Source organism: Medicago sativa, chromosome 1, assembly GCF_051527215.1.
Source record: "Medicago sativa cultivar Bolivia chromosome 1, Bolivia_mono, whole genome shotgun sequence".
Taxonomy (NCBI): Eukaryota; Viridiplantae; Streptophyta; class Magnoliopsida; order Fabales; family Fabaceae; genus Medicago; species Medicago sativa.
Genome location: NC_140749.1, coordinates 5,101,445 through 5,172,153, shown reverse-complemented (window position 1 = coordinate 5,172,153; position 70,709 = coordinate 5,101,445). Strand labels below are relative to the sequence as shown.

The 70,709-nt window shown below is 33.5% G+C and overlaps 7 protein-coding genes across 10 annotated transcripts; 6 read left to right on the top strand and 1 right to left on the bottom strand.

Annotated features, from left to right (window-relative positions):
• Positions 1–11,450: 11,450 nt before the first annotated feature.
• On the bottom strand, positions 11,451–12,941 carry LOC146951965 (pentatricopeptide repeat-containing protein At3g09650, chloroplastic-like). The gene has a single exon (XM_085757043.1). The coding sequence runs from the start codon at positions 12,856–12,858 to the stop codon at positions 11,740–11,742; it is 1,119 nt and encodes a 372-aa protein (XP_085613169.1). The 5' UTR covers positions 12,859–12,941; the 3' UTR covers positions 11,451–11,739.
• A 6,220-nt stretch (positions 12,942–19,161) lies between these two features.
• LOC146951964 (B3 domain-containing protein Os01g0723500-like) lies at positions 19,162–23,942 on the top strand. Its single transcript, XM_085757031.1, has 7 exons — positions 19,162–19,282; positions 19,403–19,651; positions 20,582–21,128; positions 21,304–21,479; positions 22,285–22,801; positions 23,077–23,246; positions 23,340–23,942. The coding sequence occupies exons 2-7, from the start codon at positions 19,565–19,567 to the stop codon at positions 23,631–23,633; spliced, it is 1,791 nt and encodes a 596-aa protein (XP_085613157.1). The 5' UTR covers positions 19,162–19,282; positions 19,403–19,564; the 3' UTR covers positions 23,634–23,942.
• A 6,000-nt stretch (positions 23,943–29,942) lies between these two features.
• On the top strand, positions 29,943–34,560 carry LOC146951963 (B3 domain-containing protein REM16-like). The gene is made up of 5 exons (XM_085756909.1): positions 29,943–30,299; positions 31,023–31,436; positions 32,149–32,677; positions 33,606–33,781; positions 34,073–34,560. The coding sequence occupies exons 1-5, from the start codon at positions 30,177–30,179 to the stop codon at positions 34,343–34,345; spliced, it is 1,515 nt and encodes a 504-aa protein (XP_085613035.1). The 5' UTR covers positions 29,943–30,176; the 3' UTR covers positions 34,346–34,560.
• Positions 34,561–37,086: 2,526 nt separating this feature from the next.
• Positions 37,087–45,075, top strand: LOC146951962 (B3 domain-containing protein Os03g0620400-like). Of its 4 annotated transcripts, none has more exons than XR_015032860.1 (8): positions 37,087–37,384; positions 38,726–39,196; positions 40,115–40,748; positions 40,830–40,988; positions 42,572–42,747; positions 43,436–43,952; positions 44,217–44,390; positions 44,485–45,075. XR_015032860.1 is itself a non-coding variant. In XM_085756872.1 (8 exons), exons 1-8 carry the CDS (start codon positions 37,268–37,270, stop codon positions 44,776–44,778), a joined length of 2,538 nt encoding a protein of 845 aa, XP_085612998.1. In that variant the 5' UTR covers positions 37,087–37,267; the 3' UTR covers positions 44,779–44,965. The 4 variants fall into 4 exon arrangements, 2 of the variants coding, with proteins under 2 accessions (XP_085612998.1, XP_085613005.1); XR_015032861.1 differs by having other exon boundaries at positions 44,217–44,394; positions 44,485–44,965; XM_085756872.1 differs by having other exon boundaries at positions 44,221–44,390; positions 44,485–44,965.
• A 5,603-nt stretch (positions 45,076–50,678) lies between these two features.
• On the top strand, positions 50,679–54,272 carry LOC146951961 (B3 domain-containing protein REM16-like). Its single transcript, XM_085756938.1, has 4 exons — positions 50,679–50,866; positions 51,603–52,188; positions 53,039–53,160; positions 53,792–54,272. The coding sequence occupies exons 1-4, from the start codon at positions 50,750–50,752 to the stop codon at positions 54,110–54,112; spliced, it is 1,146 nt and encodes a 381-aa protein (XP_085613064.1). The 5' UTR covers positions 50,679–50,749; the 3' UTR covers positions 54,113–54,272.
• Positions 54,273–55,770: 1,498 nt separating this feature from the next.
• Positions 55,771–58,748, top strand: LOC146951960 (B3 domain-containing protein REM16-like). The gene is made up of 4 exons (XM_085756930.1): positions 55,771–55,977; positions 56,282–56,960; positions 57,420–57,541; positions 58,096–58,748. Exons 1-4 carry the CDS (start codon positions 55,870–55,872, stop codon positions 58,420–58,422), a joined length of 1,236 nt encoding a protein of 411 aa, XP_085613056.1. The 5' UTR covers positions 55,771–55,869; the 3' UTR covers positions 58,423–58,748.
• A 4,337-nt stretch (positions 58,749–63,085) lies between these two features.
• Positions 63,086–69,719, top strand: LOC146951959 (B3 domain-containing protein REM16-like). Its single transcript, XM_085756919.1, has 5 exons — positions 63,086–63,344; positions 64,519–64,989; positions 65,613–66,066; positions 68,141–68,265; positions 69,157–69,719. Exons 1-5 carry the CDS (start codon positions 63,222–63,224, stop codon positions 69,424–69,426), a joined length of 1,443 nt encoding a protein of 480 aa, XP_085613045.1. The 5' UTR covers positions 63,086–63,221; the 3' UTR covers positions 69,427–69,719.
• Positions 69,720–70,709: the final 990 nt, after the last annotated feature.

Sequence of the window (70,709 nt, the reverse complement as noted above, 5' to 3'; positions counted from 1 at the left end):
ATTGATGCAAAATTAGTGTACAGACCTTAGATATTGCCTAAGATGATAATTAGATGCTATTTGGATGAAAGAATCATGAAGATAGGTGAAAAGTTGTAAATTTTAGGTTTCTGGCCGTACTGACATTCATCGCTCGCAACTGCGAGCAAGAATACTCGCATCTGCGAGCAATGCAACTCGCAACTGCGAGTGACCTGTAAGCTCGCCATTGCGAGCAGAATAGCTCGCCATTGCGAGCAAGGACTTAGGGACCCCAGAAATGCACGCTTTGCTCGCCACTGCGAGCAAAGTTACTCGCCACTGCGAGTTAGGCTGTTAGTTGCCCAAAATTGTTCCGATGCGATCCTTTCGCACGTGTAGACATGAGTTGACCTTAGAAGTAAGAAAGAGAGTTGTTTAGGATACTTTCAGAAGCTCCAGAAGTCTGTCCAGGTGACTGAGATTAGTAGTGATGTTGCATGAGTGATATTATGATGCTTTATGATAATTATGTTGATGTAAATCATTCCTTAGATGGTGTTAATGCATTCAAGTGTTATTATATGCTGTATCTTGCTGCTGTTTTCTGCCGTTGACTATTAATGTCTTGAAGCTGCATGAGTCGGTTTATGTTGTCAGAATGTGAGAAGTTTTCCATGATTATGAGTTGTCTAAGTTGTCCACGATGTTGGCTAAGTTGTTGGAAGGTTGAGTCCATTGCATACTCATTAAAGTTGGGGGTTTTAGGCCCGGCAGCCATTGTGCTCATTAAAGTTGGGGGCTTTAGGCCCGGCAGCCTTTGTGCTCATTTATGTTGATGATTGGTACCACATGCATTTGCATATCAAGAAGTTTCATGATGGTTTAAGTTGTTAAGTTGTTGAGTTGATAGAGTTGCATTGTCAATATGAGTTGTGTTGTCAAGTTAAGAGTTAAGTTAATTATGATTTAGTGATGATATTTAGTAATGGTATTTGATGATTGTATTTGATTTTGGAATGAAAATATGCTAAATGTTAAATGTTGATATGTCAATAATATTTTATGTTGTTTAATGCATTTTATTGAATTATATGCTTAATGTATTGACTGTGAAATCTCACCCCTTCTGCGTATATGTTGCCTCGACCGTGGGTAATGTGCAGGTAATAAAGATTAGAAGTGTTCGTGAGAGGACTCCTCACTTGTGTCTAGGTGCTCTGATACGTAACGGGATAGGGCTTACTTTCTTATCTATTCCTTACGTGTCTTTATGAACTTTTCACGAATAAGTATTGAACTAATTTATGAGATTTTGATAAGGCCTGCGTGCCAAGACTTTAGTATGCTGAACTATTTCCGCTGCATGATTTTAGATTTTGATGTTGAATATGAGAGATAATTATTATTATCCATTTTATGTTTTAAAAGAAGTATGTGACATTCCGTTTGTGATTTAAATACTCTGATTTATGATGAAATTTTTATGTTGGGAAAACGGGGTGTTACAAAAACGAGTAGGAGAAGACGATTTCGTGCTTGTTAAACAAGTTAATCGACCATTGTGTGGTGGTTGAACGTTCACGAACTCGTGATTGTTGGAGCTCGCAACAAAGAAAATCACAAGTATGAATATTGTTCGATTTCTATGAAAAACTCGTGATTGTTATATTTGTGTATTTTGTTTCCGTGTTTTGTTCCTATTTCTGTGTTTTTTGTGTGTTTTCTATATATTAGTTAGTATTTGTTCCTTTATGAATGAAATGGTTATATTTTATTTTTGTTCAATTATGGTTATTTCTAGTGCATTTCCTTATTTATTCTTGTTTTTTCTTTTACTCATCTGATTGGCCACACTCGGCTTTTTGTACCCGAAATACCCATTTTACCCCTGGCTTTCTCTTTTTCTTTCTGATTCCCAGTTTTGGGGGGAAAAGTCCAAATTAGATTTAGAAACCAAAAACAAGCAAGTTAATCAACAATTGAGGGTGAAAACGAGTAGGAGAAGACGATTTCGTGCTTGTTGAACAAGTTAATCGACCATTGTGTGGTGGTTGAACGTTCACGAACTCGTGATTGTTGGAGCTCGCAACAAAGAAAATCACAAGTATGAATATTGTTCGATTTCTATGAAAAACTCGTGATTGTTATATTTGTGTATTTTGTTTCCGTGTTTCGTTACTTTTTTCTTTTTACGTTTTTTTGTGTGTTTTCTATATTAGTAGTATTTGTTCCTTTTTTAATGAAATGATTATGTGTTATTTTTGACTTTTTGTTCAATTATGGCTATTTCTAGTGCATTTCCTTATATATTCTTGTTTTTTCTTTTACTCATCTGATCGGCCTCACTCGGTTTTTTGTACCCGAAATATCCATTTTACCCCTGACTTTCTCTTTTCTTTTCTCATTCGCAATTTTTTTTTTTTTTGGAGGGGGGGTCCAAATTAGATTTAGAGAGTAAAAACATGAGAGGTTATTTTTTTTATATGTAGTATAGATATATTCACAATTCAAAAATTTAAATTTAAATTAGCTGTTGAAAACAAGAGATTTGTGCGTGTTGATTAGGAATAAGAACATTATCAAATTAGCTTTTTTGAGTGATTAATTATGATCTTAAACATCGTGATATTTTGAAATTGCGAGGAATTGAATAGTAACAATTTAACCATTAGGAATATCAACTTAAATAACATGGGGTCATATACATAAGCTCAACTTAAGAATGTACACTGCATGTGAGGATGAAGTAGTGTGTGATCATGATATATAGTTTATGATAAACACCAAATAATTTTAGGATATGATTATTTATTGCACTCAATTTAGTCACTCCCACACAGCATAGTCTTGGCCAGATGTATCAACATGAAAATTTGAGGGAAAAATTTTTTCCAAGGTCCATCTTTGGTCCTATCTTTACAATAATCTTGTTATCTATCTCTGCTACATACAGGTCAGCATCAGCTGTTAGAATGTTTTGATCCCATTTCTCTGTCTAATTGCAGTCAAATTTGCTATCTGATCCTTCAGTCCCCAATCAAAGAAGAGCTCGTAGAACTGCATAAGAAAATAATCCACAATTACATAAAAATATAATCATAATATAGGTTTGTATGTATTAATGTATACAATATTTTTTCTAAAGACTCAAATGAGATAGTTCATATTTTAAGAGTGACAAATCCTGCAGTCAGTGTACTAAAGGTCGTTTGATTCAAATAAGATAGTTTAGATTTTAAGCTCAACAAATCCTGCAGTCAGTGTACTAAAGGTCATTTTCTTCCATCCAATGAAGCAAATGTTAGCACACAATGTTATTGCGTCCCTCAAAGCGCCCTTGGAAGTCCGATATGAATTTGTACAGTTGTAGCAATAATGCTGCTACCCCTGCTGCCCCAGCAGTATTTGATCAGTTCAGAAAATATCTTATGTCGTCTCCTTCGTCTCCTCCATGGGAGGATATTGAATCATATAGCTACAATCAGTTTCATGAATATGATAACGCTATGGTCAGTATTCACGCCACACCAAAAACCTCTTCTTTTGAGCCCATATATGGGTTCATGAAGACTGAGGCCCCTTCACTCCAATATTCACGGACTCAACATCGTAGCAATATGATTCAATATCCTCCAGTTGAGCCTGTTCAGTCAGTTCCAACTTTTCTAGAGAGGAGTCGTTTACTTCCACCCAATGAAGCAAATGTCAGTACACAATGGGATGAGTTAGATGATCAGTGTTATGGTTTAACTGATGGGCACCACTCAGCTGAAACTAGTCAGGGTTAGCAATATACTCTTTCCGGTCTCATATATAAACAATTATTTTTTCTTTAGATGCATTAAACAACTGATGTATCTGATTAGATACATCAGTTATTCAATTAATCTGAAAAAATAATCTTAGCTTATATATGTATCCGGAAGGAGTATTATCAAGTGTCATTTCATATCCGTTTGTAATTATGAACTATCATGACCTTTTATTTAAGAGATTTCATTTCATTAATTTAGTTTTCCCCTCTTATTTGGCAGGTCATGATATTATTAACCATATGCTGCATTTAATCAGATACCAGATTACTTTTCTTCTGAGAGAGATGATTTGAGGAGAAAAATATTTGCGCATCCAGATGCTGCGCCTGTGGTGGATGACTTCGCTTGGTATTATAAAATAGAATAAATATGATCAATCTGTTGTTCTAGAAGTGCACACAATTCTTGGTAAAGAGTTCGTTTGTTAGCACTTGTTGGCAGCTCGTGATACTAACTACTCAGTTTTATTTTTCTTTTTATTTATGGTTAGAGATTTCGTATATTGAACCTTGTTGGTTGTCACTTTGTATATTGTTTACATTGGAATTATGGTATTTGAAAAGCGTGTGTATATTGGTATGTGATCTTAACTTTAAGAAATGTTAATTCAAACTTGCATTTTATGGGTGATCTATTATTCAACACAGAAACTCTATATATGTGTAGTTGCTAAAGAACTATTAATGAATAATAAGGCACGAAATACACATTATTTTTGTTAAACAGTAGAGTCGAAAAACACACTTGAGTTGGTTTTGTTCTTTTAAATTTGTTTAGCAAATCCAAACTAAATAGTTCTAAAAAAAAATTAATATTTTTGACCTCACAAATAAGATTTTTTTAAAAATTTGGAGATCTATTTCAAGGTATTACATTAACTGTGCTGCCAAGATCTTCAAATAAATATCTTCATCCAAATCAGCATGAAGAAACGCATTATTCCCGTCCATTTAATGAAGATAACACCAATTAGAAGTAACTATAGAGAGCATAGTGCAAACAATTAGCATTTTAGCTACTGGTGCACTTGTTTCATCATAATCAATACAATATTCTTGCTTGTTTCATTATAAAAAAAATGTCACATTTCTAGAGATACGGAAGCGATGGTTATAAACATAAAACATACAAAACCCTTATGAGATTGACTTTGGCCCATGAATGTGCATTGAACTTGTTGTGCTTCAAATTTTTGTCTTTCAAACAGAGGTAGGTGAACAAAACATATACATCCAAAAGTATGTAAAGTACAATAATCAGATTATGTTTTAAAAAGACGAAAGAACTAGAAATCAAGATCAATAATCGTAGAAGGAAAATTAGATATGCTACCAAGGAGGGTTTTCTTGATGCTCGCATTGGCCACTATCCAAGTTATTCGTGGTGGAGTATTAGTATGGAGTTCTATCCCCCTGTTAACTCTTGGTTACCGCTGGAAAATTGGAGAAGGATCTCAAATTAATGTCTGAAACGAGCCATGGATCAGAATCACATATCATCTTAAGCTGATTACTCAGCTGCCATCCCATTTGCAAGACCTCACAGTAGCTCATTATTCTGCCATGAGACAAACTGTTGGAATCAAGGATTCCTGGCTACACTGTTCAATACTGCAGATGTCAATGCAATTATGCGCATTCCTCTTACTTACAAGGAGCAACATGATACCATCATATGGCGGCTTACTAGTAATGGCAAGTATAGTTTGAAAACATCCTACAAACTTTGTTTATGCACCATATTGCAGAATAATCAGAGCCAAAATTTAGGAAATTGGAACAATATACGGAAGCTGGACGTCCCTTCAAAAGTGAAGCATCTAAGTTGGACAACAGCTCGTGATTGCCTCTTGACTCGAAAGAATCTTAATACTTGTGATTGCCTCATGTGTGAGCAGCATGAGGAAGATAACATCCATGTATTTTTTAGATGTGAACAATCAATTAAATGTTGGCAAGAGCTGAAATTATGGCCTAGTATCCAACAAATCAGCAATCAACCCCTCATTCTCACTGAAATGCTCTTTGATTTATGCAGCAGCACTGTCTGAGAAGATGCAGATTTGCTAGCTGGTTATGGAGCATTTGGAAGTGTAGAAGCAAATGCCTTTGGGAAGGATCGTTGTTGGATCCTAAAAGAGTTTCTTCTGATGCAAGGGACTATGTAAATAGGCGCAGCACAATCCACAAGCTGCACAAAATTGTTATGACAGTCCAACCGAAACCAACCAAAGGTGGACTAAACAGAGAGCACGTAGTGTTAAACGCAACTCAGATTGTGCAGTATTTGCCGTGGAGAAAAAAAGGGGATTTACAAGATGCTTCAGAAACTCCTCAGGCGAGTTTGTCATAGCTCATACATCTTGGACTCACTGTTCTGCAACTGTTCCAGAAGGGGAGGCACAAGCAGTCCTTATCTCACTAAGACTTGCTCTGTCGATGGGTTGTCTCAAGTGCTCTTTGAGTCAGACAGTAGAACTATAGTGGGAGCTATTAACGACTCGAGAGTTTATGTTAATGAACTTGGGTCACTTATAGAAAAATGTCGTGGAATTTTATTTTCACAAGCGAACTTTCACTCTCAGATTTTGTTTCTTCGGAGGCAAGTTAATAGAGCAGTTCATAATCTAGCAAGAGCATTTGTTTTAGAGTCTAGCCCTGTGTCTTTTATTCTGCCTCATCATGTAATGCCTCTATTATTCTTTATGAAATGAATTGAGTTTAGCTTGCCTAAAAAATCAGAAAAAATGATTTGGTACCAAAAGATTCATACATTTAAGTAATGGTCCTTGAAGACATAAGAGAAGGCATTGTGCTTATTCTTGAAGAAATATATTTCAATGATATTATCTTTATCTTGTAGCTTATAGTTTTTTCCAACATAGTCTAAAATGCCACCTAACTATTTTATTCTCTCTATAGAGGGCTTAATGGAGGATCTCACTGATTTTGAACTTGATATGTTGGATGAAGAATAATGTTAGCAATACTCTCTTTTCATGCAGCCTAGTGGCTAGATTTCACCTTATAAGGTGAATAAGTGGGGTGTCCGGGGTTCGAACCCCGGCCCCTGCATATAACAATTTGAACATTTTAATACTCATTCTCTTGTTGGTTTACAACATTGTGAGTTTACACTTTGAAAAAGAACTCACACAAAGAGGTGGGAACATACATTAATTCTATTCAATAAATGAGTGATTATTAGAGAGTGTTCAAAAGTGAGCGTTGTTAGTATTCCTCGTCGGATTAATTTTGTATTTAATAATATTTGCTTGCATGCGTATTTTGCTTCAAGAATTTGTCCCTTTACTTGTTTGTTTTTTTATATAAAAAAAATTAGTTTGATTGAAAAAAGTATTCAATTTTTTATTTATTTTGCCACCGACGATGAGGGCATGGGTCCAATTCCAAAAGTAATCAAAATCACCAAAATCACATATGCAAATCAACAAAATTCAACACTTGTCTTGTTTTTTATCATATAATCTGAATTCCTGAACAATATGTTTCAAATTATATAATATGAAACAAAACAATGCCAAATTAAAAAAAACCACAAATTAAAATCAGATGATTGAAGAAATGAAACCTAAAAAAAGTGCAAATACACGTTAAGAATGCTATGAGGAGGTTAGAGAGAGAGAGAGAGAGAGAGAGAGAGAGAGAGAGAGGGAGGGAGGGAGGGAGAGGAGAGAGGGGGAGAGAACTTTCTTATTGGTCTTTACTCTTTAGGTAGCATCAATACTTCACCCAAAAAAATTCTACTAACCTTATTTTTTAGTGAAGTTTTTGTATTTTAAAATGTATTGTTTTTAGGCAATCTCATTGGATTGTAATCCTTATTTTGATTTTCACAATTTTTGGCTCTTAGTATATTGTTAGGTAGCTGCATTTTCTGCAACTGAATACTGTTGAATTGTTCAAACATTTTATTTTAATTATATGCACAACTTGTGCATAAACATTGGTCAATCATTATCAACAAATTGCTTTGACAAACAAGGCATGCTGTGTTTTCATGTTTTTATTTGTTTATTCTAGCTAAGTTGTGAAAAAATGTCCTGATTGTTTTTAATGGAAGGAATAACTCTAATTGACCATTGAATTGTTTGTTTCTTATACTCACAAAGTCATTGTTTGTTTCTTTTAACAATTAGCAATGATGTCATTTTAGCTCATTTTCAACAATTGGATAGAAGACGATTTTCATTGTAATGTATTGTATCAAACAATATTATTTCTTATTTTTAATATAGCTTGCATTATTGTTTCTTTGAAATTTTAACTCCACATGTACCAAAAGTCTGAATCCGCATCTGCTAGTGTCCCGAGGGAACTATTCATCAAGATCCAACTTATTGGATGAATGATGGGATCGTTGACCATGGTAGCGAGATTTCGCGGCAACTCCGTATGGAATTGGGCGAATTTTGAAAGGATGGACATGTGGGTGGTGGGTATTGAGACGTGCTGGGTTGTGGGGTATTGTAGGCATAGTTGTGTTGCGATTGGAATGAGTTGTGTGCTTGGTTTTATGTGTTGGGTTGTGGTGTGGGTGTATAGTTTGGTCGGTTTTGTGCAATGTTAACAATATGTGTCCTTGGGTCTATCAACAACGAGTCCTTTGAGAGAAACAGTCAACTATAGGGAGGGAAGACCAATGTGAACTTTTAAGGTAGACGACAGGTTGGTGTGACTGTGGAAAATTTCAGGCTTTACATATGCCTTGTTCTCATGTTGTAGTTGTGTGTTCTAGCTTTCGTCATAACTACCAATCCCTTATACCAGCCATGTTAAAAAACGAGAGTGTATATGCCATGGAAAATGCTACTTAAAGCTAAGGAATTTATCACGAATGAGTCAAGAAGCAGTACAATAGTTATTTTACACCACTACTGGCTGAATCCCACAAAATCCGAAACTAATCCAATGCACCATTTTTGCTTCTTTCACTCATAAAAATACACTTCGGGATATTTCAAGGAAAGAAATTTCGCTACATATAGCATTGATGATACGCCATATACAATACAAGGTTTAAAGTAGCCCACGACACTAGTTATTAGCCCCCGTACGAAGGTCCTAAGCTTTACCCCGATCCAACCATGCAAAGAATAAAGAAAGGTCAACCAAACAATACTCACATTACAACTGAAATGGATGTCGTGGAAAATAATTTCATTGAAAATTAAACTTAGTACAATAAATTGAACTAGAGAAACAAACTTAAATATAACATACAAAAAAAGTGGTTCTACTTCAAACTCTTATTCTGCAAACATGTTTTCTACATCTGTGTCAGTATCGAGTAGTTTATACTCATAAACTACATAAAGTATATCAAACGCCAACGAGAAAAATGACTCTTAATAGTAAATATCAATCACTTGTCAAGTAGAATCTCTAGCCAAGTAAAAAAAAATGGTTGACTTGATTTTTCAACCCTTCAAATATCTTGGTTGGAGATATTAACATCTCAAGATTTTTTATATGATGAAATTGAATATTGTTTTCTTGTAGTGGAGGAGAAGGAGAAGACATCACAGTGAAGAAAATGAGTAGAGGATGATAAGAGAAAAATGGGTTAAGATCCTCTCTCTGTTTATAAAAAATTGTAGTTTGTGATGAAGGGATGAAAGATATATTTATAGAAGTGTAAATATTATATAAAAAAATAAAAGTTAAAAAACGGAAAGGAAAAAAAAAAGATAAAAGGCTGTTCGCCAAACCTTTTACAAAACAAGAAAAATTAATAAAAAAAGCCTTTGTTCTCCAAAGAGAACAGCAAACAAGCAAAATAAATTAAAACAAAATCCTTGTTCGCCAGTCCAAACAGGGGCATTTTGATAAAAATCACCAGAGGGCAGAGTTATCATTTTTAGTTGTTTTTCATCTGTCTCCAGACCACCTTGAATTGCCATTTCTACATGAAGCTTCTGATTCGCTGAGGACCCACCCAATGCCATATACGTTGAAAAGCTTGCATATTCAAGCTTCTGTAGCTCTAATGGCAACAATTCAGTTATTGATATTGAAAGTTACACACATTTGTTGGTTTTTTATAACCAAGCAGGAGCCAGTCAAACCCAACTCTAGATCTATAATATGTTTTGTATTAGTCATTTAGTCACAAGAGAACATTTCAGAATTGCAGGAATTAGAATTATTCCATGGCTCTAAGATTCAATTAAAAAATCTTCCTACCTTCAATGTGAGATAGCACGACAATTTATGAACTATTGTCTTCTTTTCTCGCCAGGATATTTTGGACTCGACTATAATAGTTATTTGCAATGCATAAAAAAAAAAGACAATAAAATTTCAAAATTAACATTAAGGAAAAACTCCTATAGACTCACAGAGAAGCTGTATGACAAGGGTTAGACTCCAAAGCAATGAACAAGAACTAAGAAAATTCATAACAGTGATTGCGTTTTTGCCAATCCATACCGAGATATTTGCAACAAAATATTAAAACTCATAACAGCGATTGCGATTTTGCCATTCCATACTGAGTCTTGTGATGGGAAACTGACTACGAGGTCCCTATTCAAGGCATTCTTGGTGGTCAAACGCTTTGAAGCACATAAACAGACACGGACACATGAACACCAGTAATGAAGTAAGAAAATAAATGCAATTGAATATAACTACATGTGTCAGTGTCGTGTGTCGGTGCTTCGTAGGTCAAATGTAATCATCTCACAGAAATATATGAGAAACGATCAACTGCCCTGAAAACTACCCTGCTACAATGGATTAAGGGTTTCAAGAAAAAGTCACACAATCATATGCATATATAATCAAAGAATAAAACAAGAAACATAGCATCTGTTTGAAGGACATATTGCTCAAATACGTCAAACGCTTTTTAGTGATGCACTAGTATGCATTATGAATTTGAGAAACTTATGCATCTGTTTGGCACAAGTATGTTTTTTTAGTGATACACCAGTATGGATTATGAATCTGACCACACATATACATTATAAATCTGAAGCAACAAAGCTCAATGTCGAGACTGCTACATGTTTTCAAGATATGGTTCGGATTTGTGGGCCTTCTTTTCCCTTTGTCTTATTCTGTTTGTTTGTGCATTGTTCTTTTTTTTTTTTTTTTGAAGTGTTCGTGCATTGTTCTGAAATTTTACAAACCATAAACCACAATAGTTTTATTTTGTCTCTTATAGAATCACTTCAAAATGCGTTAATCATATTCAAGAGGTGTTATAGACTAAATAATATAGGCATCTGTTTTTAGCTAAGTTACTAGGACATATTTTCTCTGCCTTGAAACATACCGTGTAAAAAACATACTAGTGCCAAACAGATACATACATCAAACACGTATATAATCACAAACCAGCAATGTTTCCAGCTTTGTTGCTTCAGATTCATAATGCATTCTTGGTGGTCAAATGCGTTGAAGCACCGATATAGATGTGGATACAAGAGCAACAGTAATGAATTTAGAAAAATAGATGTAATTGAAGCTCTACCTTTACATGTATCGGTGTCGTGTGTCAGTGCTACATAGGTCAAATGTAATTATCTCACAGAAATATAGGGAAATGTATCAACTCCCCTGAAAACTAAAATGGATTTAGGGTTCAAAGTGAATAAAACAAGAAACATAGGTATCTGTTTGAAGGACATATTGCTCAAATACGACATGATCAACAAGAATATGTTAAACACTATTAATATGTCCACACAATTGGCAACTAACCTATTGAATAGAAGTGCAACTAAAAGCAAAAGCATAGTCATTTAGTTAGCAAAAGTAATCAACATTCCACAAGTTCTTTTGCACCATGCTTATTTCCATATATCTGAAGCACACGCACACACAGAGAGAGAGGGAGAGGGAGAGGGAGAGGGAGAGAGAGAGCCTTCTTATTGGTCTTTAGGTAGCATCAATACTTCACCAAACAAGCCCGCCTTAAATAGTTCGTTCGATCTTCAATAGTAGTAAGGATATTCAAATGTAGATTTAGGAAGCAGCAGCCATCTTTCCATCGTATGTGCAATCTTCTTATTCATTAGTCTTCGTGATCCAAAATTGTATATTCCATCAGCAACTGAGTGATAACTAGCAACATTAGGTTTGAGACCGGCTTTTATCATCACAGTTACTGCACTTTTAGCAGATTTGACCTCTCTTTCGGTAGGAGGAGTGGGAGGGATGTTGTTGATTGATACCTTGAATACTTTTTCTGGTAGAGATGCCTTGAATTTTTTAAACAAGGCAATTGCTTGTTGAAATTGACCGAGGATGCAATAGCCATAGATTAGATGATGGTAAGTGACAACATCAGGCTTGATGGTGGGAACATGAAACATTTCAGAATATAAATCATAGGCTTGGTTTGCAAGTCTATCTTTGCAGAGTCTGAGTATGATGGAGTTATACATGCACTTGAAAGAAAAACCAGCATCTTGTTTTCCCCTGTTAATCTGTAGTGCCTGTCTCAAAAGCTGGATGGCTAATTGGGTTTGTCCTATCTCACATACTCCTTGGATCAGAATAGAATAAGTATGATTTTCCAACTGAAAACCCTGTTTAAGTACGATGTCATTATAAAAGAGGATTGCTTTGTGAATCTGGCCTATGCGGCAAAAACCATCGAAAATATCATACAAAGTTTTAGAACAAGGAGGATGACCAGTTTTTATGATATCATTGAATAAACAGAGAGCCGAAGACATGTTACCATGGAAACAGTGACATGTGATGAGGATTGACCAAGTATGAATGTCTGGGAGAACACGTTTGTCATCCAATTGTTGAGCAAGGGAAACAACAGTTTCGGAGCGGCCCAATTGAAGAAGGGAAGATAAAATAAAGTTGTAATGGGATATGGGATAGCAACCTTGAGAGAGCGTGGATTCAAACAAACTAACAGCAGTTGGCCAACTCTTGCATGATTCTATAAAAATAGCGCTAGGAACATAATCACACCACTTACTTGTCTTAGGAACCGCCGTTGTTGAGGATGAAACAAAACGACAAAGAGAAGGAAACCTGTTGTTGTTGACAGAGACAGTAGCAGCATATCTACTGATTAACCTTGACAACATTGTTGCGATAAAGCTTTAACCAAATCTAAATACTTCCCTCCCAGCCAGCCGCAAATTGTGTTTTTCAGTGAACCAACCACTTTAGTCGTCATCACTGACCAGCCGATCTTATTTATAGTCAGAGATAAGGGTTTGGAGAATGACCAAAGTATCCTTTTTACTTTTCAGTTGTGTTGTTCAGATTCAGATCCAAGTTTAGCTTTACCTTGTACTTGTTTTCTCGTTAACTTCTAGTATAACTCAAAAGTACATCTTCTACTTTAAGCAAACACTATATTTGCATGATTGTCTATAGTAGTTCTATTTTTATTAAATTAAATACACAACAAAAAACAAAAAAACTAAATAAGTTGGTAAAAAAGTATTATAACTATTTAATCGTAACCAATTAATTTTTTAAGTTTTTTTCTTTTTTGGAACTTCTACGGCACAAGTTGTACCGGTATTCTCTTCATAATTTTATAAATTAACGATCATTTTTTTATGTAATAAATGTCAATATTTATATTTTATAGAACATCATTTCATAAGAAAAAACATCATTTCATTGTTTATAAGAAACATAGTAATTTTTTTTACATATTATTGTAAAAAATAATCAATGTTCTCAATTATGAGTGATAAAAATTCAAAAAAAACTTAATTTTATTTCGTTGACACTTTTGATGAATAAGATTTAGTTATTATAAGGCAAAATTACAAAATTAGTCCATTAACTTTATTTTAGGTAACACTTTCGTCCTTTATCTTTTTTTGTCACGATTTAGTCCTTTATGTTATAAAATGACAATATCTTATCATTTTTTATAAGAATTTTTTCAGAGAAATTTGATTTTCTAGGCTTGTATGATGAAGATTTGCGTTTGTCTATGAGTTTGATGAATTTTTTTTGGAGTTTTTAATTATTTTTTAATAAAAAGGATAACTATGTTGTTATTTTATAACATAAAGGACTAAATCGTGACAAAAAAAAAAGATAAAGGGCGAAAGTGTTACCTAAAATAAAGGGGCTAATTCTGTAATTTTGCCTTATTATAATTATAAATGATAAAAAAAATATTTTTCTTCAAAAAATAACTCATTTAACTATAATTTAAAGAGCGAGTGTACCAGTACACTCAAATATATTGGGTGTACCCTAGAATTTGCCTTTTTTTTATCATTCAAGTCATTTAAGTTAGTTAATTAATTGTAATAAGTTAGCCTTTAAGTTAATTCTTTAGGTCACTTAAGTTAATTAATTCTTGGGTTAAATATGATTGATCCTTACATTTTGTCCCCCAATTTCATCCATATTTTATTCTTCCCCATATTTAATTACTCACGGTCAACACAATTTATATATTATTCCATTTATTTGATTTATCACCCCATAACAACGATGTCATCGTGTTCATCAAATTTTATCAAGAGAGATCGCGACATCTGTTTCGAAAGGACTGGTTTTGAGGGACTAAAAATCATGGCACAATGTATGAATCTCAACCGCACAGGACTGATTTTGATTTCTGGCACTTCAGAGCATTTTTCAGTTCGTTTAATTTAAGGAAGGAAGTTCAATCTCTGGTTTAGTAGTTTCGATTCGATTTCAACTTCGTTCTATTTCCTTTCCTTCGGCTTCATCTTCGTAATCTATTTCGTTTTCAGATTAGTATTCGATTTCAAGTTGTTGTTGTTAGATGGTGTGCTAGTTCGATGGGTTTCTTTTGGTTTCAAGTTGTTGTTTGATGAAAATCCCAATTCTGGGAGTATATATTTTTTTTTGATTAATTATGTTTAAGGTCCCTATAAATAGGCGCGCTTTCAACATTAGTCCCTACTTAAATTTTATTATATTTTTAGTCCTCGACGTTTTTTACCGTTTGCGGATTTGGTCCTTGTCGTTAAATTATTGATGACCAGGCAAACGGAACATGCCACATGGATGTAGTGTGGACACATTTTATGACGTGGCATGCCACATGTCATTAACATTTAAATTAAAAATATAATATTTATTTTAGTTTTAATAGAAACTGTCAAAAATTAATAAATAAAAACCTAATCCTCTTTCATTAAACTCAACCAAGATTCCTTGATCCTCCCATTTTCATCTAACCACAACATTTAACCCTCCTTTTCCCCCTCTCGATATAACCCATCATCATCAACAACAAACCTTTCTCTCCACCTTCTGGGTTTGCAATGGATCGCACGAATCGAAGCCACATATGTCGATTCTCAAATTTTTTCCTGATTTCCGCGTTTGTCGTCGTAGTAGTCGTTGTTGTTATTGTTTTTTCTGGTTTTTTGGATTTTGGGGTTGTTGTTGTTGAGTTTTTTTCTTGTTAATGTTTTGTTTCTTTTAGTTGATTTTGTTGGGATTTGTAATTGTAGCTAGATTTTTAACAGGGGGATTGTTGAGTTTTTTGAATTTCTTGAAGTTGTTGAGTCTATGAGCTTTGTTAAAGCTGAGTTCTTCAATCAGTGGATTTCGATTCCGATTGAAGTTTTTGTTGTTGAACTTTTTTGAGTTGAGTTCTTGAATAATAGTTTGTTTGAAAGTCTCCACCTTTTTTCTCTTCACCATTCATAATCATTAATCAATTAAGGGAAACTTCTACGTTCCCAAACATCTCAACCTCCCCAAATCTCAACTCGATCTTCTTCTCACTCCCACCTTCAATGCAAACCTTTGTGCCCAAAGCTTTCATATCTCTTTCTTGCAAGCTGAAGTGAAAATTGAAAGAAAGAGATCTGAAATTTGAGACCAACATCAAGCTTTACAAATCATGTCCGTAATACTCACATTTATGCATCATGCTGAAATTTGAGTGTTGTTGTTATTGAGTCTTTTTTTCTTTTGTTTTTAGTGTTGTTTGTGACTTGACTGGTGTCGGTAGTGAGGAGATGGAAGAAGGATAATGATATGATGGTGTTGGATGAAGAGATGATGAAGAAGATGAGGAGAAGAAGATTCATGCTGGTGTAGTGTTTACAACATTTTTTAATTTTTGATTAATAAGTAAAATAATATTAATTTTTTAAATTAAATAATATTAGTTTTTATAAAAAAATATATTCATACATGACATGCCATGTCATTCCAATGAATCTAAGTGGCATCCAAGTGGCGTCCACATATTCATCACCGTTAGCCCAATCACCAAAAACTAACGGCAGGGACTAAATACACTAACGGACAAAAACGTTGGGGACCAAAAATTTAATAAAATTTAAGTGGGGACTAATGTTGAAAACACGCCTATTTATTGGGACCTTAAACATAATTAACCCTTTTTTTTTTTAACTACTTATTTTTCATGTTTTTTATATTTTAATTCTTTTTAATTTTTTTATTCTAAATACATAATCCAAGTGAGCTTTCCACGTGTCAGCTAGCCATGTCATAAAGAAATCTGATGTGGCAGTGCCACGTCAGCATCCGTTAAGGTCACTTAACAGCCGGGACTAAAAACCTTGACAGAAAATTTTATATCGACTAAAAAGTGTGATTTATTTTTATAAGGATTAAAAACAAAACTAAAGATATTTATAGGACCAAAAAACTTAATTAATCATAAAATCTTCAAAGTGAATTGAACCAATGCACGAAAAGTCTTTCTAAAAACCCCTAACCAGGAAAACAACAACCTTTCAAGTTCCTTAATTTGCTTTACCTCACTATTTATCTAAGTTTCAAAATGAGTGTCGCTTTAGCAAAAAAAAATTGTTTTAAAATGAATGTCACTTTACATTTCCAATACAACTTTAATTTTTTTCTTCTAACTTTACCTTTAATAAATACTCCAACTTTTTTCTCACATAATTTTCAATGTAACTTTAACTTTATTTTTTTCATATATAACAAGGGTAGTTTAGTAAAAATGTTATGTATAATGATTATTTCATTCAATTCCTTAATCTGTGTGCAATTGGCTAAAACGACACTCATTTTGAAACGGAAGGAGTATTGTATAGTTCGCCAACTTTTATACAACTCATTTTTAAATTTAAAATATGGTGTAATATAATAAAAATTATTCTTTTGACAAAATGTTAAAACATCTTTAAAACCTGGTTTAAATTATGTTCCATAGATAAAAGATTATTGGTCACTCGAATTAACTAATATAAAAAATTTCAAGAAAAACTAATAAAAAATATATAAATTTACATATTAAACAAATTGGTCCACCCTTAAAATTATTTCCAGCTCCGCCACTGACACACCGACACAATTAATAATTTGAAAAAATCACATAATTCAGTGTAATTACAAATGTCGGTGTCGTGTTGGTGTCGGATGTGATACATGTCTGACACCGGGACACGCCTAATCTGTTGAGTGTCTGTGTTGTCTTATTTAATATGTGAGTTGCTACCAAGTAAGTTACTTAAAAGAAAAAAAAATGAAATTAAGATTAATAGAAAGAAACAGGTCCAGTTAACAATTCTCTGAAAAAATCCAATTGATAAAAGGAGAGAATAGGTATTTTCATCATTGAATTTGCACAAGTCGTTTAATTTCGTTCCCAAACTATTTGAAATAGCTAAAATGTCCCTGAATTTTACAAATATCGATCAATTTCATCCATCCGTCAAGGTGGGTCGTTAATTGTGATGACATGCAACGTTAAGCACTGACGTGGATTGTCAACTCAGATGTCACGTATTTAGGGATAACATTGATCAAAAATTTTGAATTTATTTTTTGTCATATTTTTTGCACATATATTGCATGTACAGTATTCATTTAAGTGGATTATCTAAGAGTACAATTTTATCTTGTATTATACGTTTTGTTTGTATTTACATACTTGGTTACTGATTAACGCACCAAAAGGTGGTTTGCCAGGGCCTTGCTCTTGGCAATTTTGCAAGGGATTGTTACCCGTGGTAAATATCCTTGTGAAACAAGCCTTTTTCATGTCGTGTTCTTATCCCGCTAGTCACGGTTTCAATGGTGAGGATTTCTTCATCTTCTTATTGTGCAATCAAACCAAGAATTAGTTTGATAGTTAAAATAAATAATCAAGTGATCGATTTAATAATGAGTGACATAATTCAAGGATCATCTTAATCATTAATTGATAATTCAAAGATTGATTTGACAATGTAACAATTTGTAACGACTTTTATTTAAAAAAATCAAAAAAAAAATTCAAAATTTTTCAATTTATTTCTTAAATAAGTAGCATCTGACTTGATCATCCACATCAGAGTTTAACTTCATATATCATCGGCGTTAACGATCCAACTTGATTGAGTCACAGAATTGATAGACATTTATGAAATTTAAGAATCTTTATTATAAACATTTAACTTACATCAAATAAAAAGTACACATGACATTTTTACATTGTTCATTGCATTTAATGTTTTTTATCAACCAATTATAATGGATTATGACTCATAATTTTTTTCTTAGCCAATCAAAATAGATCATGACTCATTTATTTTTTATGAGCCAATCAAAATTGATCATGACATAATTTTTTTTCTATATATAGACAATTTGTTTTTCATCATCTTCACCTACCATCTTCCCCTCATAAAATAAAAGACATTTTGTGTCCATAATTTAGGTTTCGAGTATACTTTTTATGATTGTTTTTCATTGTGGTTGTATTTATGTGCTTTTTGTTATAGAATGTAGGTGTGAAAATTATGTATTTAGTTTTCCTTCATTTTTTTTATCCAGAGTTCCTTTCTTTTTCTTCTAATTAACTATTTGCATTTTTAGGGTAACAAAATTCATGTTATTGTATGAAGAAATATGATCTTCAAATTTGAGAAGGATTTGAAGGAAGGAAACGTCTACTTTGATGTTGCGCTACAAATCTTGGATCTTATCGAACAACGAAACATGATTACAGACAAAAATTTTAGTTTATCACAAAAGTGAAATTATGCGGAGTAAATAGTGTACCTTCAGATATTTCAGTTTAGATATTGATTAGCCGACATCTGTCACTGGGATTCACCCATTGCTTCATTCGCAAAATCGAACCGAGTTATAATATCATCGTTGGACCTTATGGAAAGAGCCAACACTGGTGCTGATCTACTCATTAGACATAGAGCAACCACATAAATGAGAATAATACATCTTCATCCAATGTTTTAATTACGACGAAATTCTAACCCGTGCCAACGGGTGTCCATACTAGTGTTTTAACTATTTCGAATAATTTTAGGACGAAATTAAAACTTTTTTTTTTATGTACAAATTCAAGGATGAAAATATCCATTAAAAAAAAATGGAATTAATTAATATATTGGAAATTGGTTTCGTTAAGAAATGGTAAATCTGACAATGAAACACAGTGTTGATCACCATTATCATATCATATTGATGAAGATGAAAGAGAAAGAGAGAGATACAAGCATTACCAACAACACTGTCCCTCCGTGTTTCTCCTCGTAACTACTGAACCCAAAGGTTCTCTCTCTCTCTCTCTCTCTCTCTCTCTCTCTCTCTCTCTCTCTCTCTCTCTCTCCTTCAATTATTTTTTAATCTGTAAATTTTCATCAATTATTTTCATTATTTTTGTTTGACCAGGTGTTGCGCTGAGGCAAAGGATCAAGATGCAGTAGTATATAAATTTCGAGGAAAATAATTTTCAATGTTTGATTATTGATTTTGGCTAGTTAGAACACATTCACATTACTCAAAATAATTAGAATTTAAAAACAAAGAGACAGGTTTGAATTCGATTGATTAATGGGTCGTGAGTGTAAGGGAAAGTTAAATGTGAGAAAACCTCACTTCTATCACCTCTTTAACCCTTCTTCAACCTCTCAATCTCTGGTAATTTCTCTACTTCTTCTTTTTGACCTAATTGCATGTTTCAATTTATATTATTAATTAACTTTAATTATTATTATGATCTTTATGAATTTGTGATATTATTATGTATATGAATAACTTACAACATATTTTGTGGACAAGTAAAATTGGAAGCACATGGGGTCTAAGATGTTTATCTTTTGAGGATCAAAAGCTAAATGTGTGTTTGGATTGACGGTGACTTTGACGAAATTACTGTGGGTCATTGTGGTTTTGGTAAAACTAGAGTTTGGAGCTGCAACAAAACCAGAATGCCACTCTGATTTCGTCGAACTCATGGGGAATCCAAACATGCACATTGCATCTGTATGCAACAATGACAAGCTGAATATGCTCTTATTGCCAAAAGTATTTTCTTTTAGAGTATGTTTGGATGGAGGGTTTTGGAGGACTTGACTAAGTCTATATTTTTGTATGTATTTGAGATTTTTAAAAAATGGAAAGAATAACGTCATTTATGACCATACAACATTTCAATCACTCTTAATTCGTTTTTAGAAATATTTTATAACTTCCTTGATTTTGAAAAGAAAATCGAGTCCTCCACTCCTCTCCCCTCCGAGAACTTTCATCCAAACACACTCTTAAGCAAGGTGAAGGCTTACCCTCACTTTCCCTCCCAGCCTATAAGAAGCTGAGAAACTATGTCGGTGTTTCTGAATACCCAATCCGATAGTCCTACCTTTCCCAAAAAGTATTGATTTGGAATTGATTGGCCATTAAAAATGCAGAGAGTAACATAAACAGTAAGCTAGTTTGCAGTCTTAGAGCCAGACAGTCCTCAATTTCCAGTATCATGTATCTAAACAAGTGAATGATGTCAATTTGTTGTTTTTGATATCATAAAATACTTTTGGAGTTTCTATTTGAAAGTATATTCTTTTAATGCAGAGAGTTCCAGATGGTTTTGTCCATCAAATGGAGGGCACGACATGCGGATTAGTTTCATTAACTGGTCCTAGTGGAAATACTTGGCAAGTTCGATTAGTTGAGCAGGACAATCATCTGTTCTTCCATCATGGATGGTCAACATTTGTGGGAGATCATCATTTACAATATGGCGACCTTTTGGTTTTCAGATACGAGGGTCACTTGCATTTCACCGTGCAAGTATTTGGTGAGAATGCATGCGAGAAAGAAGCTGCATTTCATTCTGAGTGCAATCTAAATTCATTAAACTTCAATAATATTGAAGGACAGAAAAGTGATGCTGAGGTGATTTCTTCTTTGGATGTTGTTGGAGATGTTCCGAAGAAAATGAGGTGCGACGCCATCGAGAACCAGGAGCCTGAGTTGGCTATTGGTGGTAAAAATCTATCCAATTATGAGTTGGTTAGACCAATCAGTATGATCAGAGAAACAGAAGAAACCTGCAAAGAATGTTCAGCTAGTGCTGTCCATGTTCCTTTTCAAACAGGAAATAGTAATGAAGTTGAAGGTATAGCAAATTCGATTTCATTCTGGGTCTCAAAAACATGTACTAAAACTGATACGATCTTCCCTAGAAAACTGATACTTGTCTAGTATAGAGTATTTTGCATTCAAATCCTTATATTTATGCCAGAGCTTATCATTTTATTTAAAACTCTTGATTTAATTGTTGAATCTCACAGATGCAGCAATCCTGTATAGAAGTGGGAAGGAAGATGACCACGATATTCTCAGCGGAGCTTCACTATCAAAGTTATCAGCACATGATGAGAAAAAGATAGCCCAATCATTTACGTCCTCTTTTCCATATTTTGTTAAAATAATCAAAACCTTCAATGTCAGTGGTTCGTATACTCTGGTGAGTTGTTTCCTTTTGTCATTTATAATTTATCTCCCAAATAATGCTGTTTTATCTTCTTGAGAAACTGATATGGTTGGGGCAGAGTAATTTTTACCCAAATAGTGTTTCTCCCTTTATGTATGGAGGATGGTAAGCATAGATTAAAGCGTTTCAGATGTATTCATTACTATTATAAGATGATCTCAATGAAGATTCCATCCATCCATACTGATACTAAGTCCTAGTTAATGAGTCAACCTGGGTAGATTTGAACTATTCTTGTCCTTGCACTTCAATGCATGTTGGAGTGATCTTTCAATACTTAGTGAAGATGCTGCTTGGCGAACTTCTGCCTAAATAGCTATGCAAACAAATAAGCTTTTATGTTAATTCATAAGTTCTTGCTAACAAAAATTGTATCTTCATAAGCTGTTTTTTCATAAACTACCTTGACAAGCTTATGAATAATACATAAAAGCTTATTTATTTACATAAGCTCTAAAATAAGTCAATCAAAATGGGCCCCAAGTTCGAGACCTTTTCTACTGCTATGACATTTACTAATTGACTTCTGTGCAATTTCAATGTTGTATTTCTCCAAGAAGCTTCTACATCACACTAAGTTTGAGACCTTTTCTACTACTACTCTTGTCCTTGCTCAAACTTTTAGATTCAACGATATTTTTTAATTTTAACTTTCCTTCTACTCACATGTTTCTTATTTTAAGTTTAATGGTCATATTATTTGTTGTGTAAAGTTTTCTTGTTATTCGCCTTAACACAAATCTCTTGCTGATACTGATTAATAATCGATACAATGCAGAATGTTCCATATCAATTTTCGATGTCACATTTTCCAAACTGCAAGACAAAGATTATTCTTTATAATTTGAAGGGAGAACACTGGACTGTTAATTCTGTTCCAACAACTAGAGTGCATACAAGTCACACTCTATGTGGAGGATGGATGGCTTTTGTTCGTGGCAATAGCATAAAAGTTGGAGATGTCTGCATTTTCGAACTTATACGTGAGTGTGAATTACGTGTTCGCATTGCTGAGGTTGGAAAAAATGGGTTAGACTGCCAGGTTGGAAAACTAGCTTGTAGCATGCTTAGTGAACGACATGATGTTGCTAGCCATAATACTTCCAGATATATGCCAAAGAAACCTAAAGTTAGCTCAAAGTGCAGAACGAAGGTTGATCTATCAGATAAAAAGTTGTCAAAGATTTGTCAAGAACCTGTTTTAGCCATTGAATTCAAGAAATCCGGTAGAGCTTCAACTACTTCGAAGAAGATGGGGCTTTCCCCCAAGTCAAAAGCTTCCCATAAAAAGACGGGTAAGGTTTTTCCTCTATTTGCCCACTAGATGGCAAATTATATTGCAATGTAGACATATATCATAAGTTTTTGCAACAAGTTTCTATTAAGTATATTTTATTTACACAAGTAAAAAGAGAAGAATATAATTCATATTTTTTTTACAATTGCAATGGTGTTACTTTGATAGTGAAAGAAAGAACAAAAAGGATAAACATTGAATATTTTCCTTCTGTAAAAGTTTCTACCTTTCAAATTATGACTTCAGTCTCATTTGAACTGTAAACAAAGACAGCTGTACCGAGGAAACATCGTGTTGAAGATGAACTAAGTTCCCAGGCTAAAGCTGGTTTGAGAATGTTGTTTGCACTCGACGAACAAAGAGTAGCTGAAGCTTTTACTTCTCCATTTCCTAATTTTGTGAAAATCATGAAGAAGTTCAATGTCAGTGGATCATACACTTTGGTGGGTAATACATATTTCACAACTAATTAGTGTTAGCATCTGTGTTTAAAATCAATATCATTGCTAAACTTTTGAATATTTGTTGCATTGTAGAAAATCCCATATCAGTTCTCTGCTGCACATCTCCCCGCCTACAAAACAGAAGTTACGCTTCGCAATTCAAGAGGCCAGTGTTGGATTGTAAACTCTGTTCCAGATGCCAAAGGCAGAACAATTCACACCTTTTGTGGGGGATGGATAGCCTTTGTTCGTGATAATGACATCAATTTTGGCGATACTTGCATTTTCGAGCTCGTATCTCATTATGTGATGCAGGTTCATATATCCGGGGTTGGAAAGGAAGGTCTTGACCATCAAATTGGGCACGTGAAACTTAATAACATGTAGCTAGCTACTGTTCCATCTACTTGCTAATGTTCTTGTTTGTGAGACAGATCAATCAATCTCAAATGGAGATTTTTTTTTGGTAAGAGTCGCAAAAGACTTGTGCATTTTATGCATGTCAGTAAATTTATGTTGTCTCTCCAGATCCCAATTAGTTGTATCATCGCTAATCAAGATCGTAGAATGTATTAATTATCTACTAAGCCACTGCTTTTGGTTCTTATCATTGTAAATTTGTGATTGTCTATAACATTCAGTAGGCTCGTGAAATGTTGGTCTGGTAGAGGTAAAACTACATTTTGATTTGTCTCATGTTAAGTGTCATTTATGATTATGTACACATCTTAAGTTAATGAGTCAATATATGCAATAGACTAGATCGCTGACCAAGTTAAGGTTGATCATATTCTGATTGGTTAAGGTTGGTTGACCAAGTTATAAATCAAATAAATAATTTATTTTTTAAATTGTTGCTGCTCTACCTGCATCTTTCATCCGGTTCAATACTACTATAGCCTTTTTTGGTCACATTGGAGGGAACATAAAAAACAAAATGAAAAAAGGTACTACCTCCGTCCCAATTTAATTGACACAATTTTGTTTTTCACACATATTAAGAAAAATGTATAAATAAAGGGGAAAGTGGAATATATTGTATTGGGAATGATAAAAGTAGTACTATTATTTAGTGTTATATTGTATTGGGAATGATGAAAGTTGTATTGAAAATTAAAATGTGTCAGTTATTTTGGGACACTTTTTTTAGAAAATGGGTCAGTTATTCCGGGACGGAGGGAGTAAACTTTATGACTTTGTTATGTCTACACAGGAAGAGTGAAGAGAAATTTGGGTATTAAACAAAAGAAAACAAGAAATGCAGTTGTACCATAAGTGTATGCAAAACAACCCTGGATTTTGAGCATGTTTGTTGAGCATGTTTGTTTAGGATTATTTAATGAAAAATCACTGTCGAAAAAATATTAATTTTTTAGGGTCTTCTATCTTTACAAAAAATAAAATAAAAGTCTTTTAAAAAAAATCGATTATTTACGATCATAAACAAATATAAATCAACTTATATTTTAAGCTTATGTCGATAAACTCACACCTGAATAGCTTATAATTTGTCTAAAAAATATTTAGCCACATTTCTTCATCGAGCATGAAAATAATGCATAGCGGTCACATGCACAAGGGCAAGATCTACCAAGAAAAGGACAACCATTTCATGGGATCTACTCTCTTTATTTTATTTTTTATACCAAAGGCATTTTGACGTTGTCCGGTAGAATAACCCTCTCAATTTACTTAGAGCATGTTTGTTTGGGATTTTTCTGATAAAAAAACAATTTTTTTAAACCAAATAAAAATGACTTTTATTACTTTAATGGTGTTCGTTTCAGATTTAAAACAAAAAATCATCTTGTTAGAAAAAAATACTAACGTTGAAATGAAAGTTATTCCTAGTAGTTTTTCTAAAATCTATTTTTTAACTCTAAGGGTAAGATGCTTCAATATTAATTTTTTTAATTTTTTTTTATGATAATAAACAAATGGAAATTGACTTTAATTTTTTTTTAAAAATCTTTTCAAAATAAAATAATCTTTTTAAGGCAAAACAATCGAACCCTTGTAAACACTACCAAAAAAAAATAATCAAACCCTTGTAAAATGAATCTTCGGGTGCAATGCATATGGGTTCAATAAAAGGAAAGTTAGTAAGCAGCAGTCAAAAACAGCTGGGGCGTTTTAACATTCGTGTACAGCCAAACGAGTTGCACATTGTCATTATCCATTAGAAATTAAGAAAATAATCATTTCATATTATTCACTAATTGAATCCTCAAATGGAGTGCTCTATTTGTGGTAGAAAAAAAGAGAGTAGGAGAAGTGGACTAAATTGAGAGAGAATTTAAAAATGAGAAAGAGTGTGCATGTTCGAACCCAGATCTATATTTAATGTATTGTTCTTACTAGTTGAACTAAGCTTACGGAAACTCAGTATGTCACATCTATAATACATAGAAGAGTTTACAATGCCTAAAGAATTTAAGTAAGGATATCCCTTGACCACGTTCCTTTTCTTTATTGTTGCAAAAAGATCGGAGGGGATGGTAGCAAGGAGGATGGAAAAAGGCTCTTTGAAGAGATGTGTCCCAAATAACTCTAACTATATTCCTCTTTTATAATTTGCGGATGATACTATTTTGATGTGTGATGGGAATTGAGCCTCTATGGTTTCTTAAATATATTATGTGAAGCTTAGAATTGGTTTTTGCATGGGAAGAAGAAGTTATCCATGAAATGGAAGCTACTGCTTGTGGTGTTAGGCTGAAATTATAAGCTAGTAATGGGTGGATTTGGCTGTTAACAATGATCACGAGTTCTCAATTGGTATTTATTATAAACACCTGATCTCACTTATAAATGTTCAATCTAGTGATCCACTTATGGTAAGGGCTTTGAAAAAGGTGTGGGAGATTGATGTTCCGTCTAAGGCTAAGGTTATGATTTGGAGTTACTTCAAGGGAGGCTAGCAACTAAAGATGGTCTGACTAGAAAAGGGTAATGTTCACCATTCATGATATGTCTTGTGCTTTTTTTTTTCTCACGTGATATTGAAGCTAGTAAGCATCTCTTCTTCTCTTATCATGTCTCTTATAATGTATGGTCCGTCTTAAATAATTTGACGAGTATTTAATGTGTAAAACATAATGAAGGTGTTCAACAACTCTTTATGCATATGAACTTGGTCTTGAATAAGTGTTTGACAAGAACTTGTTTCTTATTTCGTTGACTATCGTTGGGTTCTTTGGTTGGCTCACAACAAAGTTCTTTTTGTCAAGAAGGGGTTGCAGGTTGCAATTTGATAATCTCTTGAATTAATATGGTGTTTTGATGATGATTTGTTGGTCGAGCTGGTAAGAAATCTAATTTGGTGTATTATGATTGGTTTAATTGTCCTTAAGATGTTTATATGATAGCTATTTTTAACTTTAAGACAAATTAATTTATGTACTTTGAGGCGAAGTATATCTTATCACACCAATGTCTTTATTTCTTTCTCATCCGATGAGCCTATACAATTTATGAGTCTCTTAACATAATTTTTCTATAAAAATATTGTGCATTGTTTCTTTTCCAAACATTCTCCGAGCTTTGAGATATGTCAGAATTAGATCTCAGGATCCACTTAACCTCAAAATTTTCTTATAAAACAAATATTATTTCTAGTCAGACACAAAAAAATACATGGTCGCACCCAAATCTAATTAAAATTTAATAATACTACCAAAATTACTAGTGTTCATATACATTTTTTAAAACTCTTTTTCGTCTCTTTTCTAATATCTTCAACCCGCGCCCTCCTAAAATATCCATGTATATGCGATCACGCTGAACGAGCGAATAAAGATTGAATCACACGATCTTTCATTAATACTATATTGCATATATGTTTGTGAGTTTATGCGTTTTAAGGATGCTTTTCTACATATTTTTATACTTATGTGAATCATACGTACTTAAGTGTTATTTAAAGATCTTACATCACTTCATCTATGTCTACGGTATTAAAGTTTATGTATGTTTAGAAATTTATGTTTTATGTAAACTCTAAGTTTACATACACAAAGCATGAACTTAGTTTATGAACTGAATTCACGTGTACTCCCTCCGTTTAAAAATACATGTCCAAGTCAATCACTTCACACATGCCAATGCACAATTTTGACAGTTAATATCTTTAATTATCTAAAGTAAAAAATTAATATTTTGAAAATATTTGTCGAGACAAATCAAACAACATCTTACATGCTAATATTTGTATGTATACATTAGTTTAAAAGTATGGTCAAAGTAAGTCAAGTGAATAGTGCACATTGCAAAAATTGGACATGTATTTTGAAACGGAGGGAGTATTTATGTTATTAAAGTTTACGTACGTTTAGAAATTCAAATTTTACGTAAACTATATTTATATAAGCCTGCATGAACGAGTTTACGTTCACCTCTACGTCAAAAAAACTAGAAAATCGAAATTGACAGAAAACGATTAACAATATTTTCCTACTCAAAATTGAATACACCCTCCGGTCACTATTATAAGCAAAATTTTACTTTTTAGGTTCATTCAATAAATGATGTATGTGGTCTATTTAATGGATCATATACATCATTTATTGAATGAACCTAAAAAGTAGATTTTTGCTTATAATAGTGACCGGAGGGTGTACGTAATAAAACTAATCACAAAAGGAAGTATAAAAGCACTTAAAACTAACCCTAAAATATGTGTGAACATGAATGCAACGATCTCGAGTTTTTCACTCTCTAAGTTCTAAGTTTGAGCTTTTTTAATTCCTTTCCTTAACAATAATTTGAAATATATGTTTCAAAACGAGAAATAATAAACGATGGTCTTGAACTTTTGATCACCAAGAAATCCAACATAAGATTTTTTTTTTTAAAGAAGAAATCCAACATAAGATTATAAAGGGTTTACGTAAACAAAAAAATTAGAAGCTAGTGATGGGTGGATTTCCCTGTTCAACAATGTTCACGAGTTCTCAATCAATTCTTATTTTAAACACATGATCTCGCTTATAAATGTTCAATCTAGTGATCCAGTTTTGATAAGGGCTTTGGAAAAGGTGTGGGAGATTGATGTTTCGTCTAAGGCCAAGGTTATGATTTGGAGTTACTTCAAGGGAGGTTAGCAACTAAGAAGATTTGGCTAGAACAGAGTAATGTCCACCATTCATGATATATGTCTTGTGTTTTTCTCTCTCCCAAGTGATATTGAATCTACTAAGTATCTTTTCTTCTCTTATCATTTCTCTTACTCCATCCGTCCCTCAATAGATGACCTAGTTGACAATATACAATATTGATTTGACATACTTTGACCATATTTTCTATTAATTTACAAAGATAAATAATATCATGTAAGATGTTGGATTCGTCTCGATGAATATTTTTAAAATATTAAATTTTCATAATTTTTTTTAATAGAGAATTGAAGATAGTATCAAAGATAAAACATATGCATTGGTACGTGTGTCAGAGTCAACTAGGTCATCTATTGAGGGACGGAGGGAGTATAATGTATGGTCCGTCTTAAATAATTTGATGAGTATTCAAGGTGTAAAACATAATGAAGGTGTTCAACGTCTCTTTATGCATATGAACTTGGTCTTGAATAAGCATTTGACAAGAACTTGTTTTCTTATTTGGTTGACTATCGTTGGGTTCTTTGGTTGGGTCACGACAAAGTTATTTTTTCAAGAAGGGGTTGCAGGTTGCAATCTGATAATCTCTCGAATTAATATGGTGTTTTGATTATGATTTGTTGGTCGAGCTGGTAAGAAATCTAATTTGGTGTATTATGATTGGTTTAATCGTCTTTAAGATGTTTATCTGGTTGCTATTTTGAACTTCAAGACAAATTAATTTATGTACTTTGAGGCGAAGAATATCTTATCACACCATTGACTTTATTCCTATCTCTTCCGACGTGCCTATAAACTTTATGAATGTCTTAACATAATTTTTCTATAAAAATATTGTGCACGGTTTCTTTTCCAACAATCTCTGTGCTTTGAGATATGTCAGAGTAAGATCTTAGGACCCATTTAACATCAAAAGTTTCTTATAAAAAAAATATTATTTCTAGTCACACCCAAAAAATATATGGTCGCACCCAAATTTTTAAGAATAATACCAAAATTACTCGTGTTCGTATAATTTTTTTAAAACTCTTCTTAATCTCTTTTATAATATCTTCAATCCCCCCATGTATATGCGAATAAAGATTGAATCACAAGTTCTTTTATTAATGCTATATGTGAATCATACGTACTTCACTTCATGTATGTCTATGATGTTAAAGTTTATATACGTTTCGAAATTTGTGTTTATTTATGTTATTAAATTCTACGTACATTTAGAAATTCAAATTTTATGTAAGCCTGCATGAACGAGTTTACGTTCACCCTACGACAAAAAAAACTAGAAAAATGAATACACATAATAAAACTAATAATCACAAAAGGAAGTATAAAATCGCGTAAAACTAACCCTAAAATACACGTGAACATTGAATGCGATGATCTCGAGTTTTTCACTCTCTAAATTCTATGTTTGAGCTTTTTTAATTCTTATCCTTAATTTTGGTCAAAAAAAAATTCTTTTCCTTAACAATAATATGAAATGTTTCAAAACGAAAAATAATTAACGGTAGTTTTGAACTTTTAACCGCGGAGAAATCCAACATAAGATGATAAATGATAAAGGGTTTATGTAAACAAAACGAAAATGGAGGACCAAAATTGCAATTAAACATTTTTAAGATATTTACTACAAAATATAAAAGTGATAGAATTAGGGTGAGAGAGTCATTCAAACATTTCGTACCGTTTGACTGCCGTTTCTTGTGAACTGCTTAAAGCCTGTACCATTTCTCTTCCGCAGTTTCTCTCGATAATACCAAAACCTTTGAACCATTTCATTCTCTCATCCTGTTCTGTTTATTTCATTCATTCATTCATGGAAGGAACTCAAAACTGTGTTGGAAGCACCAAATCATTGGAGGAAATCATTTATTGGACCCATTTTCAGTTCATCCATTTCACCCTTTTTCTGAGCATCACCCATTTTCACCATCAACTTGTAAGTACATGCACATTTAATTTTGACTTGCCCATCTCTTAAATTTTGTATCTTTTTAAAATTCATTTAACTCCACTTAATTCTCTTGAACAAATTTTCAGCTTTTCATTATTTTTTATTTTTTTTGAGGATAGCTTTTTTGTTTTGTTTGAGTCTGCATATTTTTAAAACTCCTTTAGGCTTTGTTTGCGAGTTTGGAGGGGAAGGGAAAATAGGGTTTTAGGGGGAAGAGAGTAGAGGGAAAAACAGTGAAATTTTTCATATTTGTAGAGAATGATAAATGAATATTTATCATAAATATATTTTAATTTTGAGAGTTTTTTTTTTTTTTTTTTTTTAAGGAAATTTTGAAAGTATTATAACAACATAGATTAGATTTAAAGAATTTCTCTAATCTCTCATTCAATACAATTTTGGAGTTCCTCCAATTTGAGGGAATTTTTTGTAATGATGAAAAACAATCTCACAAACAGAGTCTTAGGGTGTGTAAAAGGAGATTGCAGTGTAGGTTTTCTTGGTTTATTATTCTCTTCCTTGTTTTAAATCATGTACTTGGAATGATTAATGTTCGTTTCTCAAGCGAAAAAAAACATTTATCTAGAGTAGGTTTTCTTTGTTTATTATTCTTTTCCATGTTTCTCAAGAAAATAATAATGTTTAGCTCTTAGATTCATCAGCTCAATGTTTATTAGTCTTAAATGGACATTTATACTTTTGTTGCAGGCACTTCCGAAAACATTTTCAGACAATTTAAAGAAGAAGTTGCCAGCAAATGTGACACTTAAAGGTCCTAGCGGAATTGTGTGGAATATAGGGCTTACAACTAGAGGTGATACTATTTACTTCACGAACGGTTGGCAAAAATTCGTGAAAGACCACTCCTTGAAGCAGAATGATTTCCTTGTATTTAAGTACAATGGTGAATCACAGTTTGAGGTTTTAATCTTTAATGGAAATACTTTCTGTGAGAAGGCAGCGTCATATTTTGTTCAAAAATGTGGACAAGCTCATAGTCCTTCCAGTGGTGGTGTTGAATACAGTTCACCTGAAAAATTATGGGCGGAAGACATTTACTGGAGCTATTTCAAATTCACACATTTCACCCTATTGCTTCACACCAATTTTGAACGACAACTTGTTAGTATTTCTTTCATTCTTTTAACCTTTACCTCTTTTTCTTTCCTTCCATGTTCCACATGAATGAAAAATAAAAACGAAACCTTTCTAAAGTGTTCATATTTGGGTGTTGAGTGCATGCTGTTTTTCACCGTCATTTTTCTATTTTTTTTACTATGCCCACGTTTTAAATTTTTATCTTTTTTTAATTCCTTTAAATGCATTTAGTTCTTTTGAAGAAAGTTTTGAGCTTTTGATGATTTTTATTTTTAATAATGAGCTTTTGATTATTGGATACGCTGTTAAAGTTGGTTTTTTTTCTGCAATGATTATTATATTTTATACATATTTATTGTTGTTTTTAAATAATGGGAACTGTGGCATTAGTTGTAGATCTATTTTTTTCGTCTTCTTTCTTTCTAGTTTTGCTTTTGAGACACTTCATTATGAGTTTACATTGCAAGAGAGGAACCATGTTTTTGTGGCTATAAGGAAAAGAAAAGGAAATGGATAAGGAGATTTTAGTGCAGTTTTTCTTGGTTTATTATTCTTTTCCTTGTTCGGCAAACACTATCTATGTAAATCATGTACTTGAGATGATTAATGGCTGTTTCTCTAGCAAATAGTTATGTTTAGCTTTTCGGTATATACATTAATCTGCAAACATCCCTCTTAGGCTCTCTTGAGCTTAATGTTTCTTAATCTCATTTGGAAATTTATACTTTTATTGCAGGCACTTCCTAAAACATTTTCAGACAATTTAAATAAGAAGTTGCCAGAAAATGTGACCCTTAAAGGTCCTAGTGGAGTTACATGGAATATAAGGCTGACAACTAGAGATGGCACTGTTTACTTCGTGGACGGTTGGCAACAATTCATGAACGATCACTCGTTGAAAGCTAATGATTTCCTTGTCTGTAAGTACAATGGTGAATCGCACTTTGAGGTTTTAGTCTTTGATGGAGAAAGCTTCTGCGAGAAAGAAGCTTCTTATTTTGTCGAAAAATGCGGCCATGCTCAAACAGCACAAGGGGGTAGCAATGCATCGCAAACAAACAATTCTGTTGAAGAAGTCAATACTGCTTCTAATGCTGGTGATTCCCCTGAGCAGTTCACGGATGATGCAGTCCCTAAGACCGCAGCTATTCAGTGTCCCTTCCTACCAACCGGCAAAAGAACCAAGAGGAGAAGAAGATCACCAAAAGCTGCTAATTGGGGTGCGAGAGCACATGCTTGGGTGACTTGTAACAAGCAACACCCAGGTTAAAATATTTCTTTCTTTTCCATTAACTTTTACGATATTAAATGGAACCCAGTCAATACGAATATCTAGTGTGTATTTATGTTGACTATGATAAATTCTGATTTATATTCATATTGAATCACTAGCTAAACTTAAAGTAGCTAACCATTTTTTTTTTGGTTAACTTTGTATAACCAACCACTTTTCTTTTTTCATTTGATTTATGACTTGAATCATGTATTATTTTGATGTTCATACATGATGTATCGGCTTATAGTTTTGTTGTTATGTTACATGCTTTTACTTAAAAATGACATATCGGCCTAGTTCAAATAAATCAATTTTTCACTACCTCTATATATATTCCTCTCTCCCATGTGTGTTTCTCTCCCTATCTCTAGCTAACTTGCCAACTAAGCACTTTTATCTCGAGTGTTGTCAAATATCGGCCATGGCGGATTGTGGTGGTGGATTTTTTAACAACCGGCATGACCTATTTGTGAAGGATGACATAACCATGGTGTTTTGTGGTGGATATGGCGGCGCCTATGGGGATTTTTGGCTTTCCGTCACGGTCTGCCATCCGCCATCGATAATACTACTTCTCTTCATTTTGGCCTTTCCCTTAATGGCTATTAAACTGTCTCTCAGTCAAGTAATCTCTGGTAACCTTAATATCATCAACATAAACAAGAACTACAATTAGTTTTCCTCCTTGTGAATGTTTGAACTAAAGATTTTGATTTCCTTGACTTTTCTTATAGCCCAAGCACACCACTGCATTTGATTTCATTCTGGTTCTCAAAAATTTGTATTATAACTCATCTGATCTTCCCTAGCAAACTGATACTTGTCTAGGAAAAAGTATTTTGCATTCAAATCCAGATATTCATAACAGAGCTTATCCTTTTATTTGTAACTCATGATTGAACTGTTCAATTCCTCAGAGGCAGCCAGCCCGAATAGAAGTGGGAAGGTAGACGACCATTGTATTTTCAGCGGAGCTTCACTGTCAAAGTCAACAGCACTTGTTGAGGAAAAGATAGCCCAATCATTTTCCTCCTCATTTCCATATTTTGTTAAAATAATTAAAGCCTTCAATGTCAGTGGTTCTCGTACTATTGTGAGTTGTTCCCTTTTGTGATTTTTAATTTACCAATTGTCTTCAGTTCTGTGCAATTACAATGCTGTATTTCTCCAAGAAGTACCAATTGTTATTGTTATCATATTTTCCTTCGCTTAAAATTTTTTATTGAACGATATTGCAATTTTAACTTTCCTTCTCCTCAAATGTTTCCTATTTAAAGTTTATTGGTCGTATCATTTGTTATGCAAAGTTTTCTTCCTATTCACTGTGCTTGGCATTAACATTGAAGCTGTTGCTAATACTGATTTATAATTTGATATAATGCAGAATATACCCCATCAATTTTCGACGGCGCATCTTCCAAACAGCGATACACCGATTTTTCTTCAAAATTTGAAGGGAGAACACTGGCTTGTTAATTCTGTTACTAAAACTAAAATACATACAAGTCACTCTCTATGTGGAGGATGGATGGATTTTGTTCGTGGCAATAGCATAAAGGTTGGAGATGTCTGCATTTTCGAACTTGTACAAGAGTGTGAATTTCGTGTTCGCATCATCGCTGAGGTTGGAAAAGATGGGCTAGTACTCCCTCGTTGAAAGACTAGCTTTTAGTATTCCAACACATGATAGTTTTCACATAGAAGAAATGTAATTCTAGAAAACTAACACATCATAAGGATATTAGAATATACGATTCTCACATAATAAAGGTATTTAAAGGACCTACCTTCACCCATGGTGATATATATCAGATTCAACAATACTCTGAATCTCTTATTCATAAAAAATAAAATACTCCGAATTTCAATTTATCTCTTTCTCGTTAGTTATTTTCGTTCTCGATGGCAATAAGAATTATACCACAAGTGTCATATGCATAACAACACTCTTGTTTGTCATAAGAGACTAGGGTCAATGAAGAACCTGCATGACCATTTCGTAGCCTGTGTGACCATATCAGTTAAGTTCAACCAAGTTTTTATTTTCTTGCTCAATTTTTTCTTTCTAATTTGCTATTTGAACCAAATGCTTTAAGTTGAAAGGCACAAGTGAAATCGATCTATATCAATCAATTTTTTCTACAATCGATTGACTTGACTGGTCGAGTTATTGAGCATGTTTGTTTAGGATTATTTAATGAAAAATCATTTTCTTAAATATATTGCTTTCTTAGGCTCTTTTATCTTTTTATTGAAGTTTTTAAAGATAATCAAAACTCTTAAAAACATATGATTATAATGAAAAAAAATTATAGTAGCTTTTGAGAAGTGATACGATTTATTTTTTTGAGAGAAGAGAATTGATACGATATTAATGACTGTTATGGATGAAAGAGAATCTTAGAAAAGTGTTTTATTTTTTATATATATATTTTTTTATACAGTCTAAGCAATATACATTATATCAATGGAAAACAAAAACTTGCCAATGTTCATAAACTCCATCTCTAGATGGGTATGAGGATCAATGCCTCCTAGCATAAGAAACTTGCCGGTGGCATCTATGACATATACGTCATCTCCAACTATGATAGTCTTATTCGAGGTTTCTACTAATGTAACCTTAGTTGCAATGATTCACAAGGTTTTGAGATATGGAGTTCAGTTCATGTCATGCGTATCACTTGTAATCTCCACTTTGATCGTGTCATTTTCGAGACAGACTCTACCTTGTTATGAAATCTTTCTTGAAAAATGTTCTTAATCTCTTTAATCTTCCAGATTGTACTGCCACCATTCTACATTGTTTCAGAGAGGCCAACTCATGTGCAGATTTATTAGGAAAAAAGATTTGATGCTCCTTTCTTTCTAGTTTATGTTAATTCTAATTGTAATTTCCTTCATGCTCTTTTGGCGATGGATTGTAAGGGTGTTTTCATCCCGTTTAGTCTGTTAATCCATCCCTCTTATTATTAAAAAAAAAATTGTTACGGAATTGAGAGAATTTATGGTGTCTTAAATCTGTTACGAGAATCTTTGCATTGATTTCGGGTTTGAAGGTGACCTTGCAAAAAGTGATATTTTTGGTTTGAATATTGACGATGATTTTTTATGGTGGATTTTCGATTTTTTACATTGTTATATTATATTGATCAATTTCCTATTAGGTTGTTCGGTATTTTAATGGGTGCCAATCTAAGGAGAGTTGATACTTGGAAGCCTATTGTGGGCAATTAATTGTCAATAAGAGAGAGTCTGACTTTGATTAACTCAGAATTTTCAATGACGGTGTTGAGTCTATTGAAGAAGTGGTGGAGGAGATAAAAGTGTGGTCGTGGCGGTGGACCATGTACAGGTTCCATATGCCTCCCTCCCTGTATGTTCTATGAATGGTCTTGGAATCCACAAGATTGTATCCTGCGATAGTCCATTGTTTGGTGTTGTGGACAGTGGGGCGGTTCACCTTGGTCTGTGTGCGGGTTGTACTGTCTGTGGCTCCTATTTTGGAGGCTGGTGGTGTCATATTAAGAGTGGCAGGCAACTATGGGTAGTTGGGTTAGTGGTAAGTGGGTGAGGAGGTCGTTGTTGGCATGGGAATAAGAAGTGTTCTCCATATTGGTCTCGCCTGTAAATGTCCAATCTAGTAATCCAATTTTGATGTTCAGTCTAAGGCCAACATTATGGTTTGGAGATTCCTTGAAATCTTGTATGATATGCCTTAATGTCTAGCAACTAAAGAGATACTAGCAACAAATAAATGATGTTTTGGCTAGAAAAGGAATAATGTCTACCATTCATGATATGCCTTAATGCCTTATGTTTTTAACTCAACCGATATGGAGTCTAGTAACAATCTCTTCTTCACTTGTCCTTTCTCATATAATTTATAGTCCGCCATAATTTTTTTTTGAAAGGACAACATAAATAATTGGAAGGGTATTCGACATATTTATGCATGCATGAGAGCTTGACTTGGATAAGCGTTTCAAAAGTTCTTGTTTAGACGGCCGTAATTTGAAGTCTTTGGTTGGCTTGGAACAAAGTTTTTTTTTTTTTTTTTTTTTTTTAAAAAAATGGGTTGCATATTGTAATTCAATAATCTCTAAAATTAAAACAGTGTCTTGGGGATGATATTCTAATTGATTTAGTATGTTTTGTTTAGCGGTGATGCATCATCTCTCACGTCCCAATGTTCGTGAAATTTCAGAAGCTCCAAATATTATAGGTTGAATACTCAGCTAACAAATATTAAACACAAAAACAAACAAGCACTTAATTATCTTATACTCATCATTTTAATATAAAAAAATTCTCTTATTTACATATGTAAAAAAACATCTATCACGTCACTCTTTCTGTCGAGGCTTTTAAACCCTTGAGATCTGTCATAACTCTGGTAAGTTCTTTCGGACCCAATTCACTTAAATATTTTCAGTTTTGGTACTATTCATCTTCCTCGTGAACTGTTGAGGCTTAAAGCCTGTACCTTTTCTCTTCTCGTCCAGAACAGCTTGCAACTTTCTCTGGATAAAACAAAAACCTCGCACTTTTCAACAATTTCACTGTCTTGCGTTCGAAGATGGGAGGAGCAGGTGGAAGCAGCAAATCTTGGGAGAAAGAGATTTACTGGACCCATTTTCAGTTCATTCATTTCATCCAATTTCTTCAAACCACCACCGATTTTCAACAACAACTTGTGAGTGCATGCACTTCATTTCGTTTTTCTTCATTATTTTGACTTGCCCACTTTTTAAATTTTGTATCTTTTTACAATTCAATTAACTGCAATTAGCTTTTTTTAACTGAGTTTTGAGCTTTTGATTTTTGGGTATGCTGTTAATGTTATTCAATAATGGCTCAGGAGCTTTGACATTAGTTGTAGATCTGTTTTTTTCCCCTTCATGAACCAACTTGCTTTGCATTGTCCCACGTTGGAACTTGGAAGTCATGAACCCGGTGTGAGAATTTATATAGGATTGGACAATTTTCCCCTTTGAGCCATGATTTTGAGGTGAACTTAAGTTCAATCCGTATCACATTGCAATAGAATCTGTTGGGGATTTTGGGGGGTACGGGAGAAACAACGGGTGCAGATATTCCATGACCACGAGAGGTGACACCACCCAAAACCTTAAGGCATGAGGTATATGGGTCACATTGCTTATATATTTTACTCGTTCATAGGCTATGTGTGACTTAACCACTCACACTTTAAACCCAACAGAATCAAACTTTTGTGGTTTGTTGTTTATGCCTTAAAATCAATATGTGACGATTTTGTCTAAAACAAAAGGCACAGGGGGGGGAGAGTGAAATCTTGCTCTGGAAGTCTGTTCATGCGCGAGGCTCAAATCTTTGTTTTCTCTCTTTGTTTTCTTGAGTGATTATGAAGTGAGGGGTTCAGAGAGGAAATGAGAGAAATTAGGGATTTCTCTTGGTGATCAATTGGGGATATTTCTTGGTCAATTTTGCAACTCTCTTGAGAGAAAGAGAAAAGGTAGGAATTAGGGTATGTTCATGTTGAACATTGGAGGCTAATTTTTTGTAACTCTTTTGTATCTTTGTAATGACTCGTTGATAGTGAATCAGAGAGCGGCTCTCTCCCCTAAACGTAGGTCAATTTGGGCCTAACTGTGTAAAAAATCTTGGTGTTTGTCTCTCTACGCTCTTTATATTGTTGTCTTTGGTTTGATTGTGTTGAATCGTTATTTGCTTGGACTATTTAGTTTGGTTGCCATTGATATTTGTTCCACTGTTTTTGTTGGTTTTAACAACGAGTGGTTTGAATTCACAACAGGGCAAAAAATGAAAAGAAAAGGAAGTGAAAAAGGAGATTGTAGCGTAGGTTTTCTTGGTTTATTATTCTTTTCCTTGTTCTGCAAACATTATCTATTTAGTCATGTACTTGAGATGATTACTGGCTGTTTCTCAAGAAAATACTTGTGTTTAGCTCTTATGTAGATATATTAATCTACCAACATTATTCTTCAACTCAATGTTTCTTAGTCTCAACTGGAAATCTATAAATTTATTGCAGGCCCTTCCCAAAACATTTTCAGACAATTTAAAGAAGAAGTTGCCAGACAATGTGACCCTTAAAGGTCCTAGTGGAGTTGTGTGGAATGTCGGGCTGACAGCTAGAGATGATACCGTTTACTTCACAAATGGATGGCAAAGATTCGTGAAAGATCACTCTTTGAAAGAGAATGATTTCCTTGTCTTTAAGTACAATGGGGAATCACTCTTTGAAGTTTTAATCTTTCATGGAGATAGTTTCTGTGAGAAGGCAGCTTCTTATTTTGTTGGAAAATGTGGACAAGCTCATACTGAACAAGGGTGTAACAAGGGAAAAAGCTCCAATAATTCTGTTGAAGAAGTCAGTACTCCTTCTAATGGCGGTGTTGAATGCAGTTCGCCTGAAAAATCATGGGAGGAAGACATTTACTGGACCCATTTTCAGTTCATCCATTTCACCCAACTTCTTCCCAAAGATTTTAAGCAACAACTTGTTAGTACTCCTTTTCCTCTTTCACACCACTCTTTCCTTTCATGTTGTAAATAATTGAAAAAATAAAAATGAAACCTTTCTAAATTGTTATTTGGGTGTTGAGTGCATGCTTTTTTTCACCTTCTTTTTTCTATTTATATTTTTTTTACTATGCCCACCTTTTAATTTTTTTTTATCTTTTTACAATTCCTTTAACTAAGGGGGAGCCTTGGCGCAACGGTAAAGTTGTTTTCACGTGACTGAAAGGTCATAGGTTCAAGTCGTGGGAACAGCCTCTTGTGTAAAAAATAGGGTAAAGCTGCGTACAAAACACCAAAATGGTGGGACCCCTTCCCAGACCCTGCATATGCAGGACCTTTAGTGATCCGGGCTGCCCTTTTTACAATTCCTTTAACTGCACTTAGTTCTTTTGAAGAAAGTTTTCAGTTTTTTTTTTATAATTTTTTTATTATTTAATACTCTGCTAAGGTTTTCTTTTTTAACCATGATTATTATATTTTATACATATAGATATGCTTGTTTTTAAATAATGGGAACTGTGACATTGGTTGTAGATTTTTTTATTTTTTTTATCCTTTCCGAATAATGGATACGCTGAGACACTTTGTTTTGAATTTGCATTGCAATAGAGGAACCATGCATCTACATTTAAGCACTGTTCATGCTTTTGTGGCTTTAAGGAAAAGAAAAGGAAGTGAATGAAGAGATTTTAGTGTAGTTTTTCTTGGTTTATTATTCTTTTCCTTGCTCTGCAAAATTATCTATGTAAATCATGATATCAAGATGATTAATGGCTGTTTTTCAAGCAAGTAATTATGTTTAGCTTTTAGGTAGATATATTAATCGACCAACATCACTCTTAGATTCTTCAGCTCAAAGTTTTTTAATCTCAAATTGAAATTTATACTTTTATTGCAGGCACTTCCTAAAACATTTTCAGACAATTTAAATAAGAAGTTGCCAGAAAATGTGACCCTTAAAGGTCCCGGTGGTGTTGCATGGAAAATAGGGCTCATAACTAGAGACGATACCGTTTACTTCGTGGACGGTTGGCAACGATTCGTGAACGATCACTCTTTGAAAGATAATGATTTCCTTGTCTTTAATTACAATGGTGAATCACACTTTGATGTTTTGATCTTTGATGGAGAAAGCTTCTGTGAGAAAGAAGCTTCTTATTTTGTCGGAAAATGCGGCCATACTCAAACTGAACTAGGGGGTAGCAAAGCAAAGGAAACAAACAATTCTATTGAAGAAGTCAATACTGCTTCTAATGGTGGTGTTGAATGTGGTTTATATGAGAAATTTCAGGATCTTAACAATATAGGAACACCATTAGCTGTACCTGTTGAAACTACCAATGAAAAGACTTTTAATGCTGGTGTCAAATCTGATTCCCCTGAGCAGTTCATAGCTGATACAGTCACTAAGACCACAGCTATACAGTTTCCCTACCAACCAACCGGAAAAAGGAGCAAGAGAAGATCATCGACATCAGCTAATTGTTGTTGGAGAGCACTTGACTGGGTGGCTTATAACAAGCAACACTCAGGTTAGAATGTTTTTTTCTTTTCCACTTAACTTTTACTATATTAATTCTAAATTAGTTAGTAACTATAACTTTCTGATGTAGTCACTATAGCGGTTCCCTCCCATACAACCAACCAAAAGACCAAGAAGTCTGTTAATGAAGTTACGCCTGGCCGGAGTAAGAAGCGGGGAAGACAAGCAAAAACAGCTACTTCTGGCGAGAGAGCAATTGATTGGGTGGCTTGTAACAAGGAAAACTCAGGTTAAAATATTTCTTTTTCATTTACTTTTACGACATTAATTCTAAATTATTTAGTAACTATAACTTTCTGATGTCATGCTTTTTTGTACTGCACATGCTTTGCTATGAACTTTGTCCAAACTAGTTTGTTTTCCTGTTTTTATATTGGTCATAAGCATGGTTATCAGTATCTTGCGACACATGCGAGTCATATCACAATTCTATACTAATCTGAACACAGTCAATATGAACCTCTAGTGTTTTTCTACTTGGACATGCACCTCATACTGAAACCTGATTCACTATGATAAATTCCGATTCATTCTAATGAATCACACTGTACCTAAACTTGGAGTAGTGAACTGCTTTTTTTGTCAACTTTGCGAAACCAACCACTTTTCTTTTGTCATTTGATCTATGACTTGAATCATGAATTATTTTGAGGTTCATATATATGATGTATTAGCTTATAACTTTGTTATGTCACTTGTTTTTATTTAAAAATAACATACTTTTTGATAGGGCCTTAACCTTCGCAGATGACATGGGCCTGAGTGACAAAGGGAATAAGCCCAAAATATGGAGAGTTTAGGTGAGAAGAAATTATAAAAGAGAGAATGAGAGGTGGCAAGGAGAGAAAGTGAGAATTAGTAGGGGATTTAGTTATATGAGGTGGGAGCTGTGGAGAGATAGAGGGTATCATGGAAGAATCATTGTTTTGCTTGGCCATTGAATTGCGTGTTTTGTCTTTGTAGAGCATTGCTATTTGGGTAGTAGGGGTTTATCCCTTCAGCGTGTCTTTTTTACCATCAATAAATACTCACGTTCCATTTGTAATTCCCGGTTTGTCTTTAATTTCTTGCTTCTGTTGTTTCTGGTTTGCAACAAATTAGTCCTACCTGCCGGATTAGTGGAAAGGAATGGCAAGGTTCGGACAATTAAACTGAGAGAGAGAGTACTAGGAGTTCGCATTCTCTTATTGGAGGATAGTGGTTCAACCCAAAATTTTATTTCTAAGAAACTTGTCTCTGCGTGTGGGTAGATTGGCCTCAGCAGACCATGCGTTTCCAATTTAACCAGGAACCTCTAGAGTTAAAAGGAGAGATCAGTAGTGAGATGGGGCATATGGCCTTGCAGAGCTTGCTAGGAGGACCAAAACAGCGGGATAAAGTCTGGTTAATGGTTGCTTAAGGGTTTCCTTTGGTTCCGAAGTCTCGTAGTGATGCTGTTACTGAAATCATGGGTAATCAAGCGGAGATGGAAAACGATCTTGATGAGTTCATGAATGTTACAAACAATCTCGATATATTTCATCGTTGTGAATAGGGTACAAGAACTAATTTGTTTAAATAGGCTCTTCTAAAGCTAATGGGCTTGATTAATTAAAGGAATACAATTGTTAGAAATAATTACAAATATACACTATTTACAACAGCCTTTGATTTCATTCTGGGTCTAAAAAATATGTATTAAAACTCATTTGATCTTCCCTAGCAAACTGATACTTGTCTAGGAAAGAGTATTTTGCATTCAAATCCTTATATTTATACCAAAGCTTGTCCTTTTGTTTAAAACTCATGATTGAACTGTTCAATTCCTCGCAGAGGCAGCCATCCTGAATAGAAGTGGGAAGGCAGATGGCCATGATATTCTCAGTGGAGCTTCACTGTCTAAGTTATCACCACATGATGAGAAAGAGATAGCCCAATCATTTACCTCCTCTTTTCCATATTTTGTTAAAATAATGAAAACGTTCAATGTTGAACGTCCACGTATTCTGGTGAGTTGTTCCCTTTTGTGATTCTCAATTTACCTCCCAAATAATGTTGTTTTATCTCTCCGCCCTCATCCTTAAGTAACTCGTGTGGTGTTTCACTTGCTTGAGAAACTGATATTGTTGGATTATATTAATTTTTATCCAAACAATATTTCTACTTTTATGTATGGAGGATGGTAAGCATGGATTAAAGCATTTCAGATGCATAGATTACAAGTATAAGATGATCTCAATGAAAATTCCATCCATAATTCCATCCTAATTAATGAGTCAATCTTGGTAGATTTGAACTATTCTTGTATTTGCACTTCAATGCATGTTGGAGTGATATTTCAATACCTAGCGAAGATGGTGCTTGGCAAACTTCTAAACTTCTACCCAAGCAAGCTTCTACATCTCACTAAGTTCGACACCTTTTCCACTGCTATGACATAACACATTGACTTCTGTTCTATGCAATTACAATGCTGTATTTCTCCAAGAAGTACCAATTGTTATTGTTATCACAATCTCCTTCCCTTAAATGTTTTTATTCAACGGTATTGCAATTTTAACTTTCCTTCTCAAATATTTTTTGTTTTAAGTTTATTTGGGTGTATTATTTGTTATGTGAAGTTTTCATCCCATTCCCTGTGCTTGGCATTCACACTGAAGCTCTTCCTAATACCGATTTATAATGGACACAATGCAGAATATTCCATATGAATTTTCGAAGGATCATCTTCCAAACTGCAAGATAAAGATTATTCTTCATAATTTGAAGGGAGAACAGTGGACCGTCAATTCTGTTCCCAGAACTAGATTGCATGCAAGTCACATTCTATGCGGAGGATGGTTGAATTTTGTTCGTGGCAATAGCCTAAAGATTGGAGATGTCTGTATTTTCGAACTTATAGGTGAGTGTGAATTACGTGTTCGCATCAATGAGGTTGGAAAAGATGGGTTAGACTCCCAGGTTGGAAAACTAGCTTGTAGTATGCTTAGTGCAAGACAGGAAGTCGCTAGCCATAAGACTTCCAGATTTATGCCGAAGAAACATAAAATCAGCTCAAAGTGCAGTGCGGAAGTTGATCTATTAGATAAAAAGTTGTCAGAGATATGTCAAGAAGCTGCTTTATCCTCTGAGTTAAAGAAATCCGGTAGAGCTTCAAATACTTCGAAGAAGGCAGGGCTTTCCCCCAAGTCAAAAGCTGCCCATAAAAAGTCGGGTATGGTTTTTCCTCTATTTGCCCAGTAGATGGTAATTTTTATTGCAATGTAGATCTATATCTTAAGTTTCTGCAACAAATTCATATTCAGTATTTTATGTTCACAAGTAAAAAGAGAAGAATATAATTCAATTTTCGGACAATTACAATTGTGTTACTTTGATAGTGAAAGAAAGAACCCAAAGGATAAATGTTGAATACTTTCCTTAAAAAATTTCTACCTTCCAAATTATGACTTCAGTCCCATTTTAACTGTAAACAAAGACAGCTGTACCGAGGAAACACCATGTTGATGATGGACTAAGCTCCCAGGCTAATGATAGTTTGAAAATGTTGTTTGCACTCGACGAACAAAGAGTAGCTGAAGCTTTCACTTCCCCATTTCCATATTTTGTGAAAATCATGAAGAAGTTCAATGTCTGTGGATCATACACTTTGGTGGGTAATACACATTTCACAACTAATTATTGTCACAACTAATTATTGTCAGCATGTGTGTTTAAAATCATTGTTGAAACTTGTTACTCTGTAGAAAATCCCATGCCAGTTCTCTACTGCACATCTCCCTGCTTGCAATACAGAAGTTACGCTTCGCAATTCAAGAGGCAAATGTTGGACTGTGAACTCCGTCCCATATGTTCAAGGGGAAACAACTATTCACACTTTTTGTGGCGGATGGAATGCCTTTGTTCGTGATAATGACATCAATTTTGGTGACACTTGTATTTTTGAGCTCGTTTCTGATTATGTGATGCACGTTCGTATATCTGGGGTTGGAAAGGAAGGTCTTGATCATCAAAATGGGAATGTGAAACTTAATAGCTAGCTGCTGTCCCATCTACCTGCCAACGTTCACGTTTGTGAGAAAGATAAATCATTCTTCAATGAAGATGTATATGTTGTGGTAAGAATCACAAAAGACTTGATGCATTTTATGCATGTCGGTAAATTCATGTTGTCTCTTAGAATGTATTTAACTATCTATATTTATTATGATATTGCTTTTTAGTTCATATCGTTGTCTATAACATCCAGTAGGCTTGCGAAATGTTGAGCTCGAATGTGTAAAATTACATTTTGATTTTTGATCTCATAATAACCGTCGTTTAAGGTTATGGAAAAATATTACTAAGTGTACTAATTTTTATGATAAAAAATAAGTTTTATTTACTAAAGAAGTCTTGTTAAAAATAGTTAGATTTTTTTTTGTTTTTGACATTGGATAATTAGATGTTTCGAAATACAATAAATAATGATATATTATTTGAAAAATGTAATTAACGTTTGATATTTTAAAATGACAAATGATCCAAGACAAACAAATATTCTATCTGTTCCAAATTAACAATCGTTTAAGGTTTCTACAAAAATATTACGGAAAAAAGGGTTTCTACACAAACATTAAGAAAATCGATAAATTGTCTAATAATGTACACAATAGTTTTACGAAGTCAATCCTATTTATTAATAGATGGTTGTTTGATAATGGCTTTTGTTAATGAAAATGTGCAATAAAAACTTCACGTCTCATAATTTGATATCTAATGAGAGAAAACTTATATCATTTCATTCATAACCAAATTCGTAATACAAGTTGGAGTGCTATAAACGAGATGATCTAGCAAGCTCATGAAAAACACAATTGTCGTATGTTAAAGAGTAACATGAGTTCCCTACATTTCCTTATGATGCTACCAAATTTGTAACATCTGTTTGTTAAAGAATGATGCTATAAGGACACCATGTACTTAACCGTTTCAAAGCCTCCATGAGTGGCCGTGCTTCGGCGTCAGTCGTTGTAGGTGCGCCTTGCTGCCATCGAGAAAATGTCTAGATAACCATGCCATTTTCGTCCCTTAGACACAAGCCGCATCCATATAGTTTATCTGATTGAAACATCGGTGCATCAATGTCGCACTTCAACATTCCTGCCTGGGGTTTCAACGTGGAGTTCTTGCCTATTTCTTTAGACGAAAATACCTTTTAGTATCCTTTTCAGTTGAAATTGATAAACACGTATCTAAGTACTCCCTCCGTCCCGGAATATCTGACCCATTTACTAAAAAAAAGTGTCCCAAAATAACTGAGCCATTTCAATTTTCAATACAACTTTCATCATTCCCAATCCAATATAACTCTAATTAATACTACTTTCATCATTCCCAATTCAATATATTCCACTTTCCCCTTTATTTATACATTTTTCTTAATCTGTGTGAAAAACCAAACTGGCTCAGATATTCCGGGACGGAGGGAGTACACACTTAGCAGTGATCACGAGTAGGATGCTGTCATTACCTACTAAATATTAGGAAAAATAATTATCTTTAGACGTTAGTCACAAAGCAATGGTTGAAATACAAGGGCAATTTAACCCTTAATTGGAGTCAAGGAGGTAGAATTCTGGCGTTGTCTAGTATAACAATCGTCTCACATTATTCACGAATTGAATCCTCGAGTGTAGTGCTACTAGTGTAATGTCCCGTGCCAAGCACGGGATACACTTTATTTAAAATTCTTTAACGGGTTTTACACAAAAATAGGTTTTTCAAATATTATTTGATTTTTTTAGTTTGATTTCATTCCATAATTTTGACATTATGTTGTACTTTATCATCATATTTAAAATTGAAACAATAAATCACTGTTTATTGAGACCAAAAAGGTTAAATTTTATAAAGATATAACTATTTTTGTGAGAGTGAAAATAGTGATATAACAATAAAGATATAACTATTTTTATCGGAGTCGCCTTTTTAAATTCCTTGAAGATAGAAAAATAGTACATTCAAACGGATATATCTTCAAAATTAATTGAAAATAATTAAAATAATAATTAAATATTATAATGTGTTATATATTTAAAATGAAAAAATAAAAACAAATTAGGTTCACCCATTCAAATTCAATTCAATGTTCTTGTAATGTATCTTTGTATTCTCTTTCAATACTCACAAGAGTTGGTTTAATTTCTTTCATTCTTAAAGGCTCACTTAAGTATAATTTCTTTTATTGAATCCTTATTATTTTTAGTGTGGAGGGAGTGTGGAAGCTAGGAAAGTCAATTGGGTTAAGTGGGATAAGGTGTTTCTTGGTCGATATAGTTGTTGCTTGGAGGTTCGTATAGTGCAGAATTTTAACTTATCTTTGTTAAGTGAATTGTTTTGGATGCTAATATGGATCAATGAGTTTGCGGTTTAAAGTTTTAGCATATTAGAATAGGTTGGAGGGAGTTCATGTGAAGAGTGGGGACAGTTAGGCGTATATGTGGTATAAACACTTCCATAGTGCTAAAATAGGGGCGAAGATTGGGAATTTGAAATTGGTTTGATGACAACTTGACGATAGTGGAGAGTAATGAGAAAAATACACTTTTTTGCCATGATTCGTGGTTGTAGAGTGGTCCTTTGTGTAATATATTTAGAAGACTTTTTTAGTTATCTCAAAATAACTCCGTGCCATTTAAGGAGATGCGTAGGTTAGAGTTGGATGGGGTTGAGACGATGTCATAGAATTTTTCTTGGAAGGAAGTGCAGGGGATATATTGTTGTTCTTTGTTGGACAACATTTTTTTAAGGCTAGCGTCATTGATAAGTGAACATGGAAAGTTGACCGTGGTGAAAGGTACTCTGACAAAGGGGTATATCATAAGATGATGCAGGTGGAGCATAGTGAACCTATGGCTCTAAGAAAATCTCATTGGGAACAAAGTAGTTCCTCTAAATCTCTCTCTCTTTTCGTGGAGACTCTTGAATAACTGAATCTAACAGAGGATGACTTAACTTGATGGAGCATTTTAAATATAGACTCATTTTTATGTTCTGACAGGTGTGAGAAAGAGGAAAATGTTAATCATTTTTATTTTTAGTGTGAATTCTTCGATAATATTTGACATCATATTCTATAATGGTTGGATAACTATTGTGTTCTTCCCATTAATTCCTGCGAGAGTACTCTTAATGATTCTCAATGGTTCAAAAAAAGGTTTATTTTAGTTTTTAGTTGATTTTGTTGACTTGCATTTGGATTATTTGGAAAGACATAAATTCTTACATTTTTGTCACAAGAACCCGTTTATGGTGTTGTTAGATAAATTTACAATTCTCATTTAGTGGTGGCAAAATGCTAAGAAATTAGGTTCGTATTTTGAGTTGCAATGTTGCTGGAATAATCCATTTACTTGTCTTGGTTATTCTACCTCATGATTTGGTTCTTTTACATCTATGCATCTCGAACTTTGTATTTTCCTTTGTTAGGCACATCTTGTGCTTGAAGGATTTTTAATATAATTGATTTGGCGTCTTCATTCAAACAAAATCCATCTTAGTCAAGACACCAACTACATCAATATATAATATCTTAAATGTTAAGTAACTTAACACTAAAATTTTCAAGTAGTTAGAAAAGGGGTAGGGATGTGGGTTCAAAATTATTGTAATGATAAAAATATATATAACCAAACAATTACATTGATGGTTATAAATTATTACCTTGAAACAATTTAATTTTTGCCAACATAATGGCAACAACAACATTTTGAGATTCACCAAAAGATAGAAAAGAGTTCAACTCTTCAACATACTCTCCAAAAAAAGTACATTTAACGCGATACCTATTCAAAATTGTCAAAGGTTATACAAATATTAATTAATACCATAATACATGTTTTAAAAAATACACTTACAAAAAATCAAGCTTACCCATTTGACTCCAGTTCAATGACATTCATCTTAATTTTTCCACTGTCTCATTGATATTCTCTTTAAACACACACTACAGTCATGACTCCAATTACATCAGGTATCAGGTGCAGGTGTAAACGAATACACGTTTGTTGGGACCAAAGCAATTTTAGATAGTTTGACTTTTGTGTTGATTGTGAAATTCAGTTTGTATTCGATGTGTGATGGTCGATACGAACCACTGTTGCAAGCAACATCGAATGAGGAAATCGTGAACACCATTCCCTCTTGGAGATGCTCTTTGAACTTGTATCAATGTTCATCGTATAGACGCACCAATTCGATCACCCTAGATGACAAAGATTAAAACATTATACTTTAAACAAAAAATTAAAAAAAAAACAAAAAACAAAAAGGATATGGAAAAAGTACCTTTCGATCCTTTAGAACCAACTCCATGGAAAACGGTAGTTTTTTTTATTTTTGTAGTCTTGAACAAACCAAGCACGAACAACCTCACAACCAATGTCCACGATTGTTTTCTTGGCGAAACATCAGAGATGAAGTCGTGTTTCGTAGACATTTTTCTTTGCAATAGAAAAAATTACAGAAATAACTTAGAATATAGTTATGAGAGAACCAAAGAATATAAAAATAAGAACTATATTTTGTGATTCTTGTGTATTCGTACCCAAAGGCGCTCCTATTTATATAGAAAAATAGTACCATAACGATTAATATCTATTAATTATTAATTTGACCGTTTTAAAATTAACATTATCAACGTCGTTAATATTATAAAATATGCATTAAACAATTAGATTATATTTCATGTAACCTACAAAAAATTAACTTCATAACATTTGAAATTTAATAATATATTATTAATATTAAGTAATATAATTTTGTAACGAATAAATATTAATTATATAACCTTAAAAACTAATTACTACAATTAAATTTTCAATTAGTACGTTACTGTAATAGTGTAACGGACAAAAATTCAAAATATAATTTATTCAAGTTATTTATTTTAATTTTGTAACCTACCAAATTTTTAATGTACCATATAAATGTTAATCGAATACTAATTATATTAATAATTATTTGATTGTAACGTACAGATTTTTAATGTAACATATAAATTTTAATCAAAACAATAATTATATTAATAATTATTTGATTGTAACGTGCCAATTTTTTAATGTAACATATAAATTTTAATCGAAACAATAATTGTATTAATAATTATTTGTTTGTAACCAACTATATATTTTATGTACAATTTAAGGTTTCTCTCAAAAAAAAAAGTACAATTTAATGTTAAATAAAAAATGGTTTTTAATAATAATTATAATTATTAAGCTTGTATTAAAAATAAGAAGAAATTTTTTGGAACTAATGCCAAGTAGGATTTTGTTGAGGTGGACATCTTTAGAGGAGAGAATTTTGAAATAGGCTATTTCTAAGAACTCTAAATTGTTAGTATAAAGATTTGGATCTAGTAAAAGGAAAATTAGTTAGCAACGTTCAAAAACAATTTGGGCGTTTTTTTTTTTTTTTTGAGGAAAACAATTTGGGCGTTTTAACACTCGACTAGAGGCAAACGAGTCATTACCCACTAAAAATTAAGAAAATCATCATTTCACATTATTCACAAATTGAATCCTCAAACACAATGTTTTTTTTTTTTTAATAAATAGTTTAGTGGCTAAAAACTCATGAATAAATGAGGGGATGGTTATTATTAAGTGTACCAATTTTATCATTGAAATCAATACAATTAATCATTATCTTAAAAGCAGTACATAAACTTTAAACGACTATTATTTTTATATGAAAAAAGTTCTCTTCCTCTAAAATTAGATGTCTTTTTTGATACGGTAATTAATGAAATAATTAATAATATTGATTTTAATGGTAAAAATATGAGTCATTTACTCAAACTTCATTTTTTTTGTTTAGTCCGAGAATAAAATTGATTTTGTCAAATAAAATGCAGTTACAAAGGCTTAAAGGGAGGAACCATTTATGTTCTTCCTCGTGAAGTGCTATCAAGGCAGGCTTCAACCTTGTACCTTTGTTTGTGTCGTTCTCTTGTCAAAACAAAAAGTGATGGGAGAAGGAAGAACACAAAATAGCAAATCATGGGAGGAAGAGATTTATTGGTCCCATTTTCAGTTCATCCATTTCACCCTTTTTCTGAGCACCACCGATTTTCAACAACAACTTGTAACTACTTTCTTCATTCTCTTCTTTTTTCTCCAAAAATTCAACCTTTTTCAATTTTTTCTTATTTTCACTATACCCACCTTTTAAATTCTCTATCCTTTTACATTTCCTTTAACTGCACTGAAGAAAATGTTGAGCTTTTGATTATTGGTTATATAGTTTAGGGATATACATATATGCTTGTTTTTAAATAATGGCTGTGACTTTATTAATGTTCATATTTGTTTTCTGAATAACCACTCAATTTTGTTAACTGAGGGAGGGACTATATAGTTGGATAGGAGAATAGTTTAGGGATCTTTTAGTTCATTTTAATAGTTTAGGGACCAAATTGATGAAAAAGTGATAGTATAGGCCCTCTGGACTAAATTGCCCACCTTTTTGAATTTTTTTATCTTTTATCTTTTTACAATTCCTTAACTGCAGCTTGTTCTTTTGAACAAAGTTTTGAGCTTTTGGTTATGGATACCCATGTTGAAGTTTCTAATTTTGATTTTTGTGGCTGAAAAGAAAGTGAAAAAGGAGATTGTAGCGCAGGTTTTCATGGTTTATAATTCTGTTCTTTGTTCTGCAAAAATTGTCTATGTAAATCATGTACTTGAGATTATTAATGTCTGTTTCACAAGCAAATAAGTATGTTTAGCTCATATGTAGATATATTAATCTACCATCATCTCTTAGATTCTTCAGCTCAATGTTTCTTACTCTTAACTGGAAAGTTATAAATTTTTTGCAGGCGCTTCCTAAAACATTCTCGGACAATATAAAGAAGAAGTTGCCAGAAAATGTGACACTTAAAGGTCCTAGTGGAGTTGTGTGGAATATAGGGCTGAATACTAAAGGTGACACTGTTTACTTCGTGGACGGTTGGCAACGATTCGTGAAAGATCACTCTTTGAAAGAGAATGATTTCCTTGTCTTTAAGTACAATGGTGAATCACTCTTTGAGGTTTTAATCTTTAATGGAGAAAGCTTCTGTGAAAAAGCAGCTTCTTATTTTGTTCTAGAACGTGGACAAGCTCATACTAAACAAGCGGGTAACAAAGGAAAGAATTCAAACAATTCCGTTGAAGAAGTCAATACTCCTAATGGTGGTGTTGTTGAATGTGCTTCGCCTGAGAAATTTCGGAGTCTTGACAGTATACGAACACCTTTAGCTCTAACTTTTGAAACTACTAATGGAAATACTTTTAATGCTGGTTTTAAATCTGCTTCCCCTGAGAAGCCTGTTATAGAAGTTACGCCTGTCCAGACTAATAAGCGAGCAAGAACACCAAAAGAAGCTAATTCTTGGGAGAGAGCGTATAACAAGGAACACTCAGGTTAAAATATTTCTTTCTTTCCCATTAACTTTTACCATATGAATTCTAACTCATCTAGTAACTATAACTTTTGGATGTCATGGTTTTTGTGCTGCACATGCTTTGCTATGAAGTTTGTAAGAAGATAACTCCATGTTCATTGTGCAAACTAGTTTTTCCCCCTCTTTAATGGTCCTAAGCATGGTTTATGATTATCAGTATCTAGCGATACAGGCGAGTCGTATCTTGATTTTGTACTAAACTGGACCCAATCGATACGAAAATCTAGTGTGTATCTATATGGACATGAATCTCATCTTGAATCCTGATTCACTATCATGAATTTTGTTATGTCGCTTGTTTTTACTTAAAAACGATTTTTGTTTTTACTGATAGGGTCTTAACCTTAGCAGATGACATGGCCTCAGTGACAAAGGTAATAAGCCCAAAGTATGGAGAGTTTATGCGAGGAGAAATAAGAAAAGAGAATGATGAGGTGGCAAGGAGGGAAAGTTAGAATTAGTTGGTTAGTTGGTTAGTTGGTGATTCGGTTATATGAGGTGGGAGTTGTGGAGAGATGGAGGGTATCATGGATGAATCATTGTTTTGTTTGGTCAGAGAATTGTTTGATTTCTGTGTAGAGGATTGCTCTTTGGGTAGTAGGGATTTATCATAAATAAACACTCACATTTCATTTGCGATTCTCGGTTTCCTCTTTAATTTCTTACTTCTGGTATTAAAATTCATCTGATCTCCCCTAGCAAACTGATACTTGTCATGGAATGAGTATTTTGTATTCAAATTCTTATATTTATGCCAGAGCCTATCCTTTTTCTTAAAACTCATGATTGAATTGTTCAATTCCACACAGAGGCAGCACTGTCAAAGTTATCAAGAAGTGATGAGGAAAAGATAGCACAATCATTTACTTCCTCTGTTCCATATTTTGTTAAAATAATCAAAACGTTTCATGTCGGTGGTTCATGTGTTATGGTGAGTTGTTCTCTTTTGTGATTCTTAATTTATCCTCCCAAATAATGTTGTTATATCTCTCTGCCCTTTTGTGTTTTGTTTCATTTGCTTGAGCAACTGATCTGGTTGGAGTATTTTAATTTTTACTTAAACTGCATTCATCTTTTTATGTATGGAGGATGGAACCTGGTAAGCATGGAATAAAGCATTTAAGATGATTAAATTACCAGTAAAAGATGGTCTCAAAGAAAATTCCATCCATAATTTCGTATGATGCCTGTCCTAATTAACGAGTCAACCTTGGTAGATTTGAACTATTCTTGTTCTTGCACTTCAATGCATGTTGGAATGATATTTCAATACTTACTACTTAGTGAAGATGTTGTTTGACAAACTTCTCAACTACTGGCAAGACACGTAGCAATTACTATGTTCCATTTCTTCAAGAAGTACCGATTGTTTTTGTTATCATAGTTTTCTTTCCTTAAAAGTTTGTATTGAATGATATTGCAATTTGAACTTTCTTTCTCCTCAAATATTTCCCATTTGAAGTTTTTGTCATATTATTTGTTATGTAAACTTTCCTATTCACTGTGCTTGGCATTAACACTGAAGCTGTTGCTAATACTGATTTATAATTGATATAATGCAGAATATACCCCGTCAATTTTCTATGGCACATCTTAAAAAAGGCAAGATAAAGATTATTCTTCATAATATGAAGGGAGAATGTTGGACTGTCAATTCTGTTCCCACAGCTAAAGTGCCAAAAAGTCACACTCTATGTGCAGGATGGATGTCTTTTGTTCATGCCAATAACATTAAGATTGGAGATGTCTGCATTTTCGAACTTATAAATGACTGTGAATTACGTGTTCGCATCACTGAGGTTGGAAAAAAAGGGCTAGACTGCCAGGTTGGAAAGGAAGGTCTTGACCATCAAAATGAGCATATGAAACTTAATAGCATCTAGCTAGTTACTGTTGCATCCATATACCTGCTAACATTCTGCTTGTGAGACAGATGAATCAATTTTGTGGTAAGAGTCGCAAAAGACTTTATGTTTTGCAGGACGCCATACACATAGAATGTATTAATTATCGATATCTATATTGCCATTGCTTTGTAGTTCATATCATTGTGAATTTGTGACTGTCTATATAACATTCAGTAGCCTTGAAGAAAGGCCATACTTGAAGACGCGCCTTCTAAAACAACTTGAAGACGGCCAACTATTAGAGTCACTTGCATAATCGGTTAATGCGGCTGTGAACTAATTCTTGAATCTTATTTCATGTACATTTAGTGGTTTGATGGATAAACTAGGACTGTAATGTATGTTATTAATATACTCCCTCCTGCCCGCGGCTTCAACCAATGCAGAGTTCTTGACACTGCTGGGTTGTAATGAGCTGCATTCTCATATAACTAATGAAGGAACAAATGGAAAAATATAACTAATGATACTTTAGATGATAACACACTTTTCTTTTTACTTTTGCTTAATTGTTTATTTGAAGGCTCAACAGTTCATTAGTTATTGTCTTACACACCCAATTAACTAATGATTAACTATTTCGTCTCAACAATTATAGATTAAAAATAGTGATTTTTACTTTATATTTGTAAAAATGATTTTTATGAAAATTTATTCAAAAATAGTAAAAGTTATTTTGAACTCATATACTTTATAAATTAAATGAGTAATTTTAACATTTAGTAACTTAGATATTTATTTTTAAAGATTGAATATAATAAAAATCACACCTTTTTCACAAAAAAGTCTCAAAAATGATTTTTATGAGAAGCTAGCTATTCAAAATAGCTTCCCATGTTATGTTTTTTTTTTTCTAAAATTTTATTATCCAAAGAAAGTCGTAACAAAATGATGAAATACTTTAAATGACTTTTAAAGATAAGATGTTATACCAATTAATTTTTTTTTTTAAATAGGCAAGGGAATTATTTTATTATATAAAATAGCACTATTGACCATTTTTCAACAGTCTCAAAGAGGATTTGTTGTACTCAGCGAACTACATGACTAAACTCTTATAATTGAATTAATATCTCGTGTAAGAAATAACAAAGTTTAAACCAATTTTTCATTTTTCCTCAAAAAAAAAAACCAATTTTTCATTTGATTTTTTTTTTAAAAACTCTTTGATGATAATTACAAAAAACAATATGAAACACTAAAAAATCATTTTTTTAAAATCTATAACAAACGGCCATTTAAAAAAATTGGTTTACTTTTTTAGGGGATCAAATGAATCAAACTAACTAACTTGACCATATTTCTGATTGGTTAAGGTTGGGTGATCAAGTTGATAAAAAACAATTTTTTTGCTATCACTCAGCTTATTAAAATTGTGTACCGCTGTGAAATTTGTATTTATACTTTCACAAATGTTAAGAATTTTTTTTTTTTAACATTTTCTCTAACACTTACCATGTCAAATTTACGTGGGTTTCATCATTTTATATGAGACTTATTTTCAAAGTGTAATAAATTTGACAGAAAAAAAGAAAATGGGTGTTAGACAAATGGTTAAAAAGAGAGTCTCTATAACATTTTTTTATACATTTTATAAATATTGACAAAAAAATAAAAATAAGACAACATAAGGTGGAACAACACAACCCAAGACAAAGACACATTACTTTCTCTTGTTGTTGTTCTCCTACTAAAACAAAAAAGCTTGAAGCTTTGAACTATTTCATTCTCAAATGGGAGGTGGAAGAAGATCATGGGAGGAAGAGATTTACTGGAACCATTTTCAGTTCATCCATTTCACCCAATTTCTGAGTACCACCCATTTTCAACAACAACAACTTGTTAGTACTTCTTTTTGCTCTTTTTCTTTCCTTCCATGTTCTAAATGAAACAAAAATGAAACCTTTCTTTGACTATTGAGTGCATGCACTTCATCTCATGCTCATAATTTTTTTATCTTTTTACAATTCCTTTAACTGCACTTATTAGTTCTTTTGAACAAAGTTTTCAGCTTTTCAGTTTTTAGCTTTTCAGTTTTTAGCTTTTCCTGTAAATCATTGCTGAAATCATGTACTTGTGATGATTAATAGCTGTTTTTCAATCAATGTATCTTATCTCAAATGGAAATTTATACTTTTATTGCAGGCACTTCCTAAAACATTCTCAGACAATTTAAAGAACAAGTTGCCAGAAAATGTGACCCTTATAGGTCCTAGTGGAGTTGTGTGGAATATAGGGCTTACAACTAAAGATGACACTGTTTACTTCACAAACGGTTGGCAAAGATTTGTGAATGATCACTCTTTGAAAGAGAATGATTTCCTTGTCTTTAAGTACAATGGTGAATCACTCTCTGAGGTTTTAATCTTTAATGGAGAAAGCTTATGTGAGAAAGCAGCTTCTTATTTTGTTCTAGAATGTGGACAAGCTCTTACTGAACAAGGGGGTAACAAAGGAACGAATTCAAAGAATTCTGTCAGAGAGGTCAATACTCCTTTTAATGCTGGTGTTGAATGTGGTTCACCTGAGAAATTTCAGCGTCTTAACAGTATAAGAATGCCATTAGCCGTACCTTTTGAAACTACAAACAGAAAGACTTTTAATGCTGGTGTTGAATCTGCTTCCCCTAAGAAATGCATGGCTGATGCACTCACTAAGACGACAACTATACAGTTTCCCTTCCAGCCAACCGGCAAAAGGACTAAGAAGAAGCCTGTTAAAGAAGCCGTGCCTGTCAAGACTAAGAAGCGAGGAAGACCACCCAAAGAAGCTAATTCTAGCGAGAGAGCACTTGATTTGAGGGCTTGTAACAAGGAACATTCTGGTCAAAACATTTCTCTTTTTCTATTAAGTTTTACTATATTTATTCTAGCTTATTTAGTAACTATAACATTCTGATGCCATGGGTTTTTTATGCTGCACATGCTTTGCTTTGAAGTTTGTAAAAGCTTAAGAAGATAACTGCATGTCCCCCCTTTTTATAATGGTCCTAAGCGTGTTTTATCAGTATCAAATGACACAGGCGAGTCGTATCTGGATTTGATACTAAACTGGACCGAATCTGTACGAACATGTAGTGTGTATCAATATGGACATGAATCTCATCTTGAATCCTGATTCCCTATGATCAGTTTTGATTATTTCTAATGAATCAGTACCTATACTTAGAGTAATCAACCATTTTTTTTTTGTCAAATTGGTATAACCAATCACTTTTGTTTTATCATTTGATTTATTACTTCAATTAAAAAAACTCATGATTGAATTGTTCAATTCCACACAGAGGCAGCACTGTCAAAGTCATCAAGAAAGGATGAGAAAAAGATAGCACAATCAGTTACCTCCTCTTTTCCATATTTTGTTAATATAATAAAAAAGTTCAGTGTCGGTGGTTCATGTATTCTGGTGAGTTGTTCCCTTTTGTGATTCTTAATTTACCTCCCAAATAATGTTGTTTTATCTCTCCGCCCTTATTTTAAAGTAATTGTGTAGTGTTTCATTAGCTTGAGAAACTGATCTGCTCGGAGTATATTAATTTTTACCGAAACAGCATTCATCTTTTATATATGGAGGATGGTAAGCATGGAATAAAGCATTTAAGATGTATAAATTACCAGTAAAAGATGGTCTCAAAGAAAATTCCATCCATAATTCCCATAGTGATACAGACACCTGTCCTTATTAATGCTTCAACCTTGGTAGATTTGAACTATTCTTGCCCTTGCACTTCAATGCATGTCGGAATGATATTTACATACTCAGTGTAGATGATGCAGTTACTATGTTCTATAAGTACAAATTGTTTTGCTATCATAGTTTTCTTACCTTCAACGTTTGTATCGAACGATATTGCAATTTTAACTTAACCATTGTTATGTAAAGTTTTCTTCCTATTCAACTGTGATTGGCATTAACACTGAAGCTCTTGCTGATACTGATTTACAATTGATATAATGCAGAATGTACCCTGTGAATTTTCAATGGCACATCTTCCAAAAGGAAATATACAAATTATTCTTCATAATTTGAAGGGAGAACGTTGGACTGTTAAGGCTGTTGCTATAGCTAAAAGGCAGCATAAAACAAGTCACATTCTATCTGCAGGATGGTTGGCTTTTGTTCGTGCCAATGGCATAAAGGTTGGAGATGTCTGCATTTTCGAACTTATTGATGAGTCTGAGTTACGTGTTCGCAGTGCTGAGGTTGGAAAAGATGGGCTAGACTGCCAGGTTGGAAAGGAAGGTCTTGACCATCAAAATGAGCATATGAAACTTAATAGCATGTAGTTTGCTATTGTTCCATCCTTCTACCTGCTAACGTTCTGTTCGTGAGACAGATGAATCAATTTTGTAGTAAGAGTCGCAGAAGACTTTATGGATGTCTGTAAATTCATGCTGTCTCTTCGTAAACTCATCACTAATCAAGATCATATAATGTATTAATTATCGATCACTCCACTGCTTTTTAGTTCATATCATTGTGAATTTGTGATTGTCTATGTAACAACTTGAAGACTCAGCCAACTATTAGAGTCACTTTCATACTCAGTTACACGATTGTAAAATAATTCTTGAATCGTATTTCATGTACATTTAGTGGCTTGATGGATAAACTAGGACTAATGCATGTTAGAGCACTATTGACATGCCATTTATCGACATATATGTAACAATTGTACTCTGATAGATAGATGATTGCTGAATTATTTTATTTTGTTGAGCTATTTGAGCTTGAAGTTGGAGTAAAGGCTTAAAATAAAAAAAGAATAACTATTAATAAGTGAACTTATAGCAATCATACAAGGCCAAATTAAGCAAAATTATCATTGATGTACAATGACTAAAAATAAGAAACATTATGTTTCTCAATTGTTCATATAAAACTCAGCATAAATGAATTTACTAATATCGGCAGTGATGACATATTTTTGTGCTGGTGAAAAGGAACTTTCGGGGGCTTCGGTTTTGTGATATTCTATGGAGTGCAAGATGCAGAGGTGTTTCTGTCCAAGTTGCAAGAGATTAGAGTGAATGATCTTAGTCTGAGAATCAACATGACAAGGTTTGGGAGGGATTCTCCTAAACCACCACACTCTCATCAACCTCATCCTTCTTCGTATGAACATGAGGTGACTCTCACTAAGGGTGGTAGGTTGGTGACAGGGGTAAGAACATTTCGTAAGGTCCTGTCACAGTCCAGGGGTTATGAGTTTGAGAATGTCAGGGAGAAAGAAATCCTCCCCCCTCTGCCGGCGAGGGTGGTGGTTGTGGAAGCAGAAAGTGAGTGCTTTTGAAAACTGTTATGTTGGTTACCTTTGGAATCCGGATCAAGCCTTATCTCTTCTTCCTTCCAAATTTTGCCTCCAATTCCCACTTCCAAGTCCAATGAAACCCCTCAAATCCACCCTTGTTGGAAAATCACATCCTCCCTATCCAAAGCTTAGTTGAACAGCTGAGGATATAGTTATGAAAAAGCTGCTGAGCCAGTAAGCCACACCATTTATCAGTTCATAAATAATTGCCGTCACCATGACCAAACCTGTGAAAAATTGAACCATAACTGATGGCTCTTCCACATTTACAATTTGTGTCTGAATCTTCCACCATAGGTAACCATGTAGACTTTAAGTGAGAGTTAACACTAACTGGTATTCCTAGAAATTTGAATCGGAAAGAACCAACACGACATGACAGAAAAGTGGAAGCCATATTCATAAACTTGTCATTAACATTGATGACAATTAAGTTGCTTGAATACACCTCAAGTCCATACAACATCTCAAAACTCCTCAAGATTGCCTTGATTCACCACAGATTCTCAACCGAATCCACACAAGAAATAATTGTATCGTCCACGAATTGCAAAATTGGAAAAGAAATTCTAGGATGAACATAGTATGAGCAAAATAATCCTCTTTCCAGACCTTTTCTTAACTAGGCTAGCCAAACCTTCCGCAATATATCTATCAACTGAGTTGTACTCACATGAACCGCTTATTTTCATATCTATCCTCCCATTCAATACTATATGGACTTAGAACCCACCTTCACCATTCACGTTATTTCAAACCTCGCATGTGTTTCTTCATCGTCACGCTCGTAGTCTAAAATAACCTTGCCTGACTTTTGGTCACATGGGTGGGAACACAGACGCCAAAAACAAAATGAAAAAGAGGTTAACTTTATGACTTTGTTATGTGTGGCGTCCTACATATGAAAAGTGAAGAGAAACTCAATAAATGACTTGGACAAATCAAGAATCTGCATGAACATACCATTTCAACAAAAATATTTTGTGCTCCATTTTGTGAATATTTTTCGTGACATTTAACAATTTTCTATGCAAAATGCAATCACATAAGCTTTGGACAGGGAGGGGTGACTGCCTAGGGTTTGAAGGTGTGTCTGTGATGTGTAGTAAAATACTATCTCTTACCCTATAAGCTAAGTCCTCCTTTTATAAGAGTTATTTTATTTTATTTTTCCTCACGTGGGCTTTCCCAATCATTGTCTTTACCCAAATTCATAGGAGGCACGAGCCCCAAGAAATATCTTGCCATGCAGATCAATGTTTGGGTGTGACGTGGCCACATTAGTCATATCGTCGCTCTAGGATGAATGACCAGCCGACCTCCGCAAGTTTTGAGCCCTAAGTCGGTTTCTCTTGAGGGTTCACACCCTTAGCTCGGTCTTCCCCTAACCAAAATTCCTTTTCGATGGGGTGCCGAGCTAAAGGTATACTATACACAGTCTACTAACATCAAAGTCGACGAAGTGAAGGTGCTTTAAGAGTTGTGAGTACTAGTCGGCATAATCCTCCCATAAAGTGGGGAATATGCCTTGAAGGTACCATACAAAACAAGATTCGATAAAATACTAATGGAACCAATATGATGGATTCAACATAAAATTTTCCGTTTTTTTGTTTGTTTTTGTTTTGACAAAATACTTTTTTTCTCTCTCGTTGAATTGGTTCATACTGGCGAATTCAAGTGTTGTGTTGCATAGATCATATGTAGTACTAAGACATTGTCCAGTAGACAATTAAGAAAATTAATCTTTAGATACTTCAAAATCTATGATTTTTAAATGTACAAAAAATACTTCAATATCTATGAATACATCTTTAGATACTCAATTATCTTGTCTTAATTAGTTTAATTCTTAAATATGTCTTATATTGGTATGTTTTATTCAAAAACCTGCTATTCCTAAACATTGAAAGATTTTTTCTAATGATTTCAAGGGTTAGGAATAACAAGTTTTTCGATGCTATCCTTAAAGATTTCGTTAAGATCTTTTTTTTTTTATTTTTTTTTATGGTATCCTTAAAGATTTTGTTAACAAACTGAAATTTTGAATTTATTTTTTTGGGAGAAGCTTTTTATAATTTTTCAAAACAAAAATTATGGTAAAACATTACGCTCACAATGTCCCTAAATATAATCACTCATTTGACTAAAATTTTCTCCATAAATATAAACATTTTTTTTTCAAATTATTAAATACATATATTATTTCTTTTCTAAATAAATCCCTAGATAATACTCTCTCTGGTCGCATTTATAAATAAAAAACAACTTTTTAGATTTATTGAATATCTAATGTATGTGGTATATATATTGGTCAAATACATTAGTTATTCAATGAATCTAAAAAATTATTTTTTGTTTATAAATTTGACCGGAGGGAGTATCATGAAGTGTCTTCAAATACGATCTCTCTATCCTAAAATAAATGAAACATTTATTCCTTTCACACGTATTAAGAAAATTGTATAAATGAAAGAGAGAGAAAAATTATTCTAAATGCAAATTGGAAGATAATACTGAATTCAGAGTGATAAAATTAGTATTAATTATATAAAAAATTAGTATTAATTATAATGTACAATTAAAAAAAGTTAGTGATTAATATTGTATTAAAAAATGAAATACGCCAATTATTTTGGGACAAATGAAGTATGAAAAAACAAAATTTACTACATACGCATACAAAGGGTATTTTATATACATTCATACATAAAATGGACACATTAATTATTTGGAAATGTTACTGTCTTTGTTTAGAAGTTTAAAGTGGAAATTTATTTTGAAAATTGTGCATTCAAGATATTGAAACAACAAAAAGTAACTTTTTCAACATAAAATTTATCAATTTTTTTTGAAGAAATAAAATTTATCAATTACTAATCTTTAACTAGCATAACCCACAATTACTTCCTCCATCCCAAAATAACAAAGTCGTTTGCAAAAAAAATAAAAAATGTCCCAAAATTAATGATCCATTTCATTTTTCAATGCAACATTAATTTTTTTTTAATTATAACTTTAATTAATACTAATTTCATCGTTCTCAATTTAATATATTGTACTTTGCATATGTGATAATATGAAATGCACTAATACTCGATAAAACTCTCAAAACCATTCTTATTTTTCTTACACTTGTTTTTTTTTAAGGATCTTTCTTACACATAAAAAAAAATTCTTTGCACACGTCAAATGAACAAAATGGTGAGTTATTGGAGAGAGCAGTAAAAGGTAAAAATGAAAAGGGAAATGTTAACTGGTGTCCTCGAGTCATTTGTTAAGGCTTTTAAATGATTATTTATCATAAGTGTTGTGTTAACCGGTGTCCCCGGGACATTGGTTAAGAAAACCAAAAAAAGAAAGTTTTAGTTTAAAAATAACACTTTTTAAACCTTTAAAGATTTGACTTCACAAGTTCCAATGCATTATTACTGTATATATGCTCCCTTATCATAAAAATATGTTTAATTAGTGCATCCAAAATTGAAATATTTAACTTTTTTTTATAAAATAATTTCTTCTTTTAAAATGTTTAATTAAAAACTCAAATGAAAAAAACTAGATGCCTCTATACTACGCGGGAGGATGGAGCAGTAAAAAGTAAAAGATTTAAGATGACTAGGGTCATTGACTGGAATGAATGTTTCGTTTCTGTCATTCGTCTTCCTCGTAAACTGTTGAGGTTTAAAGCAGCCTGTACCCTTCTGTCTCTCTTGCTCCAACCAAAACAAAACCCTTGCAACTTTCATTATCTCTTTCACTGTGTTAATTCAAATGGGAGGAGGAGGAGGAACACCAAACAACAGCAGGTCTTGGGAGGAAGACATTTACTGGACCCATTTCCAATTCATCCGTTTCACCCAATTTCTTCAAACCACCCATTTGGAACAACAACTTGTAAGTATTCTTTTCTTTCCTTTATCCTTTTCTTTCTAAGCTGTTCATATTTGTACATGCACTTCATTTAATCTATTTTTCACTTTTTAAAGTTTTTTTTTATTCACTATTTTAGCTTGCCCACTTTTTAAATTTTGTATATTTTTACAATCCATTTAACTGCAATTAATTCTTTTTGAACAAAGTTTTCAGCTTTTCGTTAAAGTTTCTATTTTTGCTTTTGATACCCTTTGTTTTGAGTTTGTATTGCAAAAGAATCATGCTAAAAAGGAAAAGATAAGAAAGTGAAAAAAGAGATTGTGGTGTAAGGGTTTCTTGGTTTATTGTTCTTTTCCTTATTCTGCAAAAATTATGTAAATTGTTGAAAAAGTGCCTTCAAATTAGTATCTGGGCATCCTGCCAGATTGCGCTAGGCGCAACGCCAGGAGTTTGACAGCAGCATGGGATGGCTTGGGGCTGCCAATTTGCGCCATGCTGTGCTGGGCGTGTTTTGGCTGCGCAGGATTGCGTGTTGAGTCTGTCTTGGGTGCCAGACGCTCCAGGCCATGCGCCATGTGCTGGTGTGCGGATCTGGCTTTTCAGTTTTTTCGTGTAACCAAGAGTAAGAACCAAAAGAGGGGTAGAGTGAAATTAGGGATTGCTCTTGAGCACTTTTGTAGCTCTCGTGAGAGAAAGGGGAAAGGTAGAAAGTTGAACATTGTAAGCTAATTTTTTGTAACTCTTTTGTATCTCTTGTTAAGACTTATTGATAGTTGATCAAAGAGTTGCTCTCCCCCCAGACGTAAGTCAATTTGGTCCGAACTAAATAAACAATCTTAGTGTGTTTGTTCCTCTTCTTTCTTTATCTTGTATGTATTTGGATTCGTTGTTTTGATTTGTATTACCCATAGGTTCTAGATTTGTTCTTGGCTGAATCTACTGTTGCTTAAGCTGTTTAGTTTTGGTTGCCACTGTTCTCATTGGTTTTTACAACAAGTGGTTTGAATTCAAACCATAAAGCATGTACTTGGGATGATTAATGGCTGTTTCTCAAGCAAATATATATATTTTTTTTTGAAGAATCAAGCAAATAATTATGCTTAGCTCTTAGGTAGATATATTAGTCTACCAACATCTCAGATTCTTCAGCTCAATGTTTCATAGTCTCAAATGGAAATTTATACTTTTATTGCAGGCACTTCCTAAAACATTTTCAGGCAATTTAAAGAACAAGTTGCCAGCAAATGTGACCCTTAAAGGTCCTAGTGGAGTTTTGTGGGATATAGGGCTGACAACTAGAGATGATACAGTTTACGCAACGAATGGTTGGCAACAATTCGTGAAAGATCACTCTTTGAAACAAAATGATTTCCTTGTCGTCAAGTACAATGGTGAATCACTCTTTGAGGTTTTAATCTTTCATGGAGAAAGCTTCTGTGAGAAAGCAGCTTCATATTTTATTCTTGAACGTGGACAAGCTCATACTGAACAAGGGGGTCGCAAGGCAAAGGACACAGACACTTCTGTTGAAGAAGTCAATACTCCTTCTAATGGCAGTGTTGAATGCGGTTTGCCTGAAAAATCATGGGAGGAAGACATTTACTGGACCCATTTCCAATTCATCCATTTCGCCCAATTTCTTAGCACCGATTTTGAACAGCAACTTGTTAGTACTCCCTTCATTCTTGTTTCCTTTTTCTCTTTTCCTTGGGTGTTGAGTACATGCACTTCATTTCATGTTCATACTATTTTCAAGTTCTTTTCCTTTTTCTTTATTATTTTAACTTGTCCAGCTTTTAAATTTTTTATCTATCTACCATTTCTTTAACTGCAGTTAATTCTTTTGAAGAAAGTTTTGATCTATTTGTGTTTGTTTTTAAATAATGGCTTATGAACTTTGACAATAGTTGTAGATCTGTTTTTTTTCCTTCCTCCCTTTCTAGTGTTTGCTTTTGAGACGCTTTGTTTTGAGCTTGCATTGCAATAGAGGAACCATGCATCTACATTTAAGTAGATTGATTAAAGGAAAATAAAAGGAAGTGAATAAGGAGATTGATTAGTAGCTGTTTTTCAGGCAAATAATTATGTTTTGCTCTTGGTTTATTAGTCTTTTTCCAATTCTGCAAACACTATTTATGTAATTTGTGAACTGGAGATGATTAATAGCTGTTTTTCAAGCAAATAGTTAAGTTTAGCTCTTACGTATATGTATATTCTACCAATATCTCGTAGGCTCTTCAGCTCAATGTATCTTTTAATCTCAGATGGAAATTTATATTTTAATTTCAGGCACTTCCTAAAACATTCTCAGACAATTTAAAGAAGAAGTTGCCAGAAAATGTGACCCTTAAAGGTCCTAGTGGAGTTGTGTGGAATATAGGGTTGACAACTAGAGATGACACTGTTTACTTTGTGGACGGTTGGAAACGATTCATTAAAGATCACTCTTTGAAACAGAATGATTTCCTTGTCTTTAAGTACAACGGTAAATCACTCTTTGAGGTTTTAATCTTTGATGGAGATAGTTTCTGTGAGAAGGCAGCTTCTTATTTTGTTGGAAAATGTGGGAATGCTCCAACCGAACAAGGGGGTAGAAAGGCAAAAGACACAAATAAGTCTGTTTCCCCTGAGCAGTTCATGGCTGATGCGGTTCCCTCCCAAACAAACGGCAAAAGGACCAAGAAGAGGCCTGTTAATGAAGTTACGCCTGTCCAGACTAAGCGAGGAAGACAACCAAAAGCAGGTAATTCTTGTGAGAGCTCATGATACGAGTCCTAATTAACAAGGAACACTGGTTAAAATATTTATTTCTGTTCCATTAACTTTTACTATATTAATTCTGAACTATTTGGTAAATAAAACTTTCTGATGTCATGGTTTCTTTGCGCTACACATGCTTTGGTATGATGTTTGCAAAAGCTTAAGAAGATAACTTCATGTTCGTTGTGCAAACTAGTTTTTTCCGCTTTTTAAAATGGTCCTAAGCGTGGTTTATGAGTATCTTACGATAGACACGAGTTGTATATCAATTCAATACTAAACTGAACCCAATTGATAAGAACATCTAATGTGTGTCTATTTGGATATGTATCTCATCTTGGACATGTAACTCTAATGAATTAGTACCTAAACTTAGAGTAGACAACCACTTTTTTGTCAAATTTGTATAACCAACCACTTTTCTTTTGTCATTTGATTTATGGCTTCAATAAAGAATCATTTTGAAATTCATATATAATGTATCGGTATATACTTCTGTTATGTCACATGTTTTTACTTAAAAAGGACATACTTTCTCTAGTGCCTTAACTTTAGCAGATGACTTGGGCTTGAGTGACAAAGGGAATAAACTCAAAGTATGGAGATTTTATGTAAGGAGAAACTACAAAAGAGAGAACAATGAGGTGGCAAGGAGGGAAAGTGAGAGTTAGTTGGGTAATTTGGGATTTGGTTATATGAGGTGGTAGTTGTGGAGAGATAGAGGGTATCATAGAAGAATCATTGTTTTGTTTGGTCAGAGAATTGTGTGTTTTCTCTGTGTAGAGCATTGCTCTGTGTAGTTAGGGATTTATCATCAATAAACACTCACATTTCATTTGTAATTATAGGATTCTCTTTAATTTCTTGCCTCTGTTATTTCTGGTTTGCAACAAATTAGTCCGACCTTCTGGATTAGTGGAAAGGAATTGTAGGTTTGCAATAAATTTGGCACTTTCCTCGTCATAGCTTTTCTTGTGATTTTGCTCAATGGGAGCACTCGCAAGTTTGCATTCAAGCTTACCTGTTTCCTGCAAAAGGTCAAACACTAATTTCCTTTGAGAGATCAATATGTGTTGCTTCATCTCAAGCTTTATTTTTCCTTTAATAAATGTGATAGGACCCATTAAGGGAAAGGTCCAAATGGAGAGGAGAGTGCTTAGTTGTCAACTTAGTTGGAGAGAGGGAGAGAAATACACATGGAAGAGGGGAATATTTAGAGAGGCAGTGTCATGAGGAGGTCATGATAATTGTTTCTATTCTGTTTTACAGTTTTAGTTCTGATTCTTGATTTTCCAGCATTAGCTGTTCAACTGAGTTCCCACCTGTGTTCCAAATCTTCTAATCATGGAAATGGAAAATGATTCTCAGTCAACATTTGAGTTCTCTGCACACCAAAAATAAGACCAGCTTCACCCTTGATGCTCTTTCAACCCATCCAATAGGATCTTTAACGTGAAATCCGGTGACTCTACCATCGTAGCCCACATGTTGTCCATCGTCACTGGTTTCCCTCTTATATCCGGCAGGTGACCAATTGATAGAGACTCAAAAACGTAATAGTATAGAATGAGTGTGTTATTTGCTAACATAAAATGATTACATGAGTTTCCTCCTATAATCCATAGAGCAAAGCTCTTTCAGAGGATGAATACCAATACCCTCTGCCCAGTAGAAATTGTAAAATAGAATACAGACAACTGAAGATAAAAAGGAAAGTTAAAATTGCAATATTGTTCAAGAAGGAAATATTAAACTGTCTCTGAAGTTATCTTCTGTAATCATAATATCATCAACATACACAAAAGTACAATTAGTTTTCCTCCTTGTGAATGCTTGAAGAAAAGATTGTGATTTCCTTGACTTTGCCTATCTTCTAAACACGCAATTGCCTTTGATTTTATTTTGGGTCTAAAAAATATGTATTAAAACTCATCTGATCTTCCCTAGCAAACTGATACTTGTCTAGGAAAGAGTATTTTGCATTCAATTCCTTATATTTATGCCAAAGCTTATTATTTTATTTAAAACTCATGATTGAACTGTTCAATACCACACAGAGGCAGCACTGTCAAAGTTATCATCATCGCATGCTGAGAAAAAGATAGCCGAATCATTTACCTCCTCTTTTCCTTATTTTGTTAAAATGATCAAAACGTTCAATGTCGATGGTCCACGTATTCTGGTGAGCTTTTTCCTTTTGTAATTCATAATTTTCCTCCCAAATAATGTTGTTTTATCCCTCCGCCCTTATCTTTAAGTAACCTGGGTAGTGTTTCATTTGCTTGACAAACTGATATTGTTGGAGTATATTAATTTTTACTGAAACAGTATTTCTCCTTTTATGAGGGGGAACCTTGGCGCAACTGATAAAGTTGTTGTGATGTGACTGAAAGGTCACGGGTTCAAGTCCTGGAAACAGCCTCTTGTGGAAAACAGGGTAAGGCTGCGTACAATACACCAAATGGTGGGACCCCTTCCCGGACCCTGCATATGCGGGAGCTCTAGTGCACCGGGTTGCCCTTTTAGTATTTCTCCTTTTATGTGTGGAGGATGGTAACTTGGTAAGCATAGCTTAAAGCATTTAAGATGTATTTTATAAAGAAAAAGAAGAAGCATTTAAGATGTATACATTACCAGTAAAAAATGATCTCAGTGAAAATTCCATCCACAATTCCATAGTGATACGAGTCCTAATTAATGAGTCAATCTTGGTAGATTTGAAATATTACTGTACTTGCACTTCAATGAATATTGGAATGATATTTCAATACTTAGTGAAATGCTGCTTGACAAACTTCTCAATTAGTGCTATGAGATTTACAAATTGAATTCTAAGCAATTTCTATGTTGTATTTCTCCAAGAAGTACCAATTGTTATTGTTATCTTGTCATAGTTTTCTTTTCTTAAAATTCTGTATATCAATATTGCAATTTTAACTTTCCTTCTTTAATATTTCCTATTTTAAGATTATTGGTCGTATTATTTGTTATGTAAAGTTTTCTTCCTATTCACTGTGCTTGCCATTAACATTGAAGCTCTTGTTGATAGTGATTTATAATTGATATGATGCAGAATGTACCCCACCAATTCTCAAAGGCACATCTTCCAAACCGCAAGATAAAGATTATTCTTCATAATTTGAAGGGAGAACAATGGACTGTTAATTCTGTTCCAACGACTAGAGTGAATACAGATCACACTCTATGTGGAGGATGGGTGAATTTTGTTCGTGGAAACAACATAAAAGTTGGAGATGTCTGCATTTTCGAACTTATACATGAGTGTGAATTACGTGTTCGCGTCGCTGAAGTTGGAAAAGATGATTCTAGGTTGGAAAACTAGCTTTTAGTATGCTTAGTGCAAAGACATGATGTCCCTTGCCATGACACTTCTAGTATGGCAAGTCAGCTCAAAGTGCTGCTGATGATTGTGTTTAGTGCTGCTGATGTAGAAATTGTATTGGGTGGTAGTTATTTTTAATTTAGTAACTGATGTTCAGTTTACAAATATGTTGTTTTTGGTAGTTATTAGCAGTTATTGTTTTTATGAACCAATTGTTGTCTTTGTTGAGTTGTTTTCAGACGGCATGTATGTACTGTAACTTTTCTAATGTTCATTAACATTGTTCTTTTCCATTATTGTCTCAACGTTATTTTTCTATTCTTGTTCAATCAACAACAAATTGGTGTCTATAACCCTATTCCTAAGGATACGGTGTGCAAGTTTAACATCATGGAATCTGAAGCAAGTTTCTCCGGAATTGCTCTGACAGTGTTTAACGAAAGAAACTGTCAACTTTGGACAATGTGTATGGAGGTGTATTTGGAAGCTTTGGATAAGTGGGAAGGAATGGAAGAATGTTGTTATGAAATCTCTATTCTTACGAACAATTCTGCCATGGCACAAATAAAAGTGCAAAAGCAAAAGAAGACAAAGAAAGCAAAGTCAAAGGTCTACTTGTGTGTTGATGACTCAACTGCTATTTTCACAAGAATCATGTCCTTGAAATCAGCAAAGGAGTTATGGGATTATCTCAAGAAAGAATATGAAGAAGATGAAAGAATTAAAGGCATGCAAGTCCTCAACTTGATTCGGGAATTCAAAGTTCAAAGAATGAAGGATTTTGAGATGATTCAAAATTACTCTAACAAGCACGTCAATATATTGCAAACAATGTGAGACGTCTAGGATTAGAATTTACTGATTCTAGAGTTGTTGAAAAAATTCTTGTAACGATGCATGAAAGATAGGAAGTAACCATCACTACCTTTGAGAATACCAAGAATTTCTCAAAAAAATCTTTGGCAAAATAGCTTAATGCATTGAAGACACGAGAATAGATAAGACTGATGAGAGAGAAAACAACATGTGAAGCAGCTTTAGCAACCAACAAAAAAAATGTGGGCAAATTCAAGAAGAATTTTGGTGAAATTAGACCTAACGTCAACCAATGCAAAAGAAAATAATGAAATTCGAAGAAAATCTTCACTGCCTTGTAAACACTGTGGAAAGAAAGGTCATCCACCATTTAGCGCACCAAGTGTAATCAAATGGGGCATGAAGCTATTACATGTGAAAATAAGAATCAACAACATAGTGACAGGGCAAATATTATTGATCAAGAA

What these genes read in the sequence shown, in the direction of transcription:
- LOC146951965 (XM_085757043.1), bottom strand. Translation starts at nt 12,858, where the DNA reads ATGTTGTCAAGGTTAATCAGTAGATATGCTGCTACTGTCTCTGTCAAC.
- LOC146951964 (XM_085757031.1), top strand. Translation starts at nt 19,565, where the DNA reads ATGGGTCGTGAGTGTAAGGGAAAGTTAAATGTGAGAAAACCTCACTTC. An exon ending in CTTCAACCTCTCAATCTCTG is followed by an intron (nt 19,652 to 20,581) that starts GTAATTTCTCTA and finishes CTTTTAATGCAG; the next exon opens with AGAGTTCCAGATGGTTTTGT. An exon ending in TCAGTGGATCATACACTTTG is followed by an intron (nt 23,247 to 23,339) that starts GTGGGTAATACA and finishes GTTGCATTGTAG; the next exon opens with AAAATCCCATATCAGTTCTC.
- LOC146951963 (XM_085756909.1), top strand. Translation starts at nt 30,177, where the DNA reads ATGGAAGGAACTCAAAACTGTGTTGGAAGCACCAAATCATTGGAGGAA. An exon ending in CCAATTTTGAACGACAACTT is followed by an intron (nt 31,437 to 32,148) that starts GTTAGTATTTCT and finishes CTTTTATTGCAG; the next exon opens with GCACTTCCTAAAACATTTTC. An exon ending in TCAGTGGTTCTCGTACTATT is followed by an intron (nt 33,782 to 34,072) that starts GTGAGTTGTTCC and finishes GATATAATGCAG; the next exon opens with AATATACCCCATCAATTTTC.
- LOC146951962 (XM_085756872.1), top strand. Translation starts at nt 37,268, where the DNA reads ATGGGAGGAGCAGGTGGAAGCAGCAAATCTTGGGAGAAAGAGATTTAC. An exon ending in CCGATTTTCAACAACAACTT is followed by an intron (nt 37,385 to 38,725) that starts GTGAGTGCATGC and finishes AATTTATTGCAG; the next exon opens with GCCCTTCCCAAAACATTTTC. An exon ending in TTGTAACAAGGAAAACTCAG is followed by an intron (nt 40,989 to 42,571) that starts GTTAAAATATTT and finishes AATTCCTCGCAG; the next exon opens with AGGCAGCCATCCTGAATAGA.
- LOC146951961 (XM_085756938.1), top strand. Translation starts at nt 50,750, where the DNA reads ATGGGAGAAGGAAGAACACAAAATAGCAAATCATGGGAGGAAGAGATT. An exon ending in CCGATTTTCAACAACAACTT is followed by an intron (nt 50,867 to 51,602) that starts GTAACTACTTTC and finishes AATTTTTTGCAG; the next exon opens with GCGCTTCCTAAAACATTCTC. An exon ending in GTATAACAAGGAACACTCAG is followed by an intron (nt 52,189 to 53,038) that starts GTTAAAATATTT and finishes AATTCCACACAG; the next exon opens with AGGCAGCACTGTCAAAGTTA.
- LOC146951960 (XM_085756930.1), top strand. Translation starts at nt 55,870, where the DNA reads ATGGGAGGTGGAAGAAGATCATGGGAGGAAGAGATTTACTGGAACCAT. An exon ending in ATTTTCAACAACAACAACTT is followed by an intron (nt 55,978 to 56,281) that starts GTTAGTACTTCT and finishes CTTTTATTGCAG; the next exon opens with GCACTTCCTAAAACATTCTC. An exon ending in TTGTAACAAGGAACATTCTG is followed by an intron (nt 56,961 to 57,419) that starts GTCAAAACATTT and finishes AATTCCACACAG; the next exon opens with AGGCAGCACTGTCAAAGTCA.
- LOC146951959 (XM_085756919.1), top strand. Translation starts at nt 63,222, where the DNA reads ATGGGAGGAGGAGGAGGAACACCAAACAACAGCAGGTCTTGGGAGGAA. An exon ending in CCCATTTGGAACAACAACTT is followed by an intron (nt 63,345 to 64,518) that starts GTAAGTATTCTT and finishes CTTTTATTGCAG; the next exon opens with GCACTTCCTAAAACATTTTC. An exon ending in CCGATTTTGAACAGCAACTT is followed by an intron (nt 64,990 to 65,612) that starts GTTAGTACTCCC and finishes TTTTAATTTCAG; the next exon opens with GCACTTCCTAAAACATTCTC.